The 72,089-nt window shown below is 46.7% G+C and overlaps 1 protein-coding gene, 1 long non-coding RNA gene and 1 pseudogene across 2 annotated transcripts; all 3 read right to left on the bottom strand.

Moving 5' to 3' along the window:
- Nucleotides 1-32,497: 32,497 nt before the first annotated feature.
- LOC139831190 (uncharacterized) lies at nucleotides 32,498-33,118 on the bottom strand. The gene is made up of 3 exons (XR_011745855.1): nucleotides 33,084-33,118; nucleotides 32,828-32,996; nucleotides 32,498-32,735 (listed from the first exon to the last, which is right to left on the bottom strand). It is a non-coding gene; the product is annotated as an uncharacterized lncRNA (long non-coding RNA).
- Nucleotides 33,119-37,676: 4,558 nt separating this feature from the next.
- Nucleotides 37,677-39,671, bottom strand: LOC139831182 (uncharacterized; annotated as a pseudogene).
- A 21,460-nt stretch (nucleotides 39,672-61,131) lies between these two features.
- LOC127319757 (serine decarboxylase 1-like) lies at nucleotides 61,132-63,999 on the bottom strand. The gene is made up of 5 exons (XM_051349735.1): nucleotides 63,693-63,999; nucleotides 62,431-62,662; nucleotides 62,072-62,265; nucleotides 61,822-61,955; nucleotides 61,132-61,713 (listed from the first exon to the last, which is right to left on the bottom strand). Exons 1-5 carry the CDS (start codon nucleotides 63,997-63,999, stop codon nucleotides 61,132-61,134), a joined length of 1,449 nt encoding a protein of 482 aa, XP_051205695.1.
- Nucleotides 64,000-72,089: the final 8,090 nt, after the last annotated feature.

Here is a 72,089-nt window from a genome sequence, read left to right on the forward strand (position 1 = left end):
CGGAGCCTAAGTGGGAGAAGATGGAGAACGACCTGAGGGCACGAGGAATCCCTCTAGGTACAGAGGGATGGGACCCAAGGGCCAAAAGCTGGTGGTACGGGCATGGGGGATCGCTAGACCCGGAGACAGGGGTGTGTGTGTTCACCGGAAGAAAGAGTTTAAACCCACCCAAGCCCTTATTGACGCAATGAGGGATGCTCAAGAGGGGAAGATCAAGTTCAATAGAGAGAATGACGCGCTGACAAAAGCCCTCGGGAATCCTGAACACGGTGGACGTGTACGAGGCAAAGGCGACATTCCGTGGTCCGTCGGGTTTTCCCAGGACGATGCCCCGTACGGTTACAGAAGCCGTAAGAGAAAGACGGATCGGGATGCAGATTTTATGGGAAAGTTGGCATCGGAACTCCATGACCTGAAGCAGATGGTGTATGAACTAGCAAAAGAAAGATCGGCTGCTGCTGGGCCGCATGAAGATCTCGGTAGCCAGCAGCGGAGAAGCAGTGTGGCTTCCACGGAAGCCCCGCCTGGTGCTAATGCACCCTTGCTGGCCCCGGCTGGTGCTACCTCGGCTGGTGCTAATGCACCGACGATCGAGATTCGTGCACCGGAGCCTCACTACCCCGTGGATGATGTAAAGGAGATGAAAGAATGTGATCTGCATTTTCCAGTGGGGGGCATATGTTCCACGAAGGTAGCTAGCGGCAGTGCTTTACCCTGTACACCTGGAGCACTCCACCACAATAACCCCATTGAAGATGGCTATGCTCGTGTCACGGTGGAAGAAATAGTCCAAGGGTTTGAGGAGCTGGAGATTGACATTGCTACACCCGAAGGGGAGAGAAGACTTGGAGATCTCAAGCGCCAGTTCATTCTACGGAAAAAGAAGTACATAGTGTTTCCAGGCGAGGCACCAAGGCTAACAAGTCCACCCCCCTCCGGTGGTGGTGGTGGTGGCGGTGGTGGTGGTGGTGGTTCACCTACACCTCCTTCACGTCAGCCGACGCCGCCCCCCAATCCACCTCCGGCGGGTAAGCAGACGCCGCCCCCCAGTCCGCCTCCGGCATGTACGCCGCCCCCCAATCCACCTCCGGCGAAGAAGCAGAAGCAGTCCTGGACTATTAACCCGGACCCTTATGTACCTAAGACCACAAAGGTACCGGAGCCATCACTGAAGCCTCTCCTCCCAAGGCCTTGGGAACTTAGTGAAGATGAAAACAAATTGGCCGCGGCTGCTCAGTATGAGAAATGGAAGGCGGATATGAAGGCGAAAAAAGAGCCTGAGCCCAAGCCAGTATTTACTGAGAAGGAAAAGAAGTGGGCTAAGTCATTTTTGAGCACACCGTCCCAAGCCGAGAAGAATATGCCTGACGACTATGGACGTGAACTTCGTAGGCAAGCACTCATATTGAAGAAGAAGAAAGACTTGGCGGAGAAGGAGAAGAAAGCCTTGGAGGAGGAGAAAGAAGAAAGTAAAAAAAGCGGGAAACAAGTTACCCAGCTCGGGGAACAAAATAAACAATCGATCCCCTCGCTCATAGTGAAAGCCGCTGGTCCGGATGCTGAACTAATGGACCCCGCTATCATAGAAGCTGCGGCAGCACAGGGAATGACTGTAACGGGTGCCAGAGAAAAAGCGGCCGAGATCGGTATGACTCTTCGTGCAATGTTAGGCCTTGAGGAGGCGCCAATGAGTGAGTTAGCAATTACATATGTGTCGAATGGGCCTCTCGTCGAGCCTGCGCAGGAAGAGAGTCTACCAGCACAAATGGGAAATCTGCTACGTTGGTACAAGGGTTACATAAAAATAACGCCGGCAAAGAATATATTTATGCGGAAGTTAGAGAGGAGCATCACTTCAAACAGTACTCTGTACAAGTTCATATGAGTGAATTGTTCCAGCTGTTCAATCTGTGCGAGCTCGACAAATCTATCATGAGTTGCTACGTTCTGTAAGTGATTTATTTCTACCTCATCTCGTTCATTGCCTGCACTATATATATTGTCCTAACTATATTGTTGTGTACGCTATTATGCAGAATGAAGATTGGGGAATGCAGAAAAAGGAACATCCATGATGTTGGGTTCATTGACCCACATATCGTTAATGGATATGTGTTAGAAAGATTCCCCCACGACGTGGAGAAAGACCTGTGGGAATTTCTTACAAAGCAGCAACTCAAAAGTCAAATTCTATTTCCTTACCATTTTGGGTGAGTGTTTCTGTCTTGAGCACATTCTCTTTTGTTTACTCTATGCATGGTATGTCTAATTGATGAGTTATGCATGACTGTGCATGTAACGTGTCCGCAGGTTCCACTGGATTCTGCTAGTAATTGAATTTCACACCTCCAGAGTTCTCATCATGGACTCTCTGAATATGGATCCAAAACTTTGGGTCGACATGAGAAATATGCTGCAAAGGTAATTATTTTCAATCATTTTGCGCTCTATATCGATCAGCCTCTTTCGTTCATTTCCTAATATGAAGTAACTAATAACTCCCTGTTCATTTAATTTTCTTTGCCCTGTAGGGTTTGGAGACGGTTCTCAGATCAAATGGTCGGTGAATTCAAAAAAGAGCTAGAATTTAGATTCTTACTGTCTGGGGATATTCAGCCACCGGGGACCAATCTATGTGGATACTATGTTTGTGAGTTCATCCGGAGATACACCTCTGAGCGGAGGCCGTCGGATAACAACGTCAAGAGGAATAACTTCCGGAAGACGCTTAGTCCAGAAGCTCGCTTCTGACCAATTCAAGAGGAACTAGAAGGATTTTTGATGAGGGAAGTCCTCCATCCTAAAGGAGAACACTATTACGAGGACGTAGAACTTCTGATGCAATAAATTGTGTATGGAAACTTGTTCGAAATTGTATATGGTCATCCGAGATTGAATATATATTGTATATTCCTCTTGAATTCTTCTTGGTTCTAATTTCAAACTTGTTTGAAATTGTACATTCATATGCATGTATATAGTAGCGTAGAATATGTGTACTGAAACTTCTTCAAAATTAAAATAAAACACAAAATAAAATATAAAAGAAATAAAACAATACAAATTAAAAAGAGACCAGATTTAGGGGGGGGGGGGGTAAAACCCTAAACCTGTGGAGGCCTTTAGTCACGGTTGGCCAGGCCAACCGCGACTAAAGGTCCTCTGCCCCGACGCACGCCTGCCGCCACGTGGACGGGCCTTTAGTCGCGGTTGGTAAGCAACCGCGACTAAAGGGGGGGCCTTTAGTCGCGCTTAGTTAGTCCCGGTTGCGCAACCGCGACTAATGGCAGTTGCCAACCGGGACTAAAGCCCGTTTTTCTACCAGTGGTAGATGATCTTCATGGGCCCCTGGTTGGGCCATAGGAGGTAGCATAATAGTAGTTACCCGAAGGGTAATGCCCACATCAGTAGCCCCCGAGTGACTGGCCGAAGTAAAGCTTCGGGCAGGGACTAAAATTGTCTTCTGTCGAATGTCCATAGTTGCCGAAAAGACTTGATCCTTTTTCATCATTTTGAAATCAAAAGCACAATTTTATCGAGTGCCCGTCCAGCGCTCCCGATGGGAGTAGCCCCCGAGTCTAGGCATGGATGCTTGCAACCGTGTGTAGACTCAAGTTGTACTACTCGAATGCTCTGCTGCCAATGTTTTCTACAAGCTATCGTAATCATCCGATATCTTCTTTTATATCGGGTCCTTCGAAACATCGAGTGAAGCCATGTGGAATGATAGTACGCAAGGGATTGGAATAACGTGCCCAGTTTTACTCGATAAATCGATGTTGGTTAACTGCCGATGGCAAGACAACATTACCCTACTCAGAATCAAGTCCCCGGGCATGATCCTGGATCTTCTGAACTCTTCGAGTCCATATCCTTTTGTCTTCAATAGTTTTTATCGGGTGCGTGTCCAGCGCTCCCGATGGGGGTAGCCCCCCGAGTCTAGGGACGGATGCTTGCAACCGTGCGTAGACTCAAGTCGAGCAACTCGATTTTATGGATTCCTTCAGATGCTCTATGAGGAGTCGATACTCTTAATGACGTCATCAGCGATGTGGCCTCTGCGGCGGCTCGATTGACAAGATGTGACTTAACGGGCCCACTCTACCTCTGCACGGTCAGTTAGGAAATGACTGAACCTTGCGTGCTGACCGAGGCACCTCCTTGATTTCCGTGCGTAGTGGGAGAAAATGTCCTTTGGCATGATGGATTTGATGACATGTGGTGACCTAATCGTCGGTCCCTCAGTTCAATCCCTTGGTAACTCCCCTTTTATAAAGGAGAAAACATATTTTACTTCCCCCGTTCTTCTCTTTCACCGCTTTCTTCCTTCTTTGTTCTTCCTTCTCATAGCTACCGCGCCGCCACCGCCATTCTTCAATCCACCATCGCATTCTCAAACACATCCCGAGATGGTGAAGAAGAAGGGCTCTGCCGCCACCACCGGTGTTGCATCGAGCAGCGCCGTTGCCAAGGCTACCGCTGATGCATCGAAAAGGGTTGCGCCGGAGGTTTCCGCCGCGGCGCCCAAGGATGCCCCCGGCGACTGGCCCGCTTCGACAATGACGAAGTGCAACGAGAAGAAGGTACGCAGCCTTGGCTTGATCTCCCCCGAAGATGGAAATGTCATATTACCAGGTTTGGCCCCACGCCCCAATCCTCGTGACGGTTTTACCGTGATGTTTATATCATTCTTGTATCGAGGATTATCTCTGCATGCCCACGAGTTTCTCCGGCGTCTTCTGCATGTGTACGGGATCCAGTTATGGCAACTAACTCCCAATTCCATCCTACATTTTGCTATTTTTATCACCCTCTGTGAGGCTTTTCTTGGCATTGATCCTCACTGGGTTTTGTGGAAGAAGATCTTCTTTGTCAAACACTACAACAGTAGCAGTGGATCTTTTGTAACTAGCGGAGTTGGGTTTGTCATCCGTAAGGAGGCGAATTACTTCAATTTCCCAATGAGAGAGTCAGTCCAAGGATGGAGATTGAAGTGGTTCTACCTCAAAGATTCATCGATAGCTAACATGCACCTGCCGAAGTTCGCCGATGTCCTTGAAGCTGTGCCAAAGAAGTCTTGGAAGAATATATTGACATCCGAAGAAAAGCCTGTGGTCGACAAATTGTTTGATAAAATTCTTCGGATTAAGGAGTCTGACAGCCAAACTATGATGGGCACTGAAATTGTGGCTGTGTTCCTGAAACGTCGCATCCAACCAGTTATGTCCAGAGCCCACCACATGTGGTTATATTCGGGTCCTAAGGATGAGACTAGAGTCAATGTTGCAGAATTGTCTGAGAAGGAACTACTAGAAGAAGTTAGACGTTTGACTCATTTTAGTCAAGAGGACTTGATTCCACTTCTGGCCCTTCAGGAACCTTATGACTTTGATCATCAACCAACTGAGGTGAATCTCTTCCATGTTCATACTGATATTTGCACTCGATACACTCTGTTTCTCTTTATTAAATCTTCATCTAATCTGATAGGTTCCATCAACTGCCGAATACTTTCCAAATGTATCGGAAGAAAATCTTGAAGAGGGTGATTCTACTGTCAACATAGAATCCTGTGCGGGAGAAAATGAAGTCCTTGAGGACGAAGACAATGATCCTGCCAATCCCGAAGCTTTTTCTGCAGATCATAGATCCTTTGCTGATGACTTAAGCGATACAGCAGAGTCGAATCATGACAATGATGCTGATCGTGCTTCCTTTGTTGATCTAGCTCCGGAGAAAACCAACGCATAACCGCCGAAGAGACCTTCTGGCGGCTTTGCAGATGAGAACGATCTGCTCGACTTGTAAGTTTCTTCTGTTGTTCTCAAGGTTACTTTGTATTCTTCTACTCATTCTGAATGATTTATATGCCTATAGCGACGAAGGCTTTATAGAGCCTCCTTCGAAGAAGGCGAAGGCGAGCCCCAGCAGGCCAACTCCCGCAGCCTCCGAGGCTTCTGCTCTGCCAGCAGCTGCGGCTGCTCAACCTTCGACTGCCTCTTCTCTTTCGAAGGGGAAAGAAGTTCCTTTGGCAGCTGCCATTTCCCCTTCTTCCAGCGAGAAACCTGTAAGTATTTCGACTTTTGCTTTCCTTGATGATGGTTCTCCTTCTACCAGCCCCCGAGTCTACATTCGACTGCTTGGAATCGAGTGTGGACTTCAAAAGATGCATTGTTATTAAGGTGCTAACCTGACTTTGTCTTTTTTTTTTTGTAGGGCATTCAAACTGCCATCACTATTTTGAAGGGTTTCGCGTCCCAATTCTCTTCACTCGAAGCCGATAAGGCTCGACTTCAAGAGGAGGTGCAATCGACTTCCTCGAAGCTTGATCAAGCAATAAAAATGGCTGCTGCTGCCCATCAAAATGCAGATTCCTTGAAAAAGGAGCTTGATCAACAGAAGAAGAAGTTGAAGGAAGAGGAGAAGGAGAAGGCCGAAGCTGAAGCCCAAAGGAAGGAAAGGGAGGATTTTCTTTAGAAATCCACCTTGGCTCTGCTTGGTAATTTCTACTGTCTTATCCTTGAATCTACTTTTCTTAACTTCATTGTGTTTCAACTTTCATTACTTATCTTCTGCAGAGGCTACCGATATTCCTGCTGATTCTGTGGGCAAGCTCCCGGATGGTTCTTCTGCTGATGCTCTGTCTATGGCTGACAAGGTATTGACTTGTCAATGCCTACAGATTGTAGACTAGGGTTTCGCGGAAAGTAGAGGGCAAGTAGATCTCGAAGGTTTCAGCCGAAAAGGTGCTCGACTGCTAAAAACTAGGGTTGTGTTGGCAATAAGATCGATCCTCTCTTTCTCCCTCGACTCCCCCTTATATAGGAGGCGGAGCCATGGGTTTCGTGATGTACAAGTTACAAACAATGGGAGACTCTTTGAGTTCGCCCCGTATAATTACAAGTCTATTCCATATATATCTCTAACTTCCATATCGATGCTTTATTGGGCTTCCGAGCTTCGTAATCTTCGGGTCGTGGGCCTTCAGTAAACCCCGGGTACCTTCTTCGGCATGCCCATTGGGGATGCCTATGTCAGTAGCCCCCGAGATTTTGCTTGAATCGTAGAATCGAGTAAAATCTCCATCATTATAATCAACACACCATTTCTTCGAGTTACTAGACAATCTTCATAAAATAATTATATATTGTGCAGGGATAATGGTAAATGGGGCTGGTTCATCTGACGGATCAGGTACCAGTTAACTGCTCTCGTGGCAATCCCGCAAGAACCTACTTCAAGGTCAAGTCCCTGGACTCGACCCCGGTATACTGGCGTAATTCGACATGTGCCGCTTAAGGTCTTACCATGATCCGAATTCCAGTCATGTTTTATCGGGTACCTAACGCGTCCGTTAGGATTTTTCTTCGCATCTATTGATACGGAAAAAAGTAGCAGAGCGCATTCATGTGCGATACCACGCCACACAGGACAGATCCCGGGGACTTACCTTCGTAAAATATTACGGCATTCCAAGATTTTTTCGCGACGGACGCGCTCTGAGAATATATTGTCGAGTGCCTTTTCCGGCTGCTGGAATGGCATATTTATTCGAGTCATATGATGTCGTATTATCTTGACCTCTCGATGGGAGTATATGAAGAGTTATGTTTTAACTCAAAGATGTACAAAATCACTCCTCATATTTCATCGGGTGCGCGACCAGCGCTCCCGATGGGAGTAGCCCCGAGGCTACAGCCAAGTGCTTGTACTTGGTTGTAGGCTCACATTTTTGCTATTTTGTCGCTATATTGTCAGCTTCCCATCTTTTTTCATTTTTATCGGGTGCGCGACCAGCGCTCCCGATGGGAGTAGCCCCCGAGGCTACAGTCGAGTATTTATACTTGGCTGTAGGCTCAACTTGTATTGTTACTTCACCCTATATTTTAAAATCACGACTTCTGCTCCACCTTTATTTTATCGGGTGCGCGACCAGCGCTCCCGATGGGAGTAGCCCTCGAGGCTACAGTCGAGTATTTATACTTGGCTATAGGCTCATCTTTTGTTACCTTTAAACGACTCTATTTTTATCCTCCGTATTATCCTCTTATCAGAAGTACGAACAATACTTCTGATAAGAGTAGCCCCCGAGCATGTGGACAAATACTTGCATTTGACCACAGGCTCCCGAAGTTTCCTTGTTGGAACAATCGACACTTCCCTGTCGCTATTTTGGAATAGATCACTCGAAATTTCTTTTGTCATGATGGCATTGCTGATGATAGCCACGACCCGCGCGTTGGAAACGCGCGACTCCTGTCACTTCCCTATTCTGTGGGTCCAAACTTCTGCACGATCGACACGTTGCGCAAGTGGAGGACACACGTTCGCTGTAACTTCCGGCACGCGCGCTGTAACTCATATCCAGTAACTTCTCGGTGAAATGACTTTTGTGCCCCTGTGGACACGTGTAAGGCATAAGATCCATTTTCCTTTCATTCGACGGTGCGACGGATCGGTGGCTTGCTATAAAGCTCCCCCTTCGCTGCGCCGTTCACCTCTCTCTCTCTCTCCAAAATCGCCATTGCCGTCCCCAAGCTCCTCACGCTTCCGCTCATCTCGATTCTCCCCCAACGCTTGCCTTAATGCCACTGCACACAAAGCTCACCAAGCACACCGCTGTAGGGACCAACACGCCGGTGGAGGGGATGGAGATCTCTAGATGGGAGCGATCTAAGATCTCAAACCAAGATCAAAAGACCCTCAAGAAGCTCGGGTTGATGAAGAAGAAAGACGCGCTGATCTTTCCTGGCGATGAAAGTTTCCCAACGCCTCGGATTGGATACCGGGTAACTTTCATCGACCACCTCATTCGCGGCCTTTCTACCCCCATCCACGAGTTCCTTCGTGGACTCCTTTTTGTCTATGGGATTCAGCTACATCAGCTGACCCCTAACTCCATCCTCCACATCTCGATTTTCATCACCTTGTGTGAGTGCTTCCTCGGGAGCCATCCTCATTGGGGCCTGTGGAAGCGCATTTTCTATCTTTGGCGCAACAGCTCCCGCAATGTCGCCTACAATGTGGGCGGCGTTGTCATCTGCGTCCGTCCCGACGTTGACTACTTCGACGTCAAATTCCCTGACTCCGTTCAAGGGTGGCGCAAGAGGTGGCTATACGTTCAGGAGGAGTACAACAACTCTCAAGAGTATAACATTGCTCCTTTTGATGGTGCCGCAAAAATCCTCAGGCGCCGATCACTGGACGCCGAGGCTACTGATGAAGAGAAAACAACTATGGATGCTCTAATGAAGCGCATCCACGAGATGCAGAACACCCACGGTCAAGAACTGTCGGGTGTCCAAATTACTGCTTATTTCCTTAGGATCAGGGTGCAGCCGCTGCAGGCTCGCAAAAACCCACTTTGGATGTATGCTGGCGAGAAGGATGTTGACCGCCTATCCAAGGATCTTTCTGTGAAGGACTTGGAAAAGCTCATTTGACATTTCTCCTCGTTAAGCAAGGAAAATGATGTTCCAACCTCTTGCCGCGTGGTGCCGTATAGCGGCAACCACGCCCTTCCCGAAGTAAGTAACTTTTTCCTTCGAGTTGTGCTTTTATTTGTCGACTGCTTTCTCATTTATTTTGTATGCTTTACCTTGACCTTGCTTTATCTTCTTGCAGAACCACCAAATTATATCTTGTCTTCCTCCCCTTCCCGAAGGTGGAGAGGTGGATGAGCGAGCTGTTGTCACTGACGACTCGCAAGACCCCTCTTGTCCTGAGAGTGAAGTCGCAGGATCTCACAAATCCGCGGCTTCCTCCGAAAAATCTGAATCAGAGCCTTCTGAATCGGGTCACTCTCCTCCTTCCGCTGTGTCTCCCCAGGGGCAAGAGGAAGAGGGATGAAGTCGAAGATTCTGGCACCTCCAAGCCTATGGAGTCTGCTGCCGAAGAAACGTCACCCGAAGAAGAGGGTACCTTTAACCCTTACGATGACGCAGGCTCCATTAGCTCATTGCTTGTGACGGTAAAGCACACGTCCGTTGGGAACCCCAAGAGGAAGGTGTGATGCGTACAGCAGCAAGTTTTCCCTCAGTAAGAAACCAAGGTTATTGAACCAGTAGGAGATGAAGGCCACGTGAAGGTTGTTGGTGGAGGAGTGTAGTGCGGCGCAACACCAGGGATTCCGGCGCCAACGTGGAACCTGCACAACACAATCAAAATACTTTGCCCCAACTTAACAGTGAGATTGTCAATCTCACCGGCTTGCTGTAAACAAAGGATTAAACGTATGGTGTGGAGAATGATGTTTGTTTGCAAAGAATAGCAGAGAACAATGATTGTAGTAGATTGTATTTCAGATGTAAAAGAATGGACCGGGGTCCACAGTTCACTAGTGGTGTCTCTCCAATAAGATAAATAGCATGTTGGGTGAACAAATTACAGTTGGGAAATTGACAAATAGAGAGGGCATAACAATGCACATACATATCATGATGACTAATATGAGATTTACTTAGGGCATTACGACAAAGAACATAGACCGCTATCCAGCATGCATCTATGCCTAAAAAGTCCACCTTCGGGTTAGCATCCGCACCCTTCCAAAGATTAAGTTGCAAACAACAGACAATTGCATTAAGTACTGTGCGTAATGTAAACAATACAAATATCCTTAGACAAAGCATTGTTGTTTTATCCCTAGTGGAAACAGCACATCCACAACCTTAGAACTTTCTCACATCGTCCCGCATTCAATGGAGGCATGAACCCACTATCGAGCATAAATACCCCCTCTTGGAGTTACAAGTATCAACTTGGCCAGAGCCTCTACTAGCAACGGAGAGCATGCAAGATCATAAACAACACATATATGATAGATCAATAATCAACTTGACATAGTATTCCATATTCATCGGATCCCAACAAACACAACATGTAGCATTACAAATAGATGATCTTGATCATGATAGGCAGCTCACAAGATCTAAACATGATAGCACAAGAGGAGAAGACAACCATCTAGCTACTGCTATGGACCCATAGTCCAAGGATGAACTACTCACGCATCAGTCCGGAGGCGGGCATGGTGATGTAGAGCCCTCCGGTGATGATTCCCCTCTCCGGCAGGGTGCCGGAGGCGATCTCCTGAATCCCCCGAGATGGGATTGGCGGCGACGGCGTCACAATATGTTTTCTCGTATCATGGCTCTCGGTACTAGGGTTTTCGCGACGGAGAGAATAAATAGGCGAAGGGGCAGAGTCGGGGGACGCTCGAGGGGCCCACCCCATAGGGCGGCACGGCCAGGGGTGGGGCCGCGCCCCCCTAGGGTGTGGCCGCCTCGTCGCCCCTCTTCGTCTCCTCTTCGGACTTCTGGAAGGCTCCGTGGAAAATAAGACCGTGGGCTTTTGTTTCGTCCAATTCCGAGAATATTTCCTGTGTAGGATTTCTGAAACCAAAAACAGCAGAAAACAGGAACTGGCGCTTCGGCATCTTGTTAATAGGTTAGTGCCGGAAAATGCATCAAAATGATATAAAGTGTATATAAAACATGTGAGTATTGTCATAAAACTAGCATGGAACATAATAAATTATAGATACGTTTGAGACGTATCACTCATAAGCTTCTTTACTTGTTATTTCTTTTCCAACTTTGTTTTTTCATTGGCGCTTATTTTCCTGTGTTGATAGTGGCGAAGAAGAGGAAAAAGAAGAACCCGAGGTTCATGGGACGGCTCGAACGAGTACCTCCCACACATTGGTTCTTTTTGAAGAACGCCGAGCTGCCGAGGAATCTTCACCTCCCCCTCATCAAGACATGGAAACCTCGCCTCCTATAGCCAACCCCCGAGCCCCCTCGCCGAAGAGAGCAAGGATTGGGGCTGGCGATATTCATGTGATTGTCGCGGGGGGTTCCTCGACTTCTGTTATGGACGATGTAAGTCTTCTTTTTCTTGATTTACTATTTTTCTTTGCTAGTCTATCTTTGATCATTTGTTGAGTTTTCTCCCTTCTGAATTTATTTTTTTGATGCTCTTTGTAGCCCGTGATGAAGCACCTTATCAAGCTTGGGACCCAATTTATTGGGTACCGTGATGCGGCCAAAGACATGAGAGGTAACACCTTTGTTCTGTATAGCCCACTTTCCTCGACAAACTTCCTTTTGTTTTTGATGACAAATTTTCACCTTTGGACCTTCTTTTTTAGAAAACCTCGACCGAGCCGAAAAACACGCTGAAGAGCTCGCTGCTAAGCTTGAGCAAAGCGAAAAGGCTCGCGAGAAAGCTGAACAGGACGTGAAAATGCCATCATAGCTCATTTGGAAACTCAGAACCGACGGTTTGTTAGTAAGTATCTTCCTTCGCATGCCTTTGCTTTTTCTTTACTTGCCTCTCCAAATATTGATGAACTTCCACTTTGCTCCAGCAGGAAAGATGAGTGAGGATTTTACCTTACACGAGGGTGCCGAGGATCGTCTTCTCGACACTCTTTCCATCCTTGAGCTGCACGGTGACCTTGCACGCACTAACATTTCTGAATCACGTGCCGTGTTTAAACGTCTATTCCCTCACTTCTTTCCTAAGCAGACACAGCCCGAGATTTTCTCTAAGCTTGTGCACCACTTTCGAGGCGAAGAAGATCCTGCCTTAGCTTACCGGCAGGAAAACTTGAAGGTTGGAGTCAAGGGAACTATTGCCCTGGTTACCGACAGCCACCACGATGTCGACTGGGCAAAGGCTGGCGACCCCAAGGGGATGAACAAAGAGAAATGGAAGACTTTGGTGAAGGCTGCAAAGCCTCACTCGAAGAAAATCCTCGCCTTCTTGGGGCACAAACCTGCTGCATCTACTAGCACTGCCAAGCCGGAGGTCAAGTAGACCAACTTATCCCCTTTCTTCTTTTTTATATTGTAGTTGTCACTATCTTTATGATTTGCGACTTTGTCGACTCGTTAGGAGTCATCTTTTGTAAGGGGCCTTGCTATTTAAATATCTCAACTATTAATGAAAAAAGGTGAACTTTGCTGAATGATTGATGTTGATATTTCTTTCTTCCAGTTCATATTTGATAACTATTCTGAGACCGCTGGACCGTCATCTGCTTCTCCTGCTGCATCTCACTCTAAGTGGATACCTGGCAATGTTTTGTTCGACGATTCTTCGTATGCTGACTCGATTCAGCAAGAACTGATTGAACTTCGACAACAACTTCAAGCCACGAAAAAACAAGCTATCACTGTCATGGACCAATCTCGCAAATCCTCCGAACATGAGAAAATTGCTCTCCGATAGTCTCAGGAAGCTCTGGAACTGAAGGAAGCTGCGGTTGCTGAAGCTTTGCAGGCTACCGCCCGAGAAAATTACATGCTTGAGCTGTTAACTGACGCAAGTCTAGATATGGCGGGTATGTTGCGCTTCATTACTCCTTTTACTATCCGTATGTGCCTTTTTCATAGCTCATTGTTTCCTTTAACATGGTTAGGCTCCTTTTTGGACGTTGCTGCCAAAGATCAGCGTGTTGATGCAAGATCTGAGGTTCTTGTTCAACTTGCTCGGCAGAACAATGCTAACTTTTGGTCTAGCCCAGACCGCACCCGACGAATTGTACGATTTCAAGATCGCGCGGCTCAGGTTCGGGAGTATCTTGAATTCTGTACAAAGACACTGGCCATGGTTTACAATGCCATGTTTCCTCGGAATCTTCAGCCTAAAACTCTTCCTGACTTGATGGACAAATTCAAGAGTGTTCATCGAATCCATGGATTTGTGAAGGCCCAATTGTTGGCTGGTGCTAGATTTTCTTTGATCTTGTTGCAAATCTGCTACCCGAAGTTGGATGTGTCCAACGTTGTTGACCTCTGCCACGCCAAACTGAGAAAAAGAAGAAGGAATGTCGACAAGATCAATGACGCGGTGACACCCGTAGCTGAGAAAATGATTGAGGATCTTCTTCGGATGGACGCTGCTTTCTTCAAGGAATACCATTATGCTGATACCATGGGTGGTTCTGCGGAGGATGAAAGAATAAATATAGATGACTTGATATGAGTCCTGTCTTTTTCTACTGTCGAGTTTTGTCTGTATATTGTGAGAACCATGTATAGTCAAAACAAGTTTGTTTTTTCTTTTTCTCTAGCCCCCGAGTGTTTCAGTGGGTGTATGTATGTTTATTATTCGTGAGGTGTTTGAACGAAGGCGAAAAGTTTCTGAGTTATATATTGTAAGGATCAAGTATATATTGGTAAATCCGCGTGTTTTAAGCCCCCAAGTCTTGACGAAGAAGATATATATCATCAATATTTTTACTATATTGTAGCATCGCGAGCCCGCCTCATTAAAAACCTTTCAGCCCCACTCGGTGCCTTGAAAGGAAAAGAGTGCGTCTCAAAACTCGCGAGCTTTTCAGTACATTGTGTGCTTACATATGTAACTCTATTTCGGCTTCTATGCGTAAAAACGCCGGAGCTGTGCCATGTTCCAGGGGTTTGGTTCTGTGACCCCTGTCTTCTTGTCCTTCATTATGTATGCTCCTCCTGCGATCACCTCGGTGACAATGTATGGTCCTACCCAAGGAGACTCGAATTTTTCATGGTTGTCCTATGTGAGCCGAAGAACCAAGTCGCCAACTTGAAAAGACCTTGGTCGCAAGCGTCGACTATGGTAATTTTTCAGATTTTGTTGATACGTGGTGACTCTTGACAGTACCTCATCTCTAGCTTCGTCGAGTGCGCCGACATCATCCTCCAGTGCCTTTCTCGAGGTTTCTTCATCATATTCTGCCACTCTCGGAGAATTATGTTCTATTTCTATCGGGAGTACCGCCTCAGCTCCATGGACTAAGAAAAACGGAGTTTCTTGTGTCGCTGTGTTGGGTGTTGTTCGTATGCTCCATAACACGCTAGGCAACTCATCTGGCCAAGTATGTCGAGCTTTCTCCAATGGTGTTAACAGCCGTTTCTTGATACCGTTGCAGATGATGCTGTTTGCTTTTTCGACTTGGCCATTGGTTTGCGGATGCGCCATCGATGCGAAGTGTAATTTGATGCCTACCTCTGCACAGTATGCCTTGAATTCTTTGGAAGTAAAATTGATGCCGTTGTCTGTAACTATGCTGTTAGGGACACCGAATCGAAAGACTATACCCTTGATGAAGCTCACCACCGATGCTGCATCTACCGAAGTTACTGGTACTGCTTCAATCCACTTGGTGAACTTGTCGACAGCCACGAGCAGATATACATATCCTCCTGGCCAAGCCTTGTGTAGTTTCCCCACCATGTCGAGACCCCATTGTGCAAAGGGCCAAGCCAATGGTATTGGCATCAGCTCTGCTGCCGAAGAATGAGGTTTAGCCGCAAATCTTTGACACGCATCGCAGGTACGCACTATGTCTTTTGCATCTTCTACTGCTGTTAACCAGTAAAATCCTGCCCTAAAGACTTTGGCTGCTATTGCTCGACTACTTGCATGGTGGCCACATACTCCTTCTTGTACCCTTCAGTATAACTCTTCCTTCCTCGGGTGTGACGCACCTTTGCAACACTCCTGATATACTTCGCTTGTACAGCTCTCCCTTGACCACGGTAAAGGCTTTAGATCGTCGGATGACTCGTCTTGCCTCCACCGGATCTTTGGGTATCTCTTTCCATGTGATATATGCCACATAAACCTGCATCCAAGGAAGTTGTATCATCATAACTTCCTGCGGTTCCTCCTCATCTTCCAATGCGTTTGTTTCTGGAGCCCCCGAGTTTTTCTCAGACTTCTCTTTTTTCTTCGCCTGCTTCGATGTTTTCTTCGCCTTAGTTGATATCTCGCTTATTTCTTCCCAAAACACGCAAGGTGGTATTGGTAAGCACTGTGACCCGATATTTGCCAGAACGTCGGCTTCGTCATTGCTGAGTGTGCTAATATGGTTTACTTCGCATCCATCGAAAAGTTTCTCGAGTTCATTGTATACCTCCTTGTATGCCATCATGCTATCGTTGACTGCATCACACTTGTTGATCACCTGTTGAGCTATCAATTGGGAATCACCGAAGATTTTTAACCGAGTCGCGCCGCACGCTTTTGCCATCTTCATCCCATGTATGAGTGCTTCATATTCTGCCTCATTATTTGATGCATTTGGGAATGTCATCCGCAATATATATTTCATTTTATCGCCTTGGGGTGACACCAGTATTACACCTGCTCCAGCTCCTTCTACTCTCTTGGACCCGTCGAAGTTCATATGCCAGGTACTCGACAAATCAGGGGGTCCCGTGTTTTGCAACTCCATCCACTCCGCGACGAAATCTAGTCGGATTTGCGACTTTATTGCTTTTCGTTTTTCATACGTGATGTCCCAAGGGGAAAGCTCTATTCCCCAAAGGGAGACACAGCTTGTAGCTTCTGGATTGTTTAGGATGTTTGATAGAGGCGCCTCGTTGACCACTATTATCGAATGTGTCGAGAAATAGTGTCGCAACTTTCGTGCTGTCGTAAACACTCCATATGCTAACTTCTGATAATGCGGGTAGCGCTGTTTTGAAGGCGATAAAACTTCACTAATGAAGTATACCAGCCTTTGAACTCCATGGATTTTTCCTTCTTCTTCCCTTTCTACCACAAGGACTGTGCTGACCACCTGAGGTGTAGCCGCGATATACAACAGGAGAGGTTCTTTCTCCTTTGGAGCCACTAGTATTGGGGGTGTCGAGATTGTGCGCTTGAGGTGCTCAAAAGCTTTGTCTGCTTCTTCGTTCCACTCGAACTTTTCTCCTTGCTTGATGAGCGTGTAGAAGGGCAGCGCTTTTTCTCCTAGCCTGGCGACGAACATGCTCAAAGCTGCGACACGTCCTGTCAGCTGCTGTATTTCCTTGAGCTTCGTGGGCTTCCTCATTGTCACGATGGCTTGTATTTTCTCAGGGTTCACCTCAATTCCTCTTGCCGATACTAAATATCCGAGAAGTTCTCCCGCAGGAACACCAAAGGAACATTTCGTCGGGTTAAGCTTGAGGCGGATCTTGTCAAGGTTATCGAAGGTTTCTCGAAGATCATCAATCAAAGATAATCCCTGTTTTCTTGTTATGACGACATCATCGATGTATACTTGGACGTTCTTGCCGATCTGCGTGGCTAGACACTTTTGCATCATCCTCTGATAGGTGGCTCCCGCGTTTTTCAACCCGAAGGGCATTGTTCTGTAGCAGAACACGCCATAAGGGGTTATAAAAGCTGTTTTGACCTCATCTTCTTCTTTTAGTTAGATCTGGTTGTAACCAGAATACGCGTCCAGGAAGGAAAGACGTTCGCATCCCACTGTGGAGTCGATAATTTGATCGATCCTCGGGAGGGGAAAGTGATCCTTTGGACAATGTTTATTGAGACACGTGAAGTCGACGCACATGCGAAGGACATCAGTGTTTTTCTTCGGGACCAGAACTGGGTTAGCTACCCATGTGGCCTCTGTGTGCAGCTCCTTGATGAAATTTGCTTCTCGAAGTCGATTAATTTCTGATAGCATAGCTTTGCGGTTTGGTTCCGAAAAATGCCGCAAAGGTTGTCGAATTGGCCTAGCCATTGGATCCAGATTAAGGGGGTGCTCAGCAAGTTCCCTGGGTACTCCTGGCATGTCAGCTGGACACCATGCAAAGATTTCCCAGCGCTCACGGAGGAACTCGACGAGTGCGATTTCCTATGCGCTATCCATGTTTGTTGCGATAGCTGTCGTCTTCTTAGGATCCGTCGGGTGAATCTGCACTTCCTTTGAGTTCTTGGAGGTATCGAAAGTTTGCTCCTTAAGCGGCCTTCCACCATTAGGCAACACATCATAATCAGTTGTTAACCTTGACGCCATGTATTCTGCCTGCATCCCGAAAGTTTCTGACATCCTGTGGAAAATCCTTGTCGCACTTATCTGCCAGAGCAAAACTCCCCTTTACCGTAATTGGGCCCTTGGCTCCAGGGAGCCTCCATAACAAATATGTATAGTGTGGTACCGCCATAAATCTGGCATAAGCGGGTCGTCCCAGTAGGGCATGATACTGTGACGGAAAATCCACGACTTCGAACTCCAGCTTCTCTCTTCTGTAATTCTCTCGAGTTCCGAACTGGACGTTGAGATTGATTTTTCCCAATGGATAACTTGGTTTTTCGGGTGTGATGCCGTGGAAGCGCGTGTCGGTTGGTGTTAAATTTACCAGAGATATGTTCATCTTCCTCAATGTATCTGCGTACATAAGGTTTAAGCTGCTCCCTCCATCTATGAACACGCGTGATACGTCGAATTCTGCGATCACTGCTGGCAGAATCAAAGCCGATTGCCCTGGTCGAGGAACTTGAGGTGGGTGATCCGCTCGGGTGAACCCGATATCCTGTGCTGACCAATTCAAGTACTCGATCGTTGGTGGAGGCATCTTCTCCGCCATGTAAACTTGTCGCGAAATCACCTTTTGGGCCCTATTCGAAGGTCTACCCTTTTGAATCATCGACACTGCTCTCGTTGTGTCAATATAGGGGCCGTTGTTGGCTGGGGTTGCCGCCAGTTGCAACTGATGTCGATTTTCATCGGTAATTGCACGTGGAGGTGGAAGGTGAATCTCACTCCTTGGCCCCTGAGGGTTCCTGCTTGCTGCCTGTGCATTGGCAATTTGGCATGTCCTACGTATCTATGCAATGCTAGGAAAGTTCGGCAGTCCTTCTGAAGATGACCCGACTATCTTTTCCCAGTGTTATCGAGAAAGAAGTGCATCTGGCACGGTCCATTCAAAAGTTCCTCGGGTGATACATATGGCCTTTGGAACCTTGGTCCACTATTTTGCCTGTTAGAGGGGGGAGCGTCCCTGTAGTCACTTGGCTGCTCATTACTCCTCTGATAGTCATCTCGATGATTTTCTCCACTATTTCCTCGGAAACCAGCCGCTATTTGGCCGGGGCCATCGTAGTCTGAGAACTGTCGAGAGAAACGTCGTCTATTTTGATTGTTTCTGTTGCGGTTGTCGTCGGGTGACCTGTGTCGTTTATTTTGAACAACATCTTCTCCATCTGCCCAGCGATTCGCTATTTCCATGAGCGCTGCTATTGTTTTCGGGTTAGACCTTCCCAAGTCCTCGATTAGGTCCTTTCTTCGGATCCCCGCAACAAACGCATCTATTGCTCTTTCGTCAGATATGTTCTCTGCCGAATTTTTGATAATATTCCACCTCTGGATGTACGTCCTCATTGGCTCATCAAACTTCTGCCTACAGGCCCTCAGCTGCTCTATTGATGCGGGTTTCTTGCATGTGGATAGAAATTTTTTCACAAACATATCCTCGAAAGTTTCCCAGCTGTCGATGGATCCTGCTGGTAACTTTTTTATCCATGATCTTGCGGCTCCGCTTAGGTAGACCTGGATGCTCTGCATGGCAGTTGCTTTGGTTCCACCTGTCAACTTTACTGTCTCCAGGTAGTCAACTAACCATTCCTCAGGATCTTGCAAACCATCGAATTTTTTGTAGTTGTCGGGTAATTTAAACCCAGACGGCACCCGAGTTTTTCGAACTCGTCGGGTAAAACAGGGAAGGCCACACATATCTTCCTCGTCTACTTCTGGTGAATGCCGACGTTCTCTCCTTTCTTGTCGTGCTCTATCGACTCGTGCTTGCGTCGTTGTATCTCTCGCGTCGCCTGTCCTTGGAGGATCTTGCGTTACTACAGCGGGTCGAGGACTATTTCGCCTCGGGGCACCTTCGGGTGGTGCGCTTGTACTTGCGAACACTGTTCCCATGGCTCCAACTCCTGCCATAGCCATGTTGCATAACGCCTCTCTTGGATATCCAGGAGGTGGCCTGGATGCCAATATATAAGCCTGAGTCGCCATATATCCGGCTTCCGGTGTTTTGGGGATGATATTTCCTCTTGTATCTATCGACATGAAGGACATATCAAGGTTTTGGATCAGATGCTCCCGCTCGCCTTCGAGTATATGATCCAATCGAGACCTTGCTCTATCGCGAGCTGCTCTATGGTTATCTCCCGAAGTTCCTGACTGTCGACTCTGCTCAGCTCTTCGCCTGCTCGACGCGGAGGCTGCAGCTCTTCTTTGCTCGAGTATCACCCTTTGTTTTTCCAATTCTCGATTAGCACACGCGAGTCTATATTGATATGCTTGCAGCTCTTCCACCGTGGCCGTGGTAGTCATCGGCTCTGTGCCGTTCATGGCTCTTGTCACCCTGTCCCAAGCTGCTTGCGGAAGTTGTAACTTTTGACAAGGTGTAGGCCCGACGTACTTGCTTCTCAATCCTCGCGTGAGATCAGCGGGATCGATCTATGGATTTCCCAAATCATCGAAAGCCTCTGATGCTTCATCAGCTGGACGACTTGAGTCGCCGATTGCACAGACTTGATGGTATGTTGGCATTGTATGTTTATCTTCGGGATCGGTGACACCGTCGTAATGATCGGCGAAGACCTCCCAAATAAAAGTAGATCTGTCGATGAAGTTGAAGCTGTCGATGCTTTCCGAGTCGCTGTCCAAATCGGAGTTCGTGAACGACCCGAAAGACATCCCGCCGAACAGATTGGCGAGATCTCCGCCGGCGGCGGGCTTGACGTAGCTTGCCGACGAAGATTCCTCATCGCTTGACTTGATTGACGATGATGATCCCGAGAAGTCGGAACCAACTGCTAACGGTCCCAAACAAATCGGTGCCGCTAGGCGATGTGATCCTTCTCTCCCGACGTAGAAGTGGAAACTTCCGAACATCGTCTCCATTGACTCCTCCAGATCGGCATATGCATCCAAACGGGCGGGAGGGTGAGGAACAAAATCAACAAGACCAGTTTCAATCTGTTTACCTCTGTCCATCGCGTTGCTTGCCACCGATGATGTCAACGATGTTGAACGTGCCATCGAGATCAGCTCCTTGTCGCCTCCAATTCCCACAGATGGCGCCAATTGACAAGGTATTGACTTGTCAATGCCTACAGATTGTAGACTAGGGTTTCGCGGAAAGTAGAGGGCAAGTAGATCTCGAAGGTTTCAGCCGAAAAGGTGCTCAACTGCTAAAAACTAGGGTTGTGTTGGCAATAAGATCGATCCTCTCTTTCTCCCTCGACTCCCCCTTATATAGGAGGCGGAGCCGAGGGTTTCGTGATGTACAAGTTACAAACAGCGGGAGACTCTTTGAGTTCACCCCGTATAATTACAAGTCTATTCCATATATATCTCTAACTTCCATATCGACGCTTTATTGGGCTTCCGAGCTTCGTAATCTTCGGGTCGTGGGCCTTCAGTAAACCCCGGGTACCTTCTTCGGCAGGCCCATTGTGGATGCCTAGGTGAATGGCGATCGAGTTCGGCGACCTCCTCTGAGCTCTTCTCCGGAAGAACAAGGGAGTTATGTCGAGACTTCATGCCATGATCTTTCCAAAAGCCAATCAGGAGAAGTCATTGGGGCAGCTGACGGACACTTTCGTCATCAACACCGAAGGCACCATCGAGGTATTCAAATGTACCTCGCGTACCTATGGCGCTCTCCTTGCTTTCCAGCTTCTGATGGGGCACGGCTTTAAATCCGATATGGAGCTGATGACGAAAGAGCTGCCGAAGGATCAAGATGGGCAAGCTATCGACCTCAGCCTTTTCAAAGTATCAGCGCGCAAATGCGCACTGCAGCTTCTTGAATTGGTATCGGCTAATAAATCAACTGCCGGAAGAACTAGCCCAAGTTTATCGACGCAGACTCAAGCCCCTTGAATTTTTCTTTGTCAAGTTGTAATCTTATCGTTTGGCTCAAACAATGCCTTTTCTAAGGCCTTTTGATTGTAATGAATTCCATGCTGGCAATGTTGCCAGTTTTTCCCTGTTTAATTGTGATGTTCCTGGCTTTTGAATGCATGCTCCCGATGGGAGCGAAATCAATTGACATTTTATATATTCCTTGACATACTTGACGATGTATTTTGCAGGTGGCTCCTGTACCTTCCTTTGTCGAAGGTTCTTTGGCTGATGATTCTGAAAGTGATCGGCTTCAACGCATGAAGGCCCGCATTCTTCAAATGGAAAAAGATATGCGTGGTATCCACGCCATGGCTGCTATTATAAAAAAGAAAGGCGAGCTAGCTATTGATGCAGAACGATATGCACTAAGTGAGCTGCAAAAAGCAATAGAAAGCTTGAACTGTAACCCTTCCTTGTTTTCTTCGATGCTGTCGATAATTTCTTTCTGATTTCATCTTTGTCATTGCTTTTGTCAGTCATAGCTCTGAATTTATCGGAAGAGAACAAGCGAGTGCACGAACGTGTAGATGCCTTAACCAATCTGACACATTTTAATGAAGTCTTCTGGACGAATAAGTCGAAGGCTGCTACTGTCGCAAAGTTTCAAGATCGGGTGCAACAAGTGCATCGATTCTCTGACAAGTGCCATGCATGTATGAAGATGATCTGGAAAACGATGTTTCCCCTCAATCCAATTCCTCCATTATTTTTGGCCTTGATAGTAAATTTTAAGAACGCTAAAAAGGTGCGTGAATTGGTTCGCAATCATCTTCTTGCAGGAGTAGAATCAGCTTTTGCCTTTGTGCTGTCGTAGCACCCTTCATTGGACTTGATGGCAATTGCAAATGCTGATGGCGATGTAAGCTAATTTTATCCTGCTGTAAAAGTCCCTGCTTCTATTGTAATTGATAGGCTAGAAGACAGCACGGAAGTAGACGATCCAATTGGAATTCCGTAAAAATAACTTTGATGATGTTGTACTCCTATTGTAATGATAACTTTATGCATCCGATATTTGTTGCACTCGAATATTCGGGTGCATTAGGTACAAGTTTATTCATGTGTATGATGTAAATTTACTCAATCTTAAATAACTTGTTGGAGACGACACATTTGCCACTTTTGGCAAAATATCACTTCCTCACAACTTATCTTCAAATGGCGGTGGCAGATTTTTTGATGTATTTGTTGACTAAGATGCAATTCTTGATGCTCTTAGCCTTTTTTAGGCATCGGTATTGTGATGTTTTTTATGAAAGTTATCGGTGGCAAATTCTTTGAGTGATCAGCTCATGTTGCGGGTTCGATGAACCCGTAGTAATCGCAACTTTGCCTCAACCGATGATGTATGTTTCGGCGGCAGCCCCCGAGTAAATCGAGGAAACTATGCCTGCTATCGACTCCGTCGCTCTTAGTACTTCCTTGTTCGATGTACTGGCATGGGCCTTCCATAAGTAGTTTTATCCTTGCCATCAGCAGCACTCGCATGTTCCCTGAGGCTTCGGCAAAGGATAATTGTATACTGTTATTTTGTAAGTCCCGTTGATTACCATCCAGTGCATCGCTCGTATTTTTCCTGAGGCTTTAGATTATAATTTCGGGTATAACCATTACAAGCGACCCTCGATCTTTTTTATCGGGTTCACTTGTTGTAGTCAATGTTCGCGGTATTATGCGAAATAGTCTTGAAAAAATTGTTCAGGTGTCCCGAATCAACTCAATACTCGAATAGATGAAACTTGGATCTTCATTAATAAGTCTATGACGATAATATAAGCTAATACTACTATGGCTAAAAAAGCCTTATTGAAAGTAAAATTCTATGAAAATAAAGATGTATGCCACCACTCATCTTCTTAAGTAAGAGGAGGGTCCTTCTTATCTTGATCCACGCCTAAGGAGCTGGTAGCTCTCGAGGTGCCGATGATTTCTGGTGCGGTGTCGATGGTTTCCTTAGGAGTACTTGTGATTATCGCCAGAGTATTAGCGCCTTCGACTGAGACCTTATCATCAACTGCCGAAGGTGCAATAGCTGGAACTGCCATTGCAGAATCATCTTGTTTCTTCTTCGACTTCTTAACGCTATCATCCTCCTTAAGCTTGGAATCTTTGTCACGAGAAGCTAACTTCTTAGAGGGGAAGTTGATAGTTTCCTGTTTTACTCCAAACTTAGCAGCAATCTTCTGAAACTCGCAATCGCAATTATCCGATCGAGAGAAACTTCCATGGACTGTGGCATTGGTCCCATTGTTGCCTGGCATTTTTGTTGGAGATATGCCCAAGAGGCAATAATAAAAGTGTTTATTGTTATATCTTAGTGTTCATGATAAATGTTTACATCCCATGCTATAATTGTATTAACCGGAAACATTAATACATGTGTGTTGTGTAAACAACCAGAGTCCCTAGTAAGCCTCTTGTTAAACTAGCTTGTTGATTAATAGATGATCATGGTTTCCTGATCATGAACATTGGATGTTGTTAATATCAAGGTTATGTCATTGGGTGAATGATATAATGGACACACACCCATAATAAGCGTAGCATAAGATCAAGTCATTAAGTTCATCTTGCTATAAGCTTTTGATACATAGTAACCTAGTCCTTCGACCATGAGATCATGTAAATCACTTACACCAGATGGGTACTTTGATTACATCAAACGCCACTTCGTAAATGGGTGGTTACAAAGATGGGATTGAGTATTCGGAAAGTATGAGTTGAGGCATATGGATCAAGAGTGGGATTTGTCCATCCCGATGATGGATAGATATACTCTGGGCCCTCTCGGTGGAATGTCGTCTAATTAGCTTGCAAGCATGTGACAAGGTCACAAGAGATGACATACCACGGTACGAGTAAAGAGTACTTGTCGGTAACGAGGTTGAACTAGGTATGGAGATACCGATGATCAAACCTCGGATAAGTAAAATATCGCGTGACAAAGGGAATCATTATCGTATGTTAATGGTTCATTCGATCACTAAGTTATCATTGAATATGTGGGAGACATTATGGATCTCCAGGTCCCGCTATTGGTTATTGATCGGAGAGGAGTCTCGATCATGTCTGCATAGTTCACGAACCGTAGGGTGACACACTTAAGGTTCGATGTTGTATAGTAGATATGGAATATGAGATGGAGACTGAATGTTGTTCTGAGTCTCGGATGGGATCCAAGATATCACGAGGAGGTCCGGAATGGTCCGGAGAATAAGATTCATATAAGGGAAGTTGATTTCTAGGTTTCGGAAAAGTTCAGGATTTTTCCGGTGGAAGACCGGGAAGGTTCTAGAAGGTTTTGGGGGGTCCACTAGTGGGCCCACGACCCTAGAAGGGCCATCATGAGCCGAGGGGGTGCAGCCCAGCCCTAATGGGCCAGGCGCATAGCCCCCCAAGGCCCAAGTCGGCCAACCCTTAGGGTTTCCCCAAAATCCTAAAGGGGGAAAGGCTTGGGGGGGAAGAAAACTCCCCCCCCCTTTGGTCGTCGGCCCTAGATGGGTTTGGGGCATGGGGGGCACCCCAACCGACCCTCCCCCCTATATAAAGAGGGGAGGGGGAGGGGGCAGGGGGCGCACTACTCCATCATACCCTAACCCTGGCCGCCCCTCTCTCCTCCACCACAATTCTGCTCCGGCTTAGGCGAAGCCCTGCAGTTTTACTCCTCCACCACCACCACCATGCCATCGTGCTGCTAGGATTCCGTGGAGATCTACCACACCTCCTCTGCCCGCTGGAACGGGGAGAGGAAGGACTTCATCGACACCGTACGTGCGACCGAGCACGGAAGTGATGCCGGATTGCAGCACCGGAACGATCGACTACATCAACCACGAGATCTGATCTCGTTAAGGCTTTGGATCTTCGAGGGTTAGTCTCTCATCTCTCTCGTTGCTCCGATCTTCATAGATTAGATCTTGGCTGTTCCTAGATTGGATCTTGGTTTTGTTCTTCTTCACGGTAGAATTTTTTTGTTTTCTATGCAATGAACCCATCAGTGGTATCAGAGCCGTGTCTATGCATAGATCTGTTGCACGAGTAGAACACAATGGATTTGTGGGCGTTGATTAAGTCCTATTGCGAACTTTTGGTAAACCTCACATTGCTGATTCAAAAGAGCAATGGTTTCAATTAGTACCTAAAATCATCTTGTCTCCGTGAAACTTGAAGTTCAAATCCGTTTGAAAAGTAAGGAGCTAGAAAGTTTGTTTTTAAAAATAAGCAAGGTGTGAGATATATATGATATCTAAGACCTTATTGCAAGATGATAGAATATAATTTAGTGAGACTACATAAACTCATAAGTTTTATGGGAATGTACGAAGGTTGAAGACGCTAGGCGTCCCGATCCTCCAACTAGTTGGGCACTAACGATATTCGCATATCCATGAAGTGGTCGTCCTTAGTATGCACCGTTGCTAAGACTCGTCGTTTCGAAGCATCACGTGATGATCGGGTGTTATAGATTCTACGTGTGCATACAACAGTTGCAAGCCAGATTTGCACATGCGAATACTGAGGTTAAACTTGACGAGCCTAGCATGTACAGACATGGTCTCGGAAAGTCGTCATGATTTGATGGATAAAAATTATGAGTGAAATTGTTCATCACATTAAAAAAGTTTCTAATAGTGAAATCCGGAACACTTGTCATGTGATGATCAACTTCAAAGTAAGAACCTCAAGGTTATTGGTATTTGACCAACAAACCTAGAAGTTATTGATGTTGAAGTGTTTTCTGAAAAATGAGGAAAGCCAAAAGAGAAACTACAAAAGTTTTTAGCAGAAAGAAAGAAAAGACTAGAAAGTCTAGCTCAGGTGTATATAGATGTTATACATGTTATGAATGTATTCTTTGTTTAGTCACACTATGAAATTCTTGGGTATTTGTACCATATTGGTTGGTGTGAGAAGTCATACAACACAACGCAATATAAGAATATAATGGCCTAAGTGACTGACAAGGAATATGGTAAGAATGCACGTCTGGAACAAAATAAAGTGTTATTATGTTCGTCGTTGGCATTCTACCTAGCCCTTCAGATTTATAATAAAGAACTTTATAATTGTTATTTTGTTCTGGTCAAATGAAAACAATAAGTTGTTCAAATTATGACAGTACTCCATGTATGATGGATAAGTTATTATAAATCTTAATGGTGAAACACGCATGCAGAACACTGACGCTGAAATGCCATAAGGCAAATGATAAGAATTCCACTTATTTGTGGAACTGCCATTTAGGTCATGTTAGAAAGGAACGCATGAAGGAACTCCATGCAAATGGATTTTTTGAGTCATTCGATTTTTGAATCGTTCGGCGCTTGCAAATCTCTTCTAAAAGAAAATGACTGAAATACCGTTCATATGCCAAGAGTTGAACGGGTAACTAGCTTAGTGGAAACATACATGATGATGTATATGGTTCTTAGGCATAGTTGTGTGCGGAAGATTCTTCTACTTCATGAAAACTTCCAACAATGAATTGAGTGTATATATAAGGATATATTTATTCAATAAGGAAGAAGTTTGAAACATTTGAATGGATTCAAATAAATTTCAGCATGAAGTGGAAATCATCGTAATAGAAAAGTCAAATATCTATGATTGGATCATGGTGGAAATATTTGAACTACAAGTTTTAGCGAACATCTAAGAGAGTTATGAAATTGTTCTACAACTCACGTTTCTTGGAGTATCATAGTGATGATGGAGTATCCGAGAGACGTATCCAAACCTTGTTGGGTTAATGATGAGATAAAATAAAATGACGCCATTATATTTTTGTGGATTATGCTTTAGAGACTACCGCTTTTAAACTAAATAGAGTGTCATCATAATCCGTTGAAATGACACCATACGAGTTATGGCATGGGTATAAACCCTTATAGTCCTTTCTTAAATTTTTGGTATGCATAACATAAGTAAATGAGTTAACAACCAAAATCGGATGAATGTCTTTGTTGTTGTCCCAGAGAACAAATTGGGAATTCTTTCCACTATGAAGTCAAAGACAAAAGTATTTGTTAATATTACTTGCTTATTTCCAAGAAATTGTTTTCTAGCGAAGTATTTGAGTGGGAGGATAATAGAACTTGATAAGGTTGATGAACCTGAGCATGATGATCAGAGTAGCGCAGCATCGGAAATGGTTCCGGAAGTGGCCACGACGATCATCACTCCCATGACTACAAAGTGTTATAGTCATGGAGATCGAAGTACCTATTGAACCTTGTAGGTGTGGTTTACTTTGTGATCAAATAAATGATTTGTGGACAAAGGATTGATTTTGAATAATGATAAACCAACTACATACAAAGAAGTTATGATGGGCCCTGACTCCGTTAAAATGGCTAAGTGCCATGAAATCTAAGATAGGTGAATACTTTTTGAAAGTAAATGGATCTATAAAATTGATGGACTTGGATGCAATATCCTTGAAGAAGCTCGACTTATCGAAAAGTTGTTTACGACAATGTTCAAAAGAGTTTACTATGATAAGATTAGATCTTCTGTAGCGATGCTTATAGTCTATGCGTCGCTACATATTTCTTTTATGAGATATTTTAGTAGGATGGCAGAAATACATTCCTTACCAGAAGTGTGTATTAAGGATGTATACTAGATACAACTAAGAGTTTTGCTAGTCCGTGGAATACTAGATAGGTATACAAACTTCAACTAGATGAAGTGAGTATCATGGAGTTGGAATCTTCACCGGATGAAATAATCAAAGAGTTTTGATTTCATCGAAAAGGATGAAGATGCTTGCATTTGCAAGAAATTAAGTGGGAGCGCTGAGACATAGTTATAATATTATATGTGGATGACGTATCATTGATTATAAATGATGTAATTATGTACTTGATGTGATTAAAAGGTTTCATTGAGAATTAACTTAAATGAAAGGATATTGACTGAAACATATTTAGCGTCAAGATCTATGAAGATAGATTAAAGCACATAATAAGTTTAAGTCTAAGTACATAAAGTAAATATTGAAGTAGTTCAATATGAAAACGTCAAGAAGGTGTTCTTTTCCATGTGGAGGTTTTAACAAGACTTGAGTGTATTTGACACTCAATGAGTAAAAACACATGAAGTGATTTTAGATCACGAATAATATGTACACAATCAGATGTCCTATGCTCTAAAGTGTTACGAGCATATACCAGAATGATTCATGTGATGATCATTGGACAACAGTAAGAATATCCCTGAGTGCTTTAGAAGAACCAATGATATATATAGTTTTATATGGGGTAATGACAAACAAATCAATGTATGGTGTTGCACCGATATTAGTTTGGTCACATATAAAAATGAATTTCAAATCTAAATTAGGCTAAGTGTTCATTAAAAGGTAGCACAATACTAGATTTAGATGAGTTCTAAATATTGTGACAGATTCTACAAACGAAGGCAGAGTATGTCATTGTTTTGACAATGATCGAGGGTGTTTAAGTCGAGGAGTTCTTTGAGAACTTGGTGTAGTTTCGGTAGTGTCAGAACTTTGAAGCTATATTGTGTGTGACAATATCAGTGACATATTTCAGACCACGGAATTAAAGTTCCACCAGAAGACTAAGCATATACGATTAAATGCCGACTCATTTGGAAAATGAGTGATGCGTGGAGACGCAAAGGAATTGCAAAATACATACGTTTCTGAGCGTGTCAGATTTGTTGACTGAAACCTCTCCCGTGAGCAAAACATGATAAGCACCAGAAGGCCAAGGTGTTATATCTTTACAAATGTAAACTAGATTATTGACTATAGTGCAAGTGGGAGACTGTTGGAGATATGCCCAAGAGGCAATAATAAAAGTATTTATTGTTATATCTTAGTGTTCATGATAAATATTTACATCCCATGCTATAATTGTATTAACCGGAAACATTAATACATGTGTGTTGTGTAAACAACCAGAGTCCCTAGTAAGCCTCTTGTTAAACTAGCTTGTTGATTAATAGATGATCATGGTTTCCTGATCATGAACATTGGATGTTGTTAATAACAAGGTTATGTCATTGGGTGAATGATATAATGGACACACACCCATAATAAGCGTAGCATAAGATCAAGTCATTAAGTTCATCTTGCTATAAGCTTTCGATACATAGTAACCTAGTCCTTCGACCATGAGATCATGTAAATCACTTACACCGGATGGGTACTTTGATTACATCAAACGTCACTGCGTAAATGGGTGGTTATAAAGATGGGATTGGGTATTCGGAAAGTATGAGTTGAGGCATATGGATCAAGAGTGGGATTTGTCCATCCCGATGACGGATATATATACTCTGGGCCCACTCGGTGGAATGTCGTCTAATTAGCTTGCAAGCATGTGACAAGGTCACAAGGGATGACATACCACGGTACAAGTAAAGAGTACTTGTCGGTAACGAGGTTGAACTAGGTATGGAGATACCGATGATCAAACCTCGGATAAGTAAAGTATCGCGCGACAAAGGGAATCGGTATCGTATGTTAATGGTTCATTCGATCACTAAGTTATCGTTGAATATGTGAGAGCCATTATGGATCTCCAGGTCCCGCTATTGGTTATTGATCGGAGAGGAGTCTCGATCATGTCTGCATAGTTCACGAACCGTAGGGTGACACACTTAAGGTTCGATGTTGTATAGTAGATATAGAATATGAGATGGAGACCAAATGTTGTTGGGAGTCTCGGATGGGATCCAAGACATCACGAGGAGGTTCGGAATGGTCTGAAGAATAAGATTCATATAAGGGAAGTTGATTTCTATGTTTCGGAAAAGTTCAGGGCGTCGGCCCTAGATGGGTTTGGGGCGTGGGGGGGCCACCCCAACCGACCCTCCCCCCTATATAAAGAGGGGAGGGGGGAGGGGGCAGGGGCGCACTACTCCTTCATACCCTAACCCTGGCCGCCCCTCTCTCCTACACCACAATCCTGCTCCGGCTTAGGCGAAGCCCTGCAGTTTTTCTCCTCCACCACCACCACCATGCCGTCGTGCTGCTGGGATTCCGAGGAGAGCTACCACACCTCCGCTGCCCGCTGGAACGGGGAGAGGAAGGACTTCATCGACACCGTACGTGCGACCGAGTACGGAAGTGCTACCGGATTGCAGCACCGGAACGATCGACTACATCAACCACGAGATCTGATCTCGTTAAGGCTTTGGATCTTCGAGGGTTAGTCTCTCATCTCTCTCGTTGCTCCGATCTTCATAGATTAGATCTTGGCTTTTCCTAGATTGGATCTTGGTTTTGTTCTTCTTCACGGTAGAATTTTTTTGTTTTCTATGCAACGAACCCATCAATTTTGAGCTTTAGGTATGCATAATGTGGCACAGCCATGAACTTGGCATAAGCTGGTCTCCCGAGTATAGCGTGGTACTGCGATTCCCAATTCACTACCTCAAATTCGATCCTTTCTTTCCTGAAATTGTCGGGTTTCCCGAAGATGACATTCAAGGAAATTCAGCCAAGAGGGTATGCTGGCAAAGTAGGGACAATGCCATGAAAACATGTATCAGACTCCTCCAACATATTGGGTGCGATGCCCATATTTTTGACAGTGCTTGCGAATATCAGATTTAATCCGCTTCCACCGTCCATGAACACTTTGCTCATACTGAATCCTCCGACTTGTGCTTCGACTACCAAGGCAGCATGACCTGGTCTTGGGATAGACATCGGATGGTCGGCCCTACTAAACAGGATGCTCTGTGACAACCAATCGACATATTCCGGAATGTTCGCCATGGTACTTTCTGCGAGGTTGATTTCTTGCGTAAGATTTTTCATCTCTCTTCTAGAAACACCAATTTTATGAATCATGCTCATCTGTCCCCGTGGTGGGGGAAAAGCTTCATTAGAATTACGAGTTTGAACTTGCTGAACTTGGTGCTGAGGCGGAGGTGGTGGCGGGTTCGGTTGCTGCGGCTGTCCCCTGCCTATTTCGTAGAACTTCTGAATATCAATAAACTACCGACAATCTCTGAGCAAATGACTCGACTTTTTGTTGTTATCCTTGGGATCAATGTACGCGTGTATGTAACAGGGAGCATTTAGCTGTTCAGCAAAGGGTAACTCTGGGACCCTTGAAGGTCGCTCCCTGTTATTGCCGCGATTTCCTCCCGAGTTATTGCGATTGCTGTCCCGACGATCATCACGCCTATCACCACGTTGATCATCGTATCGATCGTCACGCCGATCGGAATATCCGTCAGCTATAATGTTAGTATCATCGTACCCACGGTCTTTCCTCTTCTTACGGCGGTCACGCCGATGGCCTGAATCACGCCTCTGCTGGTCATCATCTTCATCCTCACTGCACGGACGAGGTTTCCTTACGTGATCTTCTCCATGAGCCCAACTGTTGGCAATCTCCATAAGCTTAGTAATGATTTTTGGCTTTTTTTCACTAGTGGAAAATAGCCCTTTTGTCGCGGGCCGTAAGGGCCTTTTGTCGCGGGCGGCCACCCGCGACAACGAAGGCGCGACAAAAGGTCCACCCTTTTGTCGCGGGTCGCTTACCACCCGCGACATATGGTCCACCACGTGGCAGGCGCGGGGTGCCCCAGGGGCACACCTTTTGTCGCGGGCGGTATTACCACCCGCGACAAAAGGGCCTCTACGTGGCGCGCGCAGAACGCTGCTGCTTTAGGGTTTGAAGTGTGCAGCAACCCTCCCCCCCCCCCCGCCACCGCCCCCCCTTTTATTTCATTTTTTCATTTTAAAATAAAAGTTGCATAACAAATATTTGTACGCTACTACAAGTTGTACACGTTCATTCATTATATATAGATCGAGCAAACAAATATTGGGAGCAAAACTTCGTAGATTCCCCTTACACATATATATGGAGGTCACTACCACCGGGACTAAAGCCCGTCGTCTATTCGAACTAATACATGGGGATCATTTGTTGCGCCTATTTGGACTAAACAAGCCGTTGTCGTCTATTACTTCTTTCATTAGAAGTCCCGCCAATTCCTCCATAATTCCTAGTATGTGCTCGTGTGGTTGGAGCTTCTCCCGCATGAAGTCGACCTATATAGGAAAATGAGATGAATATGACTATATCAATCTTGATAACGAAATACTGACGATAATAAACTAAAGTTGTGAATGTTATTGCTTACGTTGAATCTATTATCGTTGTGCTTCTCAGTGGTTAACATGCGAATGGACTCGCAAACGTAGTATCCACATAGATTCGTCCCCTGTGGCTGCTGGGCGCACGGTACAAGAGTAAATGTTAGCTTCTCTGCGAAGTTACCCGCAATATTATTCTTCAAAGCTCTCCAACACCTGCCAGGCAAAAGAATGATTGAATGAGTGGATAATTAATTGATATCTCACGAAAGATATAGCGCGGCAATTAATGATTGAAATTACCTCTGGAGAATGTTCTGCAAGTCGCGGAACCCGTCCGTGCCTCTACTCAATGGGTCCCTTACTTCAACTATTCCCTTATCAACTTGAATATTTAGCAGAATCCAGTGGAAACTGCACATGTTTATATATATATACGTCATGAATTACACATAACATCGAGTAAGAAAAATTGAATGTGCACAACAGATCAGTAAGACTCTCACCTGTCGTTGTAAGGAAACAGTATTGAATCACAGAAGCTTTGCTCCCCTATAAACCTTAGTAGGTTTCCCCCCGTTTCTTCGACATTATTCTTTACCGTGTCATGATGTACTTTATCTGGGTCAACAAACCCAACATTGAACATCTTATTACTTCTGCATTCAATGATCTTCAGTCTGCATAAGAGAACACATAAGATATAATGAGTATATGCAATGAACAGGAACAACTGAATGAACATGAACTTATATGTAGTTAACAACTTACAAAGTAGCAACTCATGAGAGATTTGTCGAGGGCGTCTAAATTGAATAACTGCCAGAGTTCATTCATCTCACTCTGGATCTCCTCCTTTCTGAAGTAATAATCTTCGGGATATCCGCCACGATGTAACTTGTGTTCTCCTTGCACGCATCAATGTACCACTGATGCAAATTCCGCATATGCGTTGGCAGTTTATGCAGCCGCTCTTTGCTGACCAAGTCGGCCCCATAGACAAATTTAGGAGCTATATCAGCAATGGGTAGTACTGCATCATGGGCACTCAGCAATTCCTCCACGGTACAGCCAACTTGAGCCGCTAGCACCGCAGCTGCTTCCAGATCGAAATCACCATGTTCCTGGTACACCGAGGGAACATCTGACACTTTGAGTGGTGGGATCGATTGTTTGGCCTGTTCTCCGAGCTGGGGAACTTCCTTTCTTTTTCTACCCGTTGTCGCTGCTTGCTTGGCCTTGAGGGGTGCACTTGTTGAACTTGATTTCTTCCCGGCTACACTTCTAGCTGATGATTTGCTCGTGCTAGCACTATCCTTCTTCTTAGCAGTGCCCTTGTCCCCAATTACCCTCGCAAGTGTGCGTGTGTAGTCATCCTTCTTCTCGTGTAAGTCATATTGCGATGGTGTGTTCAGAAAATCAAGAGCATATCCTTTTTGCTTCTCGGTGTATGGCGCTGGCGCTGGAGGTTTTTCCTTATGAAGCTGTTCATGCACGTGTTTCTTTACAATGGCCTCATTTTCCTCTTTAGTACGATCGTAAGGACGGGGGGGAGGAACCTTTGAGTGCTTGTTGGGAGGGGCGACCGCTTGCGGACAGGACTCTTGAAACGCTTCCGGCTGGGTGCATTCCGAGTCTTAGTGGGCGCAGGCGGCGGCGCTGGAGATGGAGATGGACTACGGATGTCATGGTCGTACCCATAGGGTGATGGTGGCGACATGTGATCAGTCGGAAGAGGTGATGGTGGCCTGCGATCACTTGGAGGAGGTGATGGTGACCTGGGACGACTAGTACTAGGGGCTACCCAACCTGGAAGCTTGATGTTTTTCTTTTCCCAAAGAATGATTTCTCCCAGCACGTCTCCGAGTGTAACCTGACCATCACCTCCAGGGATTACGAGCTGCAATGTCTCCCACGACGGTACAACTGAATCCACCCCGACACGAGCATAGCCAGCTGGAATCTCATTGCCATGCCATGTTGCCGGCTCACCTTCAGCTCCAAATGCAGGTAAGACAAAGCCGACCACCACCTTAACAGATAAGTTCCTGAATACCTCATGGAGATCACAAGGTGTTTGCTCCTTGATTCCATCCACGGGGTCGCCAGGACCGCCATCTATCATCCGTAAAGGCGGGGCCTCCGAGTCGGCCACGCTGCTGTCTCGCCGCTGAGATATGCCGGCGGTATTATCTGGCTGGCGCTGTCCTTTTAGTTCATTTATCTCCCGCTGCTGCTGCTGAATCTCCCGCTGCTGCTGGTCAAGTTGACGTTGGAACTCGGCCATCCGGTCATTCTGCACTTCCAGCTCGCGTTTTTTTGCTCTCGCTCGGCTTCTATAAGTCTCCGCGTCGTCCGGAAACCCAAGCGCCCACGGAACACTAGGGCCGAAGCCTCTTGTTCGTCCTCCCTTTTCAGGATTACCGAGGACAAGCGTCAGCAAGTCTTTCTCTCTATCGGGAGCAAACTTCAGTTTTCCGCTTTAATATCAGCCATCACTTCAATCCATTTTAGTTTAAATTCAGTTTATAAATTCAGTTTACGATTGAACTGGAATTAAAGTACAGAGCTCAACTGAAAATTAAGATACATGGCCAGATTCGAATGTTGGAGCCATTCATTCATAGTCTTGCCTAGCCATATAAACGTCGCCACTGTAGTCATCATAGTCGCTGACGTCATCGTCGCTAGCATCGGGGTCGCGGTTGTCGAACCTGGACGGGTGAGCACGCGTGGGCTGGGATTGAGGGTAGCGCAGGCGGGGGCCACGGTAGGCCATTACGCTCTGGAGAGTCCGGCCGCGCCACCACAGCCGACGGCCGGCCTCGTTGAAGTTCGAAGGAGGCGGGCCGTCCTCCTCGTACCTGGCAACCGCCCTCTCACGCCGATTGATGAAGAAGCTGTCCCAAGTCGGGCTGTAGTCGGGATGCCACTGGAGATTCCTCCGCTGCTCTGGCGTGAGCTCGAAGTAGTAGTGGTTCGTGATGGCCATCTCACGTGCCACACCTAGAGGGATAGGAGGGACCGGTACGCCTCCGACGCTCAGCAACCAGCCGGTCGGGACGCGGTAGCCCGGCGGGCAGGGGTAGTTCGAGGCGCAAAGTGCCTCCGCCTCCCGGGGTGTTAGAGATACGATGGAAGCCATGGGAGAGGGTGAGGAGGTTTGCAGATATGAGTGTAGATGTGATATGTAAATGGAGACCAAGCCTACATATATATAGTGAAAAAATGGCGGGAAGACGGAGGCGGGAAGCGGTGGGAAGCGCGGGAAGAAAATAGGCGGGCAACCTTTAGTCCCGGCTGGTGGATGCAACCGGGACTAAAGCTGTCGGCAGGATGAGGATGTGTGGGTAACCTTTAGTCACGGTTGGTGGGTGCAACCGGGACTAAAGTTCCATCTCCTCTAACAGTGTTGGGGAAAGGGTTCTCATTATTACATAAATGTAGAGATTGTCTTGGGAACTATATATGAAGAATACATTATTACATCGCCATCTACTGCTGTGATCTTCTACGCCGTAGCCATGGAGAATCTTCATCATTTAGCAAGATGCTTGGGTCAATTTTCACCGTAAAGGGTGGAATTTCTTTAAACTTATTATAATCTTCTGACATGTCTGTCTTGTCATCCACTCCCACGATGTTTCTTTTCCCCGAAAGAACTATGTGGCGCTTTGGCTCCTCGGTTGATGTATTCTTTTGTTGATTTCTTTTTCTCGATTTGCTAGACATGTCCTTCACGTAGAAAACTTGAGCCACCTCGTTGGCTAGGACGAATGGCTCGTCCATGTACGCAAGATTGTTGGGATCCACTGTTGTCATACCGTACTTATCGTCTACCTGTACACCGCTGAGCTTCACCCATTTGCACCGAAACAAAGGGACCTTAAAAGTGGGACCATAGTCAAGTTCCCATATCTCCTCTATGTATCCATAATATGTGGTGGTTTGCCCATTCTCATCTTTTGCATCGAAGCGGACACCACTGTTTTGGTTGGTGCTCTTTTTATCTTGGTCGATCGTGTAAAATGTATTCCCATTTATCTCGTACCCTTGGAATGTACATATGTTTGAAGATGGTAACCTGGCCAACAAGTACAGCTGCTCTACAACAGTTGGGTCACTAATGAGATGTCTTTGCAACCAACTGCCGAAGGTATTCATGTGTTGACGTGTAATCAAGGACTCGGGCTGGCCTGGGTTTATTTCTCGTAAAACATTCTTGTGTTTCTCGATGTACGGAGCCACCAAGCTGGAATTGTATAGAACTGTGTAGTGTGCTTGATTGAAAGAAATCTTGTCCCTGCACACCGTTGCTTTCCTTCCTAGTGTGCCTTTTCCAGTCAGCCTCCCCTCATACCGAGATTCAGGAACACCAATCGGCTTAAGGTCAGGAAGAAAGTCAACACAAAACTCAATGACCTCCTCGCTCCGTAGCCCTTTGAGATACTTCCTTCCGGCCTAGCTCGGTTATGAACATATTTCTTTAATACTCCCATGAACCTCTCGAAGGGGAACATATTGTGTAGAAATACAGGACCGAGAATTCTAATCTCTTCAACTAGGTGAACGAGGAGGTGCGTCATAATATTGAAGAAGGATGGTGGGAACAACAACTCGAAGCTGACAAGACATTCGACCACATCTTCCTGTAATCCTGACAAAGTTTCTGGATCCATTACCTTCTGAGAAATTGCGTTGAGGAATGCACATATCTTCACAATGGCTAGTCGAACATTTTCTGGTAGAAGTCCCCTCAATGCAACCGGAAGCAATTGTGTCATAAGCACGTGGCAGTAATGGGACTTCAGGTTCTGGAATTTTTTCTCCTTCATATTTACTATTCCCTTTATATTCGACGAGAAACCAGACGGAACCTTGATACTGAATAGGGCTTCAAAAAAGATCTCCTTCTCTTGTTTGGTAAGAGCGTAGGGTGTGCCCTTCAAACTGCCCTGGATGATTCCCGTTTCGTCCTTTATGACGTTCCTGGTCCTCCCGTGCTTCTGTTGTATCTTTTGTCTTCCCATACACTCCCAGAAAACCTAGAATATTCACACAAAGATTCTTGGTCAGGTGCATCACGTCGATTGCAGAGCGGACTTCCAGGACTTTCCAATATTCTAGTTCCCAAAAAATAGATTTCTTCTTCCACATGGGCGCGTGTCCGTCAGCGTCTTTCGGAACAGGTCGACTGCCTGGACCCTTTCCAAAGATAACATTTAAATCCTTGACCATGTCAAATATATCAGCACCACTATGGGGGACAGGCTTCGGACGGTTGTCTGCCTCGCCAGCGAAATGCTTGCCTTTTTTCCTTAAGGGATGCTTGCGCGGAAGGAAACGGCGATTGTACGGGTACACAACTTTTCTGCTTTTTCCCAAATATTTACTTTCAGTCTCATCTAAACAGTGTGTGCATGCATTGTATCTTTTGTTCGTCTGTCCTGAAATGTTACTAAGAGCAGGCCAATCATTGATGGTTACGAATAGCAACGCTCGTTGGTCAAATTCTTGCTCGGTGTGCTCATCCCACACACGTACACCTGGTTTGGCCCACAACTCCAAAAGTTCATCAACTAATGGCCTTAGGTACACATCAATGTCGTTGCCGGGTTGCTTTGGGCCTTGGATAAGCACTGGCATCATAATGAACTTCCGCTTCATGCACAGCCAAGGAGGAAGGTTGTAGATACATAGAGTCACGGGCCAGTCTTTGTGTTGCAGCTCTGCTCCCCAAAAGGATTCATGCCATCTGTACTTAGACCAAACCATAAGTTCCTTGCCTCAACTGCAAAATCCGGGAACTCTCTCCCGATGTTTCTCCACTGCCGACCATCAGCGGGGTGCCTCAACATCGCGTCTTTCTTACGTTCTTCCATGTGCCATCGCAACAACTTGGCATGCTCTTTGTTTCTGAACAAACGTTTCAACCGTGGTATTATGGGAGCATACCACATCACCTTCGCAGGAACCCTCTTCCTGGGTGGCTCGCCCTCAACATCACCAGGGTCATCTTTTCTGATCTTATACCGCAATGCACCGCATATCGGGCATTTATTCAAATTCTCGTACTTCTCACCGCGGTAGAGGATACAGTCATTAATGCATGCATGTATCTTCTGCACATCTAATCCTAGAGGGTAGACAAGCTTCTTTGCTTCATACGTACTGACGGGCAATTCGTTATTTATTGGAAACAGCTTCTTTAATATTATCATCAATTTTTCAAATCCCGAGTCAGTCACACCGACCTCTGCCTTCCATTTCAGCAATTCCAATATGCTACCCAGCTTTCTCTGCCCATCTTCACAACCTGGGTACAACAATTTGTGGTGGTCCTCTAACATCTTGTCGAACTGCAACCTCTCCTTATCCGTGCTACAGTCTCTTCTTGCATCAGAAATGGCCCGACGAAGATCATCATCAACACGATCATCTGCTGCCTATTCTTCACCTCCTTCTTCTTCATTGTCTTCCATTGCGGTATCATCACATTCAGAGAACATAGATCGGTACTGGTCATCGTTATCTTCTTCTTCATCGCCGTCTTCCATCATAACCCCTTCTTCTCCGTGCTTGGTCCAAACATTATAGCTGGACATGAATCCAAACCGAAGCAGGTGGCTCTTAATGTCTCTTGAGCAAGAGTAATCCTTCTCGTTCTTACATTTCAGACATGGACAACACATAAAACCTTGCTTCGACTTGTTGGCCTCGGCCACAAGCAGGAAAGAATTCACGCCCTCTCTGAAAGTGGGAGCACATCGGTTACCGTACATCCATGGATGACTCATCTGCATCATAAGTACAATTATGTATCAGATGCAATCACCTTGCTAAAATTAGTATTGTACGGACTATGTATATACGAGAAAATAGTTGCTAACCTTTTAGGATCAAAAAAAGGAGAAATCTTATCAAATAAAATCAAGTGGCATCCCTCACAAGCATTTCATCAAACACCTCTTGTGCACATGAAAAAAAAAGAGCTAGCATACACCTCCACCTTTCACCACCAAGGAAAAAAATGTAGGGAGGTGGGGGGGGGGGGAAGCTGGCTGTGAGTATATATAGGCATGGCCCTTTTGTCGCGGGCCGTATTACGACCCGCGACAAAAGGGGTGCTGGCAGGGGGCGCCAAAGCTAAGACCCCTTTTGTCGCGGGTTGTTATACGGCCCGCGACAAAAGGGCGCGACAAATGGCCCGCCTTGCTCCGAATGGTTTCGGGCGACGTGGCCACGCCATTTGTCGCGGGTGCAGGCGCGCCCGCGACAAAAGGCTCCCACGAAAGCCCTGGTTTCTACTAGTGTTTGACCAAGTTCTTCGATATAGGATTCTCGTCGGATGCCATCACTGAAGGCATCAATTGCTCTGTCGATGGAAACATCTTCGGCAGCGTTTAGGAGCTTAGTAAAGCGCCCAATGTACGTGCGCATTGATTCCTTCAGCTTCTGCTGACAGTGACGTAGTTCTTCGATTCCGACTGGTCTCTTGTACGTGGCCTGAAAGTTTTTGACGAAGGCGTCGACCAAATCTTCCCAGGATCTGATAGATCCTTTCGGCATGCCTCTCAACCATGCTCGTGCCGAATCTTTCAGGTAAAGCTACAGACATTGCATTGCTGCTATTTGATTTCCCTTGTGTAATATCACAGTTTATAAGTAATCATCTATCCAATACCTCGGCTCTTGCTGTCCGTCATATTTAGCAGCATCAGTGGGAGTAGGCTTGAATCTCTTCGGTGGTATAGTCTCCTGAATCTTGTAACTTAAGCAATCGGCTCCTCGAAGTTCGCCATCATATTCCTGGGTTTCCTCGAAATCATCGCTATCATATCCTTCTCTTGCAGCACGTCGATGTCGAGCTTTGTCGATTCTGCTCTGTGTAATATCATCGCGAGCGTCTTTCGAATGATGCTTGGATCCACTGCCCTGATGCGTAGTTTTCTCCTTCCTAGGGGCGAGCTTATCTCCAAGGATCGCGAGACTTTCCAACGTACCTCGATGTGCTTGTGCCATGGGCCCATTGGGTGTCGGCTGGTGATTGATTAAGTAGGCTGCGAGGTTAGCAGTTGCTCCTTCGACAGTTTTTGGCCTGAGCATGCCTGCGGTGTCCATGGTCATAAAGGAGTTGGACAAGTTTGAGGTTATCTCCCTTGCATCATCTTTCGTAAGTCGAGGCATCCTCGGTCGATATCTTCCTGAACCTTGATTGCTACGGGATGCACTTCCATGTGATGATCTACGTCGCTCACAGGACTGATCGGCTGCGTGTCAGTGTCGATCGAGACATGCCTGCTCGTTTGACAATCGCACTTGATTCCTTTCCAAGATAGTATGATATGCATTAAGGGTCCCTGCCGAAGCTCCAGAAGGGATTCGAGTATTATTAGTTATAGCAGCCCGAGCAATTTCCCACTCTTCCTCGGTGATAGTGTAGTCACTATTATCGTTACTAGCACTATTTTCAACGTTGTGACGCCTATGATTGGCGCGCGGGGTGTGTTCTCCTTCTTCTCCGTCGACTGGGTTGAGGATAGCGTAGATTTGATGATGCACCGCTTTCCAGGTGGCTGCCCTGGCGATACCATCGATGCTTTCCTCATCCGAAGAATAATTGGCACTGCAGACGAACGGTGTGTCATCCGAACCCAGTCCATGCCTGGTGTCGCAGTTGAGGCAATAGTACGATGTCAGATCAGATGACGTAGAATCATCGGATCCAACAGACATAGATGACGTCGAACGGCGCGGAGTCGATGACGGCGAAGATGTTGGTGTTGATGCCGATAGTGCAGCCGATAGACCGACCGAGACCGGAGTCGATGCGGTCGATCCTGCTGCCGATGATGTTGGAGTCCTTGTTGTGCTGGGGGCGAGCGGATCGGGTAGCCGAAGGATGCCCTCGGCGTTGATGCAGTAGTGGACGCTCCCGAACGCCATATCCAGCCCGCCTTGCAGATCCGAAAAGATCGGACGAGACAAGTCGTTATGCGGAGTAAACTCGAAGGACCCGAATCGAATCGAGTTCTCCGAGCTTGGTGATGAAGGGGCCGACGACAACGTTGACGATGCTGATGGAGTCGTGGATGACATGACTGAAGCATCCGATGACGAGCCTTGTGCCGACAGGTTTCCCACATACGGCACCAATTAACGAGGGTGCTCCTCGGCAATGCCCACCTTTTGGGGCTTAGGGTTGATGGAATCATGTAGGCTGACACGAGACATCGAATACCAAACAGACAGGGAGAAAGATTTACCCAGGTTCGGGGCTCTCGATGAGGTAAAATCCTTACTTCCTGCTTGTCTGACCTTGATTAACGAGTATATCGGGTTACAATGGGTTAGCCGAAGGCTATGACTAAGATCTCGTCGAAAGGCTAAGATTCTAATGACCTAGCTCTAGACTTGCGATGAATCTACCTGTTGTGATTGTGTGTTCCTCGGCAGACCCTCTCCTGGCCTTTATATTGTAGGCCAGATCTCGAGAGTTCTGTCCGGGTTCGACTAGGTTACAAAGAGTTCTATTTCCAATCTTTCCTTGTTTAACATCTTATTGCCTTGTTCGTCAAGAATCCTTCTTCGGAACCAACGTATTGGCCCACCTTGGTCGGTAGATGATCTTCATGGACCCCTGGTTGAGCCATAGGAGGTAGCATAATACTAGTTACCCGAAGGGTAATGCCCACATCAATTGGACTCCGCCGCAACGCGAGACGCCCTCGTCGTCCATTTCGCTACATGTGGTTCCCCAACTCGGGCCAGAATGCGGCGGCTACTCCCCCCATGGCCCCCTCCACTATGCACAGAAGGTGTTCGGCCGTTTGTCTGGTAGGCGCCGCCCGTCGTGGTTCGTTGCCTCCATTGCTGCCGCTCATTTCTAACCATTTGTTTTGCCTCCTACACATGGATAGCGACGAGATAATGATCCAAAAAATCATGGACGAAGAGGCACCCTGCGAGGATGACGTTCGGGAGCACTTGGCGATCATCGCTCGCCTTCGAAAAATGCTTAATGATGCCGAGGAGAAGAAGAAGAGGCCGCACCATGGAGATTAGAGGCCAGGAAGAAAGAAGTCGAAGCCCCTGGCAGAGGTTGGAGGGTCATACCATGTTGTTCAACGACTACTTCTCCGACACTGCAACACACGCCGACAATTTTCTACGGCGTTATAGGATGAGCAAGGACTTGTTCATGAAAATCCTTCATGATGTGAGAGATTTCGGCCCCTACGTACATTAGGCTAAAGCACGACGCCGTTTGCACAACTGGTTTCTCGTCGATCCAGAAATGCACCGCTGCTCTGTGGATGTTTGCATATGGAGTACCTGCCGATACGTAGGACGACTACCTTCGCATGAGTGAGTCCACTGCCATTAACTGCATCTATGGAGTCTCAAAGGAGTTGCATCAATTGCGCCGGCGCCTTGATCTAGCCCAACTTCTATTTGTTTGGTTTGTTGTTCGTTAACTTTCGATTTGGAGATAATATTGTAAAACATATTTACTTTTGTGGTACGTTTAAATTGGCTGTGTCTTCAAACACCCTAGACCCTTAAAAATTTCTGGGAGACGCGTTTTGGGTAGAGACGCGTTCCAAAATTGGCGGCGACCGCAAACACTCGTTCCGACGCTATTATCGGACACAGTTTGGATGACGCGAGTGGAGATAGTGTAACCCCAATTGCAAAGGATATGAGGCATTTGTGATCCTTGCGCGCACCGTGTCTCCCTTCGTTTGTCTGCGAATGAATCGTAAGGGAAAATGATCTGATTCCCCCGGGGGATACCGCGTTCGCAACCTCCCCCTTGCCTGTGCGCCGCGTGTCTTCGCCACGTCGTGTGGGACCCACCAATCCAGCTTACCTTCCACGCTTTCTTCCTCCTCCGTTCTGTTTACTCCCTTTTTCCTCTTTCTCTCTCTCCAACTCTCCCTGCCCAGCACTACACGCCATGGCCACCATGATTGGAGATCGAGCGCCGGCGCCGGAGATCCTGCCGCCGTTGGCCGGTTGCCGCCGCGCTTCGCAGCCCACGCCGACGCTGCTGCGGGCGTAACCGACGTCGGGGCCGGCCACCGCTGCGCGGCGAGGCGGGCGAAATCACACCGCCAGGGCCACCTTGATGGGAGATCGGGCGTCGAAGATCCTGCCGCCGCCGCTGCTCGCACTTCCGACGACGCTGCCGCGACCCATGGCGCCGCCGCTGCTCGCACTGCCGACGACGCTGGTCGGCCGCCGCGCTAGGAATCCTCCGGGGGATGGCCGTTGAGGCAGGAAGCGGCAGCAAGGAGCGGCTCCGTCCAGGCGCCGTCGAGCTCGCCCCTCCCTCTCGCGCGAGGTCGTCGCGACCACTTTCGTCGCCTACGCGGATCTCCGGCTACTCCCGTCCACCAGGCTCGCGCTCTCGGGCCCCGACGCCTGCCTCAACATCGCCGACTCCGCCTGGCGGATGCTGCCTGTGGCCGCCGCCGGCTTCTTCGGCTTCGGCAGCGCGCGGGAGGTCAAGCCGCCGTCGCCCTCGCCATGGTCGCGTGGTGTCCTGATTTGGGACTTTGCTCCGCCAGCTACATAGATATATATACTTTTGCTATTTTTTGCTACCTCAAAGTGCTACGAAGCCACGATGCTACAATAGTATATTTTTTTGCTACAATTATTAAAACTGTTTTGCTACTTTTGGTACAAAATTATGCTACGATTTTCCGACGAGGTTGGTTTTTGCTATGATTTTCCGGCGGAGGGTGGATTTTTGCTACCATAGACATAGGGTGTTGCTACTAGCAGCTTGGCGTTGCTGTCCTTAAAGGACGGAGTTGCTACAACCTCGGACAGTGTTGCTGCCGGCTGCAGGCGATGTCTCCGTTGATGTTTTAGAGGATCTGCAACATATGAATAAAAAAATTTGCTACAATTTATTTGCGGTTTTGCTACATCTGCGTAATATGTTTGCTACGTGGTCTCCGGCGAGGTCTCCGGCGAGCCCAGCCTTTTTATTTTTCTTTTCTGAACGAACCGTTTTTTGCTTCAGTCATTTGCTGCCGGGGGTGATTTTTTGCTGCCGGAGATGTTTTTTTTGCTACATGCAAATCTAACCGTCAAAATGGTTGATCCGACGGCTGGGGACCCGGGGGCTGGGGAATCAGATCCCCCGGGGGACGCCCAGCAGTTTCCAATCGTAAGTGCAGAGGTCCTCGCGAGCAAACGCATGGGCAACAGCTTCTACCGCGTCCCAAGTGGCCGGGGCACATGCCCCTCCTTGAATCGGCCGAGGCACAGCGCTCGAGGGCCGGGGTTTTCGGCGAGTGCGTTTCTGCCTTCCAATTGCAGAATGTTTCGGGGTGATATGCCTTTCTACGACAGCGACACTTGAGAAATTTACATGTTGCTTTAAATTAGTGGAGGAGGACATTTACTTGACTGATCAAGCATTTTGCATTTCTTCGCAGACAAAAGTAATGACATTCCGAGTTAAAACATGACTGCTGACATTCGGAGTTAAAAAAATCTGGACAGCTAAGTTCGTTGAGCCGTTAATGGGTTTTGTGACCGTTGAGCCGTTAATGGGTTTTGTGACCGGCGATCATCAATGATACATCCACGTGTAATCAGAAAGAAGTCTACATAACCCCCTAAGTATTGTGTTTGGGACGGAAAAACCCCCTAACTTTGAAGTGGAGCACTTAACCCCCCTCCGTCCGCAAAACCAGACAACTAACCCCCTTACGGTGGTTTTGGCTGATATCTCAGGCGGTTTTGTTTTGGTGGCTCGTGGACTGGTTGTTTTGCCGCCTCGCTGTAGTGAAGGTCTGCATTGCGTGGGATCTGGTGGTGCAGGCGCAAGACGGGGCAAGGGTGGCGCGGGCGAGCGGCTCGGCTGGTAGATGCGCGCGCACGGAGAAGGCAAAGGCCGGGCAGACAACTGCAGCGTATGGACGAGCACGTTGAGAGTGACGGCGGCTCCGATCAATTTGCTGATGCAGAGGAGGCTGTGGTCTGCGCCGCTCCGTGTGTTGATGCGAGTGCTGCTAGCTGATGTTGTTTGCTGCTCGCTGCAGTCAGTCAACGTAAAGATGGAATGCACATGCAGCCATGCGTAGCTCGCCACTAACCCACCGGCGACAATGTCGGCATCCTCTCCACCTCCGTCCCTATCATGATTTTCCGCACCATCTTGGCCTCGCACTCGTGAACACCATCTCCCCATGCTCACCCGCCTCGCCACTGACCTCAAGATCGCAAAGACCAGCGTCAGCCGCATTGCCGTCACCGCCGACGTCGCCGCCGACATGGTCACCACCCTCCTCATCGCGCTCGCCAGCATAATATGGCGCGATGCCGACGACACTGCCGCCGGCGTGTTCCGGCAACCGCCATTCATGATGGCGGTGCTAGTGGTAGTCGTCATGTCCAAGCCAAGCAACGCTGCAGCTCTCCATCGCCCGACCGCGACCGTTTCTGCGCGTCCACATCCCGGGCTCAGCTCCACCAAGCCTAGCTGCCGAGCGCTCCCTTTTCTGTGTGCACAACAAAGACCCTACACCCTCGCCAACGCGCGCGTCGCCGTCTCCGCCTGCTCCCTGCCCATGCGCGATGCCGGCCTCGACCCGCTCCCGGCCTTGGCCTTCTCTAGCACCGCACGCCAATGCAGTCCTCTGTCCCCCCCGCGCGCGCATGCATCGACAAGCCGAGCCGCTCGCCTGCGCCAGGGTTGCCCCGCCTTGCGCCCGCTCCACCAGATCCTACCTGACGCGGATGTCCACGACGGCGGCAAAACCACAGGTTCACGACGGCGAGGCGGCAAAACCAACCACCAATCCACGAGCCACCAAAACAGCCTGAGATCTAGCGAAAACCACTAGAAGGGGGCAAGTTGTCCGGTTTTGCAAACTTAGGAGGTTACACTAGTAGAAAAGAGAGCTTCCATACCACCCATTAGTCTCCAAATACTTTGACCCGGGACTAATGGGGTCTTTAGTCCCGGTTCTGCTGGGGAATCGGGACTAATGCTCCGGCCGAGACTAAAGGGTAGACCTTTAGTCCCGGTTGGTAGGCTATGGCAGGCTGCGGCCGGCGCAGGCCTTGGTCCCCAACCGGGACTAAAGGTGGTGTCCCCAACCGGGACTAAAGGTTTTTTCGGGTTTTTTTACTCCCCACGCACCCTTCACCCCCCCCCCCCCCCCCCCCTGGATCGCCTTTTTTTGCTTTGTAAAATACAAAAGAAAATGATAGAAAATTCAAAAAATAAAATGTTTCAGATCCGTGTACGTTATGCAACCTACTATTCGGTGAAATTAAGAAATTCGAATTTTCACTTTATGGCAAAAAAGGTTTGAAAAATAGTAAAACCGCATTAACTTTTGCATACGACGTCGGAAAAAAACGTATAATATATCAAAATCATCGTGGGAAAAAGTTAGCTAATTACGGGTTTACCCGGTTAGCCAATTTTTAGATTCTCAAAATTCCAAATGGAAATATGAAGCAGGAAGATTTTCGTTTTTGCTATAAATTACGGATTTTATATTTTTTTAATTTTTCAAAAAATTAAAATTAATAATTGCATCCTGCATAAAGATTACTATTACTTCTACCCAATTTTTAAATTTTCAAATTTTTAGGTTTTTGGTTTGGCAAAAAAATAAATATTAAAAAATTAAAAAATTAAAAAAATTAGAAATAATACAAATTAAAAAGTTAATGTTTATTTTTTTATTTTCAAGATTATTATTACATCATTACTTTTGTTTATTAAAAGATTTATTTGAAATTCAAACAATAAAGAAATGTGACATCGATCAACATATTAATAGGATTGATATGATACTAGTATCACATACATGCGCGCGAAGCACTTGGATGCGGGACGGGATGGAACTCGGAAGTTAAGCATGCTAGTGCTAGAGTAGTGGGAGGATGGGTGACCGAGCGGGAAGTTTGACCACGAGTAAGTAATTTGACTAGAGATAAGTGTAGTTAGAGACTAAACTATGCAAATAACTGAAATAATAGAAATTCTGAAAAAATAGAAAAAAACAGAGTGAAAAAAAATTAGAAAAAATAAAATAATTTTTTTTCACCTGGAGGCATTTTTTCCCCGACGCACGCAGCCCACGTGGATGGACCTTTAATCCCGGTTCGTAAGCAACCGGGACTAAAGGGCGTGGGCTTTAGTCTCGAATATTTAGTCCCGGTTGCACAACCGGGACTAAAGCCCCTTATGAACCGAGACTAAAGCCCCTTTTTCTACTAGTGAACACTGCCATTTGCTAACTTCACTTGTGCAGCAGCCGGTGATGATATAAGACAACTGGCACACATGTATGGCAAACTCCGTGTTAATGAAACTCTTGCTGTTACTCGAACCGATGAAAGTGATCACCACATGATAGCTGATTTGGGCCCTTAGACGAATTGTCTCATTTGCTTCACCACCTGAGACTGCCTGCAAGGATAGATAACAACACTGTAATGCTGATGTGTCCTTGGCAGGTTCGGATATATAATAATTCCAGGGCTTGTACTGTATCTTCAGTAAATACTTCACCAAATTCTCCCAGCTGAATGGTAGGTAACTTCATAGAATTTTTACACTGATCGATGTTCCTTATTGTATTTCTCTTTAGCACGTCTAAAATCCGTCAGTTGCCTTTCACGTGCATAATCATCACTGCATGCTCCCTCAAAGTTGGGAGCAAAGGATTGTGTGGGAACAACATTCTGTTTATTCTGCAAAGGTGGCTTGCTAGCATTGAAAAGCCTGCCCTTAGGTTTATCCATCTCCAGTTCCTCTTCGATCCTGAATTTTACCTAGTGATATGGCCCTAGTCACACTGGTTGGTGCTTGTAACCTGACTCGCAACTCGTCCTTTAATCCGACGACGAATGGCGATACAAAGTACTTGGTGTTAAGTGAAGGATCTAGAGAGATTAACTGGTACATGAGTGTCTCCAAGGCAACTCTATACTACACATACAACCAGGATTCCGACAAGCATGGCAGGAAGCAAGAAGTGGAAAGATGATGGCCTGAGTGCCCCGGTGGAAGTGTGCACGAGGTCGCAAACCACATCCCTAACACAAGGAGAGTTAGCTGACCCATGCGCAGGCCGAGGGGAAGACTTGGCCGGCCAATACCGTCAAACACCGCAGCAACAACTAGCAGAATGCAACTTGCCACCGCCGCCACCGGGGCTGCTCCCGGCAGGCGCGAAACGGCATCAAACCGCCGTCAACAACACTTCTCCAGACGCATGCGGACAGAGCGGGCGCCACGGTAGAGGAAGGAGCTCGCCAAGGCACCAGCGGTCCCCCACACCCGCTCCGCATGCAGGGGTGCCACCCCAAGCAGGAACTGTAGGCCCACATGTGTAACGATCCGGAAAAGCCCTATATTAGTTTTTCTTCTCCGCTGCTTGTTTTTCCGTGTCGTTTCAAGTCATCATGTCATCATGCATATTTTTGAACCTGAAAGTATTTTGTTAAATTTTATTTTTGTTGACAAAATTATTCTCTCCTTTTCATCCCAAAATTAAATCCATAAATTTCTAGTATTTTTCTAGTATCAAAACTATTTTAAAATGGTTTAAAATAAACAGGAAAATAATAATACAAAACAGTTTTAAATAAAAAAAAAGGGGCAGACAGCCAGCCCAACCGACCAGGCCATCTCTAGCCCAACCAGCAGCCCACATTCCTGTTCGTGAGTAGAGGATCCTCTTGTCGTCTTCTTCTCTCCGGTCACGTAAGGAGCCTGACTCTCCTTCCCCGTCCGACGTCACCCTCCACCGAGCCAACCTCCTCCAACCACTCCCTCCTCCCTTTTAATTCCCCTTGAGGTCCCAGCAAAACCCTAGCTTCTCCCTCCCTCGCGCCGCCACCTCTCTGCATAGCTTGTTTCCTCTCTTCTCTGTGAGCAACAAAAACCACCACCGAGCACCACCTCACAGCACCGCCGTCGTTGCGTCCTTCCAGGTCACCCCTCGCCGAGCTGAAGGCACCGGCGAAAGCGCCTCGTCATCCTCCTTCTCTTGGCACAAGGAATCGAACCGGGAGGCCCCCAACGGAGCGCAAGGTCATCGTTTCTCCTCCATGGCCGCCACACTCCGGCGTCGATTCCGGTGTCCCTGGACCTAGTATGGCTTTTCTGAGCACACGTGCGCGTTCCTGATAACGTAGTGCTTCTCATGGACCTCTTCTACTTGTCCCTCCGCCTCTCGTTCGGACCCCTGCCGTTGACCGCCGTTCCTTGCCGTAGGTGCTCGTCGCCGGTCATACTCCGGTGGCTCCCAGCTTCCCCCGCAACCAGATCCTGGTCGCCAACGCCGAGGTGCACCCCCGACGCCCTCGCCCTCGTCCAGGTTCGCTCCCAGTCATCGAGTTCATCTCCGACCAGAGATGTCCGCCATGGTTGACCTGCCCGAGCTCCATCTCCTCTGCTTCAAAATGTTGCGTGGCCCAGATTCTTCAACAACCTAAGCAGCAGCGGAGTGGTAAATCCAAGGGGAGGCGAATTAAACCCAACCTTTTTTGCTTCGGCCTAGATAGATCTGGTGCAGCCCGTCACCCACGCGGCCTAGAGTTTCCATCCCCGAGGCAGACCAGATCCGGCCCAGAACGGCGCAGGTTCAGCCCAATTTGCCCATGCCCATTTGTTTCTGTTTTATTTTCTTTGCAGGAAATATGTTGTTTTTGCAAAAAAAAAATCATATCTCTCAAACTATAACTCGAAATAAAATGTTTTCTATATGAAAATTGATCATAAAAATGTGAGGAACTTGAATATGCCATCCATATATGTGTTTGCATCTCGCATCATGTCATGACGTGATAGTTCGTGCATTTCACCTAACATATATGCGGAGTATTTCGGACACCGATTAGGGTTTCCCCGCTCCGTTTAATTTGGAAGTAGCTCACCCCTGCCATGTTATGCCATGCTAATCAACATTTAACTTTGTCAGTAGAAATGCAACTCCAACCCTAATTTGTGTGTCGGGATTCCGATTCCGCGTAATTTGGATAAGTTGCATTGCATCATCGTTGCCATGCCATGCATATCATATCTTGATCATGATGGATCTTCTTTTGCCGTAGTAGTAAGTGGTGCATCCGGTGTTTGTTGTGCCGCTTTGCTTCTTCCCGGATAGGCCGTTGAGTTGATGCGAGCTACGACAAGTTCTCCGGATGATCTGTGACAATCTTTAACCGGCAAGCATTTCCACACTTCTGTCTCTGCAGAAGTCTCTTACCTATTTTATTTTGCCTTCTCTCTCATGCTAGCCTTGAGTTGCGTTCATGTCACGTGTCCTATCCACCTGTTTACCTCAAGCAGCCCATATTGCCTCCACCACCCTCCGACAGCTGTTGTTTGGTTATAGGGTCTGCCTTGCGAGTCGTAGGCATGCTTAGTACCGTTCATATCGTGTTACCGTTATCGCTATCTTATCGGGTTATCTGTTGGGGGATCATGACACATGGTTTATGGATATATCTGTTGGAAGTATCATGGTTACTCTAGTTGTTGATAGTTGCTTAGCGGAGGCATCGGTGGGTCAGCTGATCGTTTTATGACGGCACACTTGTGTTTCTTTAAAACCTAGAACCCCGAGTTCTTGTTATCTGTTCCGAGACTGAGCACTCTAACCACAAGTGGGTATGCTTACCGGGTCTCCCCTCGACTACTGCCGGAATCTACAGCTTTGTCCAGTGGCCACAATTAGTTCGTAATGTTTTATCTTCCCCGGGCGTGCAAGCTCTGTTTCTTTGTGGTCAGCTGATTGTTTTATGACGGCTCACTTGTGTTTCTTTAAAACCTAGGACCCCGAGTTCTTGTTATCTGTTTCGAGACTGAGCATTCTAACCACACGTGGGTATGCTTACCGGGTCTCCACTCGACCACTGCCGGAATCTACAACTTTGTCCAGTGGTCACAATTAGTTCGTAATGTTTTATCTTCCCCTGGCGTGCAAGCTCTGTTTCTTTGTGGAAGTCGTGTGTGCATTGTATCCCCGTTGTCTCTTGCACGCTCGTAGGTGCGGTCCGCATTGTTAAGAGGTCATCCTCTAGTGGGCTCTGGTCCTCTTAGCCGTTCTCGCAACAGCTAGGTCCATCTCGGAGAGTCGGCCGGACTCTGATACGGGTTTAACTTAGTTAGGTGGCTTCCTGGACTTTGTTGTAGTGAAGGAGAGTGTGTGTCGTGATATCCTTCCCTTGCTCGGTTGGGTTGATCGTGCGTGTGGGCATATTTGGGCACCCCTGCAGGGTTAAATCTTTTCGAAAAGCCGTGTCCGCGGTTATGGACAACTTGGAGCTGTATGACTCGACCATAGACAACTTACACCTGATGTTTCAATACTAATAACTTGCATAGTAACATAGAACAACTTAAATAATAACTGATTAAAACTTGTCAACCGTGTGAGTGCCCTTGAAAGTACTTCCTTTGCGAAGGGGGGAACGCATCGGCTGGGTTATGTTTGCAGAGTATAGAACTGCTAGTGTGCTCTCTTATCTATTCTAGCACCTATAAGTTGTGAGTGTCTCTATAAGTTTTTAGTGCTTGCGCGCTGCCGCTTAATCCCACCATATTGCATATGACGTTCTCTTGCGTCCCCTAAGTCCCCTGCGTGCCTAAAGTACAAAGGACGACTGGTTGACGAATGCTATACGTCTTGAAGTCTTGTTAAGTACGAACTCATACTTATTGCTGCTTTGGGACATAACCGGGCAGGTATGAAGATCGGTGTGATGAAGAACGACGCTAGCAAGGTTACCCTTCCGGCTTGGCCTGGGCAGGGTTATGGACGCCACTGGTTATCTTTGGGACTCTTAGTCCAATTTGTATCTTGTCCGTACTTGGACGTATTTGATCTTCTGTATGATTCAGATCTTATGTTGTATATTTGTATCTTGACTCATTGGAGTCGCTGTTGTAATATATGTTTCTTGTGGGCTCTATTGTAATCATGTTGTAATGTTACCGCTCGTGTTAATTCCTCTGGCATCACGTGTGTGATTCGTCGCGCACGTCGTGTCGGAGGGCGTCTCAGAATCGATATCGTACGGATTTCGGCGGGTTCGCTGGGATCCTCATGGTACCGGTTTCGGGGCGTCACAACATGCGGCTCCCCCTAGGTCAGCAAGGAGCTCCCAGGGATAGCGGCGCTGCCTCGGGCTCCAAAGGTGCTCTCCCGCGCGCTCAGGTTTACCGCGTACCCATGATGAGGCGTTGGTGATGGCGCATACAATGTTCAGGTTTCCGCCGCCACTCGGAGACCCTGACTTTGATGAATGGAATGCCACGGCGGATCACCTCGCCTCTTATGCTGGGTAACCAGAGTCAGACACTAGTAGGGAAAATGCTATAGGAGCAGGTTTATTGGCAGCGCACCAATTAGGCACACGCGTCTGCTTCTAATTGTCGCGTGCCGAAAAGGCGCAGGCGACTAGTATGTGCTTACTAGAAGCGTGTCGCTGCACCAGTCACACGACTAGTATGTGGATCCCTGTTGCGTCTGGGCACAAAACCTAGGCGTGGTGCGCGACCGTCCTGGCATGCAGCTAGTACGCCCTTATCGGCCGCGTGCCACCGACGCCACCCACTGCCAATAGTTTATGACCAAGGTTGCGCCAAATACTGATAGCATACCATATCGCCGCCTGCTACCATTATTTGGACTTAACCAAAAGTTCAATCGACGCGCGAGTCAGTTTTCCCACCACACAGTTTCGCCAATGTCTCTAGACGGCGGAGGACTCGACCTCGACGCCGCCGACCGGAGAAGAAAAGATCTGGGAATTAGCTGATTTGGGTCAGGCTTTGGTGACCATTTATGGCGATTTTTTTAAAATAATACTTTTTTTTGCTTTTTTCCAGGAATAATACTCGGTTTAGGGATATTCCAAGAATAATACACCGTCGGGGTTGAGAACCCCGAAGTTTAAATATCGGGGTGCAGGAACCCGAGATTCATTGGAATCTGGCGTGGCCCCAGTCTGTTGCACGCTGTCGGCGTCGTGTTCCCCGAGTGGGACAAGTCGGGGTCAGGGACTCCGAGTGGCCCGTCGGCCTTTCCAGCGGTAGGCGTGTCGGGGCGAGGAATCCCGAGGCGCGTGTGTCGGGGTGAGGAATCCCGAGTAGTGCGGGCCAGTAGAAAAGGTTCGGCCGTGACACTGCCGACACACGCTCGCCTCCTCTCTTCTTCCTCCTCCAGCTCTGCTCATCTCAGCTCTCGTTTTTGCTCTCAGCTCCTCCTCTATTTTCTGTCATTTAACAGCGATTTGTCCAACGTTTTGCTATTATTTCTCCACCAATTGCTGTAGAATCACCTGATCTATAGATGGGTTAGTTTTGGGGGCATTTTGGTGGAGGTGTTGTTGGAGGTGGTGGTGGTGGTGGTGGTGTTGTTGTTGCTGTTGCTGTTTGAGGTGGTGGTGCTGCTGCTGGTGGTGGTGGTGGTCGAGCTGGGCTGCTAAGGGAGCTGTTTCGCACGCTTCAAGGGTAAACCATAATCCCTGATATTAGATGGTATAATCATGTATGATGCGTTCGTTAGCTTGTCGAATTAGTTACTGATAGAGGTACCGATAGAAAATATTTATGTAGATGGTCGTCGTTGGTATCTTTTTTGACGAGTCTGTATTTTGTATAGGTGAGCAGATATGTCTGATAGAGTAAAATTTGTTGTTTACTTCGGTAATGGCACAGTCTGAACAACTCTGATGGGAGTTGATCTGAGCGAGTTTCGGTACGAGGAGTTGCATTTGTTAAACCCAAAAACATGGCGGGTTAGTCAGTTGAAGGAGTGGTTGACCGTGAATTTCGGGCTTAATCCCGAAGCATACACTGTGGGTGTGCATGCTTTGTGGAGCCTGTCACACACTGTTCTGGCCATTATGGAATATATGGATAAGAAGATGAAGAAGGGTCTGTCACACAGTGTTCTGGCCATCGGTAATCAGGAAAGGAGGTTTGAGGTGCGCTTACCTAGCGACAAGTTTGGTTGTGTGAATGAGCTGAGAACACATGAGGTCAGAATTGGAAATGAATAATGGCCATCATGTGAGTGCACATGCAACAAACCGAAGTTGCTTCACCTTCCATGCTCGCATGTGCTGCCAGCTTGCAGACAACTAGGGATGGACACAATCTCTTTCGTCTCTCCATATTACCTGAAAGAGTCCGTGCTGAAAACCTGGACCGGTGAGATGGTAGGATATAGAGCTGTGGGAAATTTTACTACGGTAATACCAAATGAAAGGCGGTACATTCCTGACCCAAGGTTATTGCGGACAAGCAGAGGTCGACGCGAGGCAAGGCGCATTAGGAATGATATGGATGAGGCCGAAACGGGTAGGCCAACTAGGCAATGTTTTCTGTGCAACCAGTTTGGACACAGGGACACCCTATGTCTCACTTTCTACCTAGCGGCTGCAGCGGCAGCGGCTAACCGTGGTCGAGGCAACCGAGGACGGCGTGGGAGGGGAAGAGCTAGAGGCAGAAACTAGCCAATTTGTAATATGTCTGAACAATGCTTTAAATTGTAATATGTCTGAACAATGCTTTAAATTGTAATATGTATGAACAATGCTTTAATTTGTAATATGTATGAACAATGCTTCGATTGTCGTGTTGTTATGTGTGCAGATATGGCAGCCAGATCTTTGCTTGATCCAGTGATTGATCAGAAACATCGTGCAACGTACTTGGAGGCTGATCCGCAGAGCCTCGAGCCCCTGCAGACTCGTACTCCAAAAAAGAACTGGATGATACACCCTGGATGGATTGACAGGTACGTGTTCAATTGTTTTGTATCACATTCTATAAGAACTATATTGGACGGGCTTTAGCTTCTGCGTGATTTGTTTTGTAGGTTGAATTGGGTTGGTATACTACCTTTCGCTCGATTAGTGGAGGCCACTCGTGCGGTGTGGGTACTTGCTGATGGCCACCCACGGGGAGTGTTGGAGGGCGTCAACTCAACGCGCCTGAACTACGATGTTGCTTTGATCACGTGCTTAGTGGATCGTTGGAGGCCCGAGACCCACATGTTCCACTTTCGCTGGGGTGAGATGGCTCCTACTCTAGAGGATGTGTCTATGTTGTTGGGCCTTCCGTTGGCTGGTGAGCGCATAGGCCCATTGGAGGCTCCCATCGGCTGGCAGCAGACCATGGAGGCACGTTTCCATGGTATTCGCGTAGGCGTTGGGCCTATGACATTTGATGGTCACGGCCCTCGCCAGGCATGGCTACACGAGTTCCAGGTTTGTAACTGTTTGGTCTATTTCATCACACGTTATTTATCTCACAATATGTAAGTACTAACATTGAAATATGTATTGACAGATCGATCAGTTCGGATACCCAACCGCACCGATGAATGAGGCCCAGATCACTCGCAGCTTGGAGGCGTACCTCATGTGGCTACTTGGGAAGATGATGTTCACGGACAATCACGAGAACAGGATCAGTGCGCGCTACATCCCTATAGCTCAGGAGATAGCAGAGGCCACAGAAGCTGAGCACATCACACAGAGGAGCTGGGGTTCTGCGGTCTTAGACGCTACGTACCGAGGTATGTGTAAGGGTTGCCAGCTGACCGCGTCTGGTTCTAGAACCATTGGATGCCCACTCCTGTTGCAGCTCTGGTCCTGGGCGAGGTTCCCCATCGGCCGTCCTGAGATTGGTGGTGGTTCTTGGCCGCCGAACGAGATGTACGACGCGGATCGCATCGACATGCCTACGTTCGGTTCTCTATGGACATCGCGGAAGGTAGATGCAATATTTATTTCGTGTTTATACAGTTATATAAAATGCAACACTAACATAGTTATATTATGTTGTGCAGAGATGATTTGGGCATAATCAGCTAAGGAATTGCTACCCAGCATTCACGGAACAGTTTGACCTACTACTAGAGAGCGATGTGAGCTGGGAGCCATATAGTGAGGACAACCGCGACGCGGCATACCCGGGCGGTATATCGAACATGTGTACAAGAGATTGGCCCTACTGGATGAGAAAGACGAAGATCATCTTCGATATCTTTGTGGAGGAGATGTCGCAGCAGAGGGTCATGAGACAGTTTGGACTACGACAGTTAATCGAGCCACCACCTCCCAATGTTCTTCTACCACCACGCATCCACATGTGAGTACAATTTATTTTTAATCTATCCTAAGTTATTACATCAAGAATACAATCATTCATGGATGGCATTTTCAGGTTAACCAGAAAAGGATCGAACAAGACTGCTGTTGGATGGTTACAGATCCTGGCTCCGTACATCACAGGTTGGGCCACTGCGCCGACACGATCATGGGACCCTAGTGAGCCGTTTGATCTTCAGGAATTTCAGGAGTACTTGCGGACGTACATGCCTACGACACGACTTCGTCTGAGCCAGGCGTGTGACCCAGTTGAGATGCCTCCCTCGACACAGTGGGACACCTACCCTCGTCACTCCACTTCAGGCACTCGGCATCAGGCGGTACATCAAATATATTTTTTACATATTTTGCCAAAACATTTCTAATATATGTCTTGACAATTGTAGGCCCAGTTGAGGCGGAGCTTCAAGATGACGCTGCCTAGTATATACGCTCGCTTTCGACCGGCCCACTTCTTGGAAGGTATGATCACCACGCCTCCTTCGCACGGCGTTTTGAGGCCCAACTCCGTCGTATCTACGCGGCAATCACGTGCACCCGATCTTCGGATGTTGTCGAGTACCGAGCAGCACAACGGCCACCGCGTCCCTCTTTGCAGGTGCAGCAGCCGAGGCAGGGCCCGCGGCCACGTCTTACACCGCAGCCGAGCCCGAGGCCACCATCTCCAGACCACGCAGGAGGTTCGGGTTGGCAACAACAGCAGCAAGAGCCTACTTACGAGTACTGGAAGGATGGAGGTTACGGCATGGAGCAGCAAACTCCCATGCCTAACTTGGGGTGGTGTCCCCGTATGGCCTCGCCACAGGGTACGAAATTCCTCACTATCTATATTAGTTGTGCACCATGTATGAAATTTCTCGTGACTAACGGTTTTATATCTAATCATAGGTGAGGCACATATATCGTCTATGTCCGGATCACGATCCTTTTGGTCGAGTGCTCATGATCAGGATGACACACAGGAGAACTACAACATCCACCAAGACTGGATGTCCACTCAATATCATACTCCACCTCCAGATCCCACACAGCCCACGTAGGACAGTCAGCACGACCAGGGCTACATGCTTCCTCCCCGACACCGGCAGCCACATGTCCGTACGTACCCGCCATCACCTTTTCAGGCTGGACTGCCACCGATGCGTCGAGGGAGGGGCCGTGGTCAGAGAGATGACACTCAGTGAGTCATCTGTACGGATGAGACATATTACTACTACTATTAGCTTCATCTAGTATATGACTACTATTTGTATGGACCATGTATGACTACTATTTTTATGGACCATGTATGACTGCTATTCCTGCAACTCATTAGTATGTAAGAGAGACATATTAGTACTATTTGTGTTCAACAAACATTTCAAATTCAACTTCAAGCGATAATTAAGATACAACTTACTACTGGAACATACATCTCTGCTGACAAATTAAATGGTACACCAACGATACAACATAGTGCAAGATCCATGACTACTGATAACTAAACCACTAACAACGCTACACACCCTTTCCCTTGCCATTCGACGATGCAGCTTTCTTGGCCTTGGTGCTAGGCTCGAAGTCGTCGTCCGAGTCGATGACCGGAGCTGCAGCACTCTTGCCCTTCGAGGAGTTGGCACTCTTGCCCTTCGACGATGCAGCTTTCTTACCCTTGCTGGGAGGCTCGAAGTCGTCGTCTGAGTCGACGACCGGCGGTGCAGCACTCTTGCCCTTCGAGGAGTTGGCACTTTTGCCTTTCGACGATGCAGCTTTCTTGCCTTTGCTGGGAGGCTCAAATACATCATCGTCGTCCTCGCTCTCAGCCGCCCACCGTACTGGAAATTTCAAAAGCCTTCCTTTTCTTCATCATCCTTCCATGTTAGTGACTTCCACTTCTCATTCAACCTGATAAGCTCACACCTTATTTCCTGGGGGCAACGAGCAGGCATCTTCCAGAGTGGATATCCATAAGACTAAGTCTCAAATTCTCTACCCACCTTACGGAGCAAGGCGTCGCTACTGATGAACTCCTCGAATGTCTCTACCTTACTCTCCCTCATCACATAGTGAGCACTGTCTAGAAGAGGTTTGACCATGAATTCGTTGAAAAGATGGGGGGATTCTTATATGGGGGATCCATCTTGTAGAGACAGTACACTGAAACACAAGGAAACGGTGTGGGGTTTTTATAGGCTAGAAAAGGATGAGTTTCGGCGGGAAGATGTGAGCTGCAGGGCTGTGGCGGGAAAATTGGGCAGGAATAAATGGAGGGAATTTGGGCGGGAAAATATGGCGCGGAATTTGGGCGGGAAGAAAGTGGCGGGGAATTTGGGCGGGAAAAAATTGAGCCAACTAAAGTTCGCTTCAAATTAAGACTACAACTGAAATTAAGATACAATATAGCTGAAATTAAAATACGGCTTATCACTACAACGGAATTTAAGATACAACGACAAACTTAAACTGAAATTAAGATACATAGCTAGTACGACACATCACTCTACTTTCCCTGCATCCAGCGTGGCCATTTTCCGGACTTGTCGCCGCGTTCTTCTGCCGCTTGCACCTTAGCAGCTCTTTCCCTTAATCTCTTCCTTTCCACTTCACGGGCCTCCCTGCGCACATCTTCCTCTGCAAACCTACGTGCAGCCTCATCGTCCATCCTCTTCTGATTCACTTCCCGATTTCGAGCTTGCTCCACCCTTAATTTCTGTATCTGCCTCTCTCGCTCTGCTTTTTCATTAGCAGGAACCTTTTCCCAACGCTCCTCCTCAAAGAACCTTGCCCATGCACGCCGGTGTTTCTCCTCAACCTCCTTGCGCGCCCAATCCGGCTGCTCCTTGTCTATCTAGTGAAACCATTTGCACAGAGGAGGGGGAGACTGCAACACAAACAATAACATTAAAACAGAAAAATAAAGACCTGCAAATATGCCTAAACAAAATTCTGTCAAAACATACCGGTGGCCTGGTGGACGACGAAGCTGAAATTGGGGGTGGATCATGATCATAGTTCGCACACATGAAAGATTTCATGCCGAACCAATCAGAGAAATCCTCCACCTGCTTAACCTTAGCAAGACGGCCGCACCAACACCGCTCCGCAGTCACACCCGTGAGCAAACTTGCAGCCTTCGCCTTTACCGGCCTAAACTCCGGGTCAGAGCACGGCACACTCATGATGGCTAAGGGTGAGTCAACAGAAGAAAAGAGAGAGATAGAAGCACTTGTGCAGCGAAGAGTGTTGATCCCTGCTTTTATAGGAAAAAATCCGAGAGCGTGGCGGAAAAATATGGTGGGAGAGCTGTGGCGGCAAAAAAATGGCGGGAGATGGTGGCGGGAAGGAGTGGCGGGAAATGGTGGCGGGAAGGGGTGGCGGGAAACACGGCGGCGGGAAGGGGTGGAGGGAAACACGGCGGCGGGAGTGGGTGGCTGGAGAGGGGTGGCTGAAATGGTGCCTGACAACAAACTTGGGTTCGCCAAACCCGATTACAATAAATCGGGTGACTCTACCCCGAGTTTGAAAATTCGGTTTCCTCTACCCCGATTCCTTCCTTTTCTTTTTCCACCGCGCGGAAACTGGATAAGTCGGGTTCCTCTACCCCGATTTTGAATTTTCGGGTTCCTCTACCCCGAGTTCTAAATTTCGGGTTTCCCGAACCCGACAGTGTATTATTGCTGGAAAATCTCGAAATCGAGTATTATTTCTGGAATAAGCAAAAAAAAGTGTATTATTTAAAAAAAATCGCCCATTTATGAGGTACTTTGGACAGCTATTTTTGTTGTCTACCAATTTGAATAATTTTTTCTCTTACGTGGAAAACATTGTGCAGCAGGTAGGTGATATCCCCGCTGCACATGCCCCTGATGAGCGGCTTGTTGCGCTCCTTGCAATACTTCAGTCGGACGTCCGCGGTGATACCATAGCCGAGGCTGATAGTCAAGACAGCTGGCTAGGCCATGTTCCAAATGCAACAAAACCAAACATACATCATCTTAGCTAGCAAAAATGGTTACCCTAAGTAAAATAGTAGTAATAAAAGGTATAGTATGTATAATGATAGAGTCATTTTGATACAACCATAGAGTTGGATAGCGAGTTAGCGACATACATCTATCAAGGTCCAATTTATAAAATAAAAAATCATCATGATGATACACACATTTATGTTGTCGTTGTCAAATCCTCCACAACCTTACACAATTCCTAACTTATTATGGCGGCCGCAGAGGCAATTTGCTATGCCTATGTCATTAGCAACACATGGTACGCTAATTTTTTTGCCTTCATTCGAGGAGCTCCGCTTGGAAACAAGCTCTGCAACAAAGTCGTCAAGCTTCTCCACATTGACGTTTGGCATCACCACCACATGTGCGATGCTCCCCTCACATGCGAGCTGCCACTTTTGAACGAACGCCTCATCTTGTGGCCTCTCGAACACCACAGTGCTGCTTAGTGCGTTTAAGGATGCACTTACTCCCATATCCTTTAGATGGGTTGTGAGATAATGAGCGTTTCTCAAGCACTTCTGAACTTCTTTACGGAGGCCTCTATAACCCTTCTTGTTTAATGTGTACCATAGAAACATTGGTGCGTGGCCGTTGCGGCTACCTGTGATGGTTGCATCTCTGGACGATAAGTACTCAATGTCCATAGATAGCACTTTCACGTGTTCTAGCCTAGTTATTACAACGCCACATGGTACTGGGCATCCCATGAATTTATGTCCCGAGACACTGATGCTTCCAATAGGTTTCTTAAATGACACCTTCGGTGCCTAGCGAAAGATATGATAAAAGTAATTAGATAAGTTTTGCTCTCGAATTGATTACAATATTAGTTACACGTGTGGATGTTTAGTACTTCAAAAAATAACATGACCTACTTGTTCGATAAATGGCATCATAAGGCCAGAGAGAGCACCATCACAATGGATGTAGAACCGATCTTGGTATCCAGATTTCTCAAGTGTTGTGATTATCATGTCTAGATCATCAATTGCCCCCTTGACAGTAGTTCCTACAAGAAAGAGAAGCAATCAAAAGTGTCGAGGTCAACTATTAAGATAAAATTAAATAAAAAAATCTAGCCCATTCAAATTTATTGTATTTAGACGGTGTCGGTAAGATGGTAACCTATGTTCACATTCACAATGGCAGGCTTTCCAGTGTTCTGTAGCAGTTTGGATTTAAAATCTGCATAGTTCATCTCTCCAGAAATCAGAGTGTCGATCTTGACACATTCAACTCTGTACATTCTAGCCGCCTTGAAGACAGAGTAGTGCGATTCGCGAGATGCATATATAACTCCATCAGGAAAAAGCTCTCTCCTGTAAAAAATAATAAATTTAAATTTGCCAAAAACGTTTTCAAAAAAGAATATTTGGCAAAAGTGAAATGAGAGAACTACTCGATGTTCTTGGAGGAAATGAGTCCATAAAAAACGTGAAATTCATACATTCAGAACGAGATTATTAACATAAATAAGTACTGACCCAACTAGTAGGCCATGCAGGTTTCCTTCGGTACCGCCGTTGGTGATGTAGCCCCAATACTCGTCTTGATTGAGGTCCCAGAGGCAGGCGAACCAGTCGAGCACCGGCACCTCAAACTGTCTCGAGTGCACGCCATAGTTGCTCTCAATGAAAGGGTCACCCAGATTATTGATCGATAAGTTCTGAAATTGAGCCAACATTCTGAAGTCAAAATCTAGGTTGAACGGGTACCCTGCAAAATGCGAAATATCAATCATTGTATGCAACATACGATTGAAACTTTTAGTACATGACAAGGTGGGCGTTAAGGTACTTAACATTGAAGCATGACATTTCGGATATTTGGTTAAGACTGTATGTGTTCTTATTAGTCAACCACTCAAACATGTGGAATGCGTGTACCTGCTAATTCAAAATAATGGCTTAAGAGATCGACGATGTTTTTTCCTTGTGTTTTTAGAATGCAACCTGTTGCTGGTTATTACTAGTTTAGTGCGCTTGTGTGGTTCCTACAAGTCATGATTTAGCCAAACTATAAATTAGGGTCCACAAAGCAAGATCATGTTTTTGGGTGGAGAACGGTGAACATGCAAGATTGTATTTGGCAGTCAAAATGCATAATATCATACATATGTATCATGCATACGATACTAATCTATGATATTACGTCTATAATGCATGATATCATGTAATAGTATCATTAGAGTCATATTTCACCTATGTTCACTTATCTCGTAGCTAATTTTGATGGTAGGTAGCCTTTCTTCAAAATTGTTTGCAGTGGGGGAGAATCGGGAAAAGTTAGACCCAAGACATGTATTTTTAGATGCCGGGCAAAAAAAAATTAAAAAAATCCGACGTTAGTGAAGGGAGCTATGCGTGTTGTACGTCCGACATATATATGGCTTAACGTGGTGCAAAAAAATCAAAGGCGAGTGATCTCTGCGTGTGACACATGTCGCTAAGGAAAGCAAAATGAGAACGAGGATGAGAGCGAGACACACACGGGAGGAGGGGTTTTTAATCAAAAATTTTGAATGAAATATCTTGAGAATAGTCTGTCAAAATTACGATTTTTTTTTTTCTTTTTTAACTACTCGGATCGAGATCTTTAAAATTAAATTCTATGTTGAAAGATTTTGAGAATAAGCCCCCATGAAATTGGTTTCACGACATTCAAATAACATGCCTACGTATCACTTAGACAATTTGAAAGTGGGTAGGGCACACTGCGGGAGAAGCATGCAAACGTTCATGCTTACCCAGATGGTGTGCGGTCCTCTCGTGGAGATGATTGCTGAAGGCAGCGAGGACCACCCCCACCTCGTCCGCCCTCTTTGCGGCTGCCTCCACGTTCAAAGGAGGCTCGCGGACCGTGAACCTCTCGACCTCGACCGTTACGCGGGCTGTCGTTCCCTCATTGCTAGTGTCACCCGTTTCCTGGAGGAGGTCAACCGGCGACGGGGCATAAACAGCACAAACAACTCCAAGCTGGTGGGGATAGTCTGCGGTGGTAGGGGTTACCACCACAGTCTCTCCTCCCACATCACTACCGCACTTCCCTACCATATTAATATACTCCAGATTTTGAGAGTGATGTCTGTAGGAATCGGAGTGAAGGTGGGAAGGGAGAGGTGAGAGGCGTGAGATTATATAGAGCGATCGAGCTGCATGCGTCAAGTATGTATAATATCTTAACTCACGCACGCAGCCCCTCTACCCAGGAGAGGTAACAAATTCATTCCTTTATGACAATGACACGCAGATTTACTTTCACGGGAGATACAGACACACCCTCCGTCTCTTTTAGTCTACTATCTTAGAATGAAATTTAATGTCAGATTAGCCCATATTTTACCTTTTTAATCAACATCAACATAGAAAACGATACAGTTCTACTCTCTATTGCATGTCATGTATTTTACTTTAGATTATTGTTTACATATCATAGTTGTAGTAATACTGATTTTTAATTGCATTTAAAATTTCTAAAATCTATACCTAATAATAAAGAAAATAAGGCTTCTTGTTGGTCCGTCTATTATTGCCCCTAATTTTTCTCCAAAATTACAGCACTGCCACCGCTTAGTTTCGCTACTTCCTCTCCGTCTGCGCCATAATTACTCTCGGAAGCCCACGTTAGCGTTCCTTAGCAGAGTTCGATCTGAACTAAAATTGTTTATGCTGCATCATGTTTTTATACACGTGCTCAGCCCTCCTTGATCAACTCGTTCCATAGCATCTAGAGAGAGGACCGATTATTAGGTCACCCTGGCGAAATAGGCTGCCGCGTAGATCGCGACGATGGATCGTGGATTCCTCCTGCCCAAGCTCCGCGTGTACGTCTTCTCGTGCGGCAATTTGGTCGAGCACGTCCACTACTGGTGCAACGCCACCGTCGCCTCAGGCGGCGGAGAGGTGACCTCCGCTAAGCCTCTCACATGATCGAATCTGGCATTCGTGATCTTCATGCCGACGGTACTGCCGACGTCTACGCGGTCCAGCTTTTGGACGGGAGTTACGAGAGACCGTAGCTCTGACGACTCTCTGTACCCCGACCTCGGCGCCGTGGGCGGCGTGAGCCTTCTCAGGGATCACATGCTCGTCGCACGCCCTGCAGCATCGACGTGCACGTGCACGCGCACGAGTCGACTGTGGCCATGCATCGTGCTTTGCCGCCACGGATGGCTTCTCGCCATAGTCGATAGCAAGCCCATGCTCGAGCGCCTCTTCAGCAGGATGACGGCTCCTAGCACTAGTGGAAAACGGGGCTTCAGGCCCGGTTCGTTTGGGCCATCAGTCCCGGTTTCCAAACCGGGACCAAAGAGGCGGGACTAAAGGGTCTCCCCTTTAGTCCCGGTTTAAATATGCACCGGGTCCAAAGGCCCCGCCACGTGGTGCGGCCAGGGTGTTCGTGGTGGAGGACCTTTGGTCCCGGTTCGTAGTACGAACCGGGACTGGAGGGTCTCTGCCGCGGCAGAAAATTGCCGTTTCTCTGCCGCGGCACAGGTTTAGGGTGGAGCAGCGTTTCTCTGCCGCGGCAGAGTTTCAGCAATGCATACATCATTCAAGAAAACCACAAAACATTGACATGAATATATAGACATCGTCAACAGTACCCGTAATGCATGCATATTTATAATATAAAGTCGGACCTCTTTACTAAATCTATCCCCACAATAATGCGTAACCACTACGTCGTTCAAGATCTACGAGCTGCCGATAGTACTCTCCATTTGGGGCAAGGGCCTCATTAAGAAAGAATCCCGCGAGTTCCTCTTGAATTGCTCGTATGCGATCCTCCGTTATGAGAGAGTCCCGCAGGCTTATCATCTATATTAAAAAAAAGGAGATCAATATATATGAATGGAACTCAATACAATTGATGGTAATAAGATTAATTGTGAAATATTGTTCACGTACACGAGTGTGGTGTATAGCGTCCTCCGCATCCCTGTGACTTGCCATCTCACGAATGAAGTCGCAGACGTAGCATCCACATAAGTTATTCCCGGATTCCTGCCTCATACACTTTACGAAAAAATAGTTCGATCAAACGAATAATCAAGCATCGTATTGAAAAAAATAACAAAGAGATTCACGGACATAGCTATATATATAGTACTACTTACAGGGTAATCTTTAAATGTAAGCTCCGGTTTCCATTTACCCGAAACAGTATTGATGAACCGTTTCCAAGCCCTGCCCGGCAAAGAAAAAATGAGTAAATGAGTTATTGATTAGTTGATGATATCGTCGAATTAGAACAGATGAAGATGCCGATACAAAATTGATTGAAATTACCTCTGGAGGATGGCAGCCATGTTCGCCCATTTCGCATGTTTTTTACGTTTCGAGTCCATGACAAGTACGACTCCTTTCTTAAGATCAATGATTAGGAGAATAAAGTGGAAGCTGCACAAGCATAGCTCAATGATTACGAGATTAAAGTGGAAGCTGCACAAGCATAATTTATGTTATAACACTCACTTGAAGTTGTAGGGAAATTATATATCCTCTTTGTTTGCTTGCTTCTGTAAAAACAGTAGCATATTGTCCTCTGTGTCCTTGGGGTACTGTTGAACCGTAACTTCATGAACTGTGTTTGGGTCAATGAACCCGATGTCATGAAGCTTGCCTCTTTTGCATTCGAGCTTCTTCATTCTGCATAATTAATATATAGCGTACACAAAGAATATAGTGAGGATAATTGTTAGTGCAAATGAATGAGCTGAGCTACAGACTTAATTACATAAATAAATCACTTACAGGCAGTAGCAACTGATGACAGATTTGTCGAGGGCGTCTTGATTGAATAACTGAAACAGTTCTTCTAACTCAAGGTTTATCTCCTCCCGCCCCCGGAAGTAATGCTCATCTCTAAGATGCACCGTGAGGTAGCGATCACTCCTTCGACAGGCCGCCAAGTACCATTCATGCAACCTTCGCATCTGAGTCCCTAGACGCGCGAGCTGGCCAGGTTTGACGAGATCATATCCGTATCTATACTTGTTGGCGACGACTTCAGCCGTAGGAAAGTAATCTTGGTACTGTACATCTGCTCCATGACCTCTAGCTTCCCGTTCGATCATCGATGCCGTCTCTGGATCATCATAGGAATGCACGACGAAGTGGGGTACCGACTGATTACCCTGTTGCCCAAGCTGGGCAATTTTTCTCTCTTTTCTCGCTCTAGAGGACTGTCCAAGAGAGCGGTCATAATCAGCTGCCAACTCAGCTTTCTTTGCTCTCGTCTCGGCAAAGTGCTTCACTGTATGCGGTGGTATAAACATCTTCTTCGGCGCAAGAAACGCCTTTTGCTCATCAGTCTGCTGATGTGGTAACAACTCTGGAGTCTGTGCCCTCATCGGAGTTGATGATCTCTTCGGAGCTGTAGGAGGTGCCGCGGTTAGCTTCCTCTTTTGCTTAGGTGGAGGCGGCGGAGTCTCCTGACGAGGAGGAGGCGGTGGAGTATTCTCACGCACAGGGGAATCATCATCGCGCAGAGGAGAATCATCACGCGGAGGAGACTTCTCATGCACAGGGGAATCATCATCGCGCAGAGGAGAATCCTCACGCGGAGGAGAATACGCAGGCGGCGGAGGAGGCGGAGGAGGCGGCCTGCTTGGTGGCTTCTCACCTGGAAACACAATGTTCTCCTTCCGCCATTGCACGGTGGTTCTATGGGCTTCTCCCAGTTTTGTGATTTCCCCATCTTCACCTGCAGGTTGCTCAAGGACCAACTGCTCATAATCTGTCAACACCCGGATTTTTAAGTCCAGATGCCTATTATGCCATACATCGCAATCCCAGGAAGATTGTTGTTGCGAGACATAACAGCTGATATCATAAGTCATCATTTATTACAACCCATAATCATCTTACAAAAGGAGATCACATGATCCAATATTACACAAATAGTTGATCTACTGATCAACGAACACATTACATAGCGGAAGCGTAGTAGTAGTGGACTATATAATTCCACAGGCCAACGCTTGACGTCAGAAGAACTCCTAGTTGTTGTAGCCGTCCTGCTGGCCATCATCTTCATACTGCTGCTCCTTTTCATAGTCTGGCCATTTGAATAGCCAGGGACACAGCCGTGAGTACTTTAAAGTACTCGCAAACTAATACTAGTGTAAGTACTACCAATTTTAGTAAGGGGGTGCTAAGCTCTAGGTTTCTTTGCATAAAGCCAATTTTATTCCGTAAGCATTTATTAAAGGACTCTCCATATGCTAACTAACTCACGTGGGAACATTAGTGTCATTCCCACAACTTAGTTGTGATTCAAATCAAGTCACCCTTCAAATCATCAACCCTTTTCAAGAAAAACTCTGACAATGGAACAGTATGACCTTTCCAACCGTCCGTAACCGTGGACACGGCTATTCGAATAGGTTTACACTCTGCAGAGGTTGCACACTTGTGCCACAACATTTGATTTCATCCGTCAGAGATAACCCTGAATAATCGTAACTCAGTACGCGGATCATCAACCATAACCTTTCGCTTACATATCCTAGTATAGGCACCTCTCCCCATGAGCTTGGCCTCACAGTGAAGACCAACTGTCAACCTGGGAACTGCACAGGGCTTGGCCGTACCATTCACCTCAATTCACATCATTTCTCAACAACGGAGGCAGCCTCGGCATAACCCCTATGATGTGTGTTCAAAGGGAACCCATACTAAGATGCATAAACTTCTAGTTAAGCCCTACCCATAATCAGGTACTGTGGGGGTACTCACAAATTGGAAAGGTATCGCATCCAAATCAATATCAGTTTTATCAAAAATCACCATCTTCTCTTGGTCATATTCACCTTCAAAAATCAATCAATGGAATGACTCATCATTCCAAGGTTTCAAATTCAAACACAAGTCACATGTTCCCCACTAGAGTAGTCAATTTTATTTGTGGGCCCTGGCCACTAGTCTTGAGGAGTGCTACTTAACTTTTAAACTTCTTAGGCTAAGTTTGATGCTCTTGTACTATTCTACTTAGACCAAAGTTAACTATAAAAAAAATAAGCTTTAAATAACCAAAGTAAAAGCTTGGAAAAATAAAACTTGGGAAAAGGGATCATGAAGCATAAAGCAATAGGTAACGGTGCCTTGCTCTGGTAGAGCTTGGCACTTTGCAAGAATATTAGCTTGCCTTGGTTGGTGCACTGATCAAAGTGGTCTTCTTCTTCTTGGAAGTAGACCTCCTCCTCCTCTTGGTACTCCTCGGTACTAGCGTCTAAAATACGAATACGGGGTATACAATCATCATACCAAACTTAGGTACTAAACTAAGCACACACACATGAGTCACTCAATTTAAGCTAGCATCACACCTTACTATTAAGTGGGTGGACTTGTTTTCCTTAATTCAGAAAAAAATAATTTCCTCTCATACTAATTAAGGTGTTATTTTTAATTCCTTAGAGCAATAATCTCCTCTCATTATCTTATTACCATTTAATTTCCTTCATGAAGAATATATGACCTAGGTTGACCAAAGTCAACCTCTTCATACTCCTCATTTAGGAAAATGATTTAAATGAGGTGAAGCACCTCATACAATTTAATCTTAACATAGAAATGTTTTAATATCATCAAACAATTTCACATGAGACCTAAGTGACCAGGGTCTCTACCTCATTTTGAAATGTTTTTGACAAGATTTAAATGAGAGAGAAGCTCCCATATGATTTTTAAATAGTTTTGAACAATATCTTTGGCTAGAAATAGCCATATAGTCCTTTAATTAAACTAGGCCATGATCATTCAAAGTAAGCATGGCATATTTTTGCAGAAACAATTAGTGCAAGTGAAATGTGATTTATAGGAGTTGGAATCAACTCAAAAGATTTTTTGGTTGATTTTTAATAATTATTTTAAGTCACAAAAGTGTCTGCATTGTGTAGATAAAATTCTAAGCTTTCCAAAAATATAACATTTGTAAAATTTGGCCAAGTAGATTTGTCCCTATTGATTTTTGAAGTTGACATCAGATTGCAAAATTTATCTATTCTGGAATTTTGAATTCAAATAGTTGGGCTGGCGGGAAATGAGGTGGGCTGCACAGCAGGAGAGAGAGTGGGCCGGCCCAGCATCGCAGCGGGCCGCCTGACAGTGGGTCCCACGCGTCAGCGAGAGTTAAAACGCGAAGCGATACACAGTGAGGTGAGCCGTTGGATTAGAGGGAGGATCGACGGCTGTGGGTCGCCACCTTCCTCGACACGGCTCGCCGGAGAGCTAACCCTACCGGCGGCCAGACTAGGGGGTCGGGGAGCTACCTAGAGGCGGGCGAGCGTCGGCGAGGCGGGCAGAGGTCGTGGAAGAGGACGGTGAGGCTCGTGGCACCAACAGCGGCTCCAATGGGGGCTCCAATCGCCGACGAGGTCGCAGGTGTACTGGCGGAGCTCCGGCAAGCAATTCGTGGGCTATGGCTCAAATTGGTGGGCGGCGCTGCTCGAGGAGAGATTGTGAGATGAGGGAGGAAGATTGGCGTGCTCAGATCGATCGGAGGACGCCTCTATTTATAGAGCGAGGGGGTGGCCGTGGCGCTCGGGGTAGGTCGTCGATGGCGTCGGCGTTCCAGGGCGGCGAAGGGGCAAGTGATGGGCGCGGCGTGTTCCTGGTGTCACGGTGAGCACGACGCGCATCCAGGAGAGGTCAGGGGTGGAGTGGTCGCGTCGTCACCTTCCTCGCATCCTGGCAGTACGGTGGCGGACGGTCGCTGACGAGGGCGTCGTCTACAGCTGGTCCGCGGTCAAATGGAGTTGTCTGGCAGGTAGAGGGTACCGTGGCGAGGCGACTGGTGCATGGGGAGAGCGAGGGGAGGCGTGAGGCGACGGGGCACGGCGGCGTCCTGTCGCATCCAGGGACATGTCCTGGCGCGCTCTGGGCGTCGTGGGCGCGTCGGGACGCGATGGTTTCTACCCGTTGCGGTAAAAATTTGCGTCGAGGCAGAGGCTGGGCATGGTCAGGAGAGTGAGAGGAAGGTGGTTGACAAGGTGGAGTAGGCTAGAGGTGACCAGAGAGGGTGAGGGCGTGAGGGTGGCATGACATGCCACGGCATGGCATGTCCCTGGTCAAGTTGAGCTTCTCCAGTGCTGGGCAGGTGAGGGAGAGGGTGCAGTGAGGTGAGAGGGTGCTGCAGGGAGGCAGAGGAGAGCCAGGGCTTGGACTTGGTCTCCTCAAAACTCAGCATGGGCCTCATTCTCCTCTCTGCCCACCAGGTGTTTGATAAAATGCCCGAACGAAATTAATTTTTGAAATTTGCAAAACTTTTTGGTGGGTTGTAATCATATATTAAGAGAAGTAGAATGGAGGTGGTGGTGGTCAAAATGAAGTTGAAATGCAAAATCACATATTGCATATGATCATGAATTTGTTTCAAAGTCTCCACTTGTCTTGCTTCTCATTTGAATTTGAGACAGAGTTTGGGGTGATGGTTTTGGGCAAAGTTGTTCTCCTTGATGGTGTCTTGGACGAGGTGCAAAGAGTTGGCCAAGTGTAGAAGTGAAATCTCAAAAACCAGGGGCTCAAAGTGGGTATCATGCTGAAATTGGCACAAGTGACCATAATCACATGTGAGCTCAAATTTGATTCAAATTTGATTTGATTTGGGTTTCTTTGATTCACAAAGTGTTAATAAGTGTTTAGTATCCATTTACAACCAATGGTGCAAACCAAAATGGTCGAGGTTAAAGATTTGTAAAAATGGCACAGGCCATATGGGTGTGTTGAGTTGATTTTTATAAATTCTTTTCTCATTTCTTTTCCTTTGGATTTGGATGATCATGAGATCATGGTTAGGGTTTTAGAGTAAGTGTAAACACATAAACAAGCATCATGGCAAAATGCACACTCAAATAATTAACAAGGTGATCTATATGCATAGCACTAGATGATGAGAAAAAGTTTTTGTTGGTTCTCAATTTGGGTTTTTGGAACTCTCTCTTTCTTCTTTATTGAAAAGTTGGGATGTTACAAACCCTTCCCCCTTACAAAAGATCTCGTCCCGAGATCTAAAGAAAATTAGGTACTAAAGAGATCTGGGTATTCCTTCTTCATGTCCTCTTCGCGCTCCCAAGTGGCTTCGTCTTCAGTGTGATTGCTCCACTGAATCTTCAGGAACTTGATACTCCTGGTGCGGGTGG

Source organism: Lolium perenne, chromosome 5 (assembly GCF_019359855.2).
Source record: "Lolium perenne isolate Kyuss_39 chromosome 5, Kyuss_2.0, whole genome shotgun sequence".
Taxonomy (NCBI): domain Eukaryota; kingdom Viridiplantae; phylum Streptophyta; class Magnoliopsida; order Poales; family Poaceae; genus Lolium; species Lolium perenne.

What these genes read in the sequence shown, in the direction of transcription:
- LOC127319757 (XM_051349735.1), bottom strand. Translation starts at nt 63,999, where the DNA reads ATGGTAGGGAAGTGCGGTAGTGATGTGGGAGGAGAGACTGTGGTGGTA. An exon ending in CATTGTGAATGTGAACATAG is followed by an intron (nt 61,956 to 62,071) that starts GTTACCATCTTA and finishes TCTTTCTTGTAG; the next exon opens with GAACTACTGTCAAGGGGGCA. An exon ending in TGATGCCATTTATCGAACAA is followed by an intron (nt 61,714 to 61,821) that starts GTAGGTCATGTT and finishes ATCTTTCGCTAG; the next exon opens with GCACCGAAGGTGTCATTTAA.